The sequence below is a fragment of the Mustelus asterias genome, chromosome 8 (genome assembly GCF_964213995.1).
Source record: "Mustelus asterias chromosome 8, sMusAst1.hap1.1, whole genome shotgun sequence".
NCBI lineage: Eukaryota > Metazoa > Chordata > Chondrichthyes > Carcharhiniformes > Triakidae > Mustelus > Mustelus asterias.
In genome coordinates this window covers 109,946,469-110,012,515 of record NC_135808.1, presented here as the reverse complement: position 1 = coordinate 110,012,515, position 66,047 = coordinate 109,946,469, and the positions used below count along the sequence as shown (strand labels likewise).

At 43.6% G+C, this 66,047-nt stretch overlaps 2 protein-coding genes across 2 annotated transcripts; both read left to right on the top strand.

Moving 5' to 3' along the window:
* The first annotated feature begins 22,418 nt into the window (after positions 1–22,418).
* On the top strand, positions 22,419–25,369 carry LOC144497955 (transmembrane protein 61-like). The gene is made up of 3 exons (XM_078219421.1): positions 22,419–22,762; positions 23,750–23,752; positions 25,060–25,369. Exons 1-3 carry the CDS (start codon positions 22,419–22,421, stop codon positions 25,367–25,369), a joined length of 657 nt encoding a protein of 218 aa, XP_078075547.1.
* Positions 25,370–39,995: 14,626 nt separating this feature from the next.
* bsnd (barttin CLCNK type accessory subunit beta) lies at positions 39,996–61,744 on the top strand. Its single transcript, XM_078218715.1, has 4 exons — positions 39,996–40,172; positions 58,486–58,589; positions 59,960–60,217; positions 61,309–61,744. The coding sequence occupies exons 1-4, from the start codon at positions 39,996–39,998 to the stop codon at positions 61,742–61,744; spliced, it is 975 nt and encodes a 324-aa protein (XP_078074841.1).
* Positions 61,745–66,047: the final 4,303 nt, after the last annotated feature.

Below are 66,047 nucleotides of genomic sequence, written 5' to 3'. Positions count from 1 at the left end.
CGTGCGTTCCATTGGCGCGCGTGGAGCACGCTGAACAGCGGCTGATTGTGAGAGTGCAGCGGTCAGGAACAAACACCCTACCCACTGCTCCACTCACACACAGGCAATCCCTGTGAGTGCAGAGCTCAGCAGCACTGTGCAAACACCCTCCCCACTGCTCCACACACACACAGGCAATCTCTGTGAGAGTGCAGAGCTCAGCAGCACTGTGCAAACACTCTACCCACTGCTCCACTCACTCACACACAGGCAATCACACTGTGAGAGTGCAGAGCTCAGCAGCACTGTGCAAACACCCTCCCCACTGCTCCACACACACACAGGCAATCTCTGTGAGAGTGCAGAGCTCAGCAGCACTGTGCAAACACCCTCCCCACTGCTCCACTCACACACACAGGCAATCACACTGTGAGAGTGCAGAGCTCAGCAGCACTGCAAACACCCTCCCCACTGCTCCACTCACACAGGCAATCTCACTGTGAGAGTGCAGAGCTCAGCAGCACTGTGCAAACACTCTACCCACTGCTCCACACACACACACAGGCAATCACACACTGTGAGAGTGCAGAGCTCAGCAGCACTGTGCAAACACTCTACCCACTGCTCCACTCACACACATACACACACAGGCAATCTCACTGTGAGAGTGCAGAGCTCAGCAGCACTGTGCAAACACCCTACCCACTGCTCCATACACACACACACAGGCAACCACACAGACTGAGAGTGCAGCAGGCAGGGCGAGTGCATGACAGCACTGTGCAAACACCCTACCCACTGCTCTACATACAAACACATAGGCAATCACACAGACTGAGAGAGTGCAGCAGGCAAAATGAGTGGATCAGCAGCACTGTGCAAACACTCTACCCACCTCTCCACTCACTCACACACAGAGGCGATCACACAGACTGGGAGTGCAACAGACAGAGCGAGTGCAGAGCTCAGCAGCACTGCAAATACCCTACACATTGTTCCATGCACACACAAAGGCAATCACGGTGTCAGGAATGTGTGATTCATTTCAGACCACATGTTAGGAAATCTTCTTTTAAAAATTGCATGCTGCAGCATTTCAAACATATCCCCCCCATTACTATTATTGAACGCTTTTAAGTATTTGTTTAAACAAAATGTAAGATTGAATTTCAGCCCAAATCCAAACATCTATCCAGCTTTAATATTTTTTAACAAATTTAAAATGTGCCTACTTCTTTCATATTTGTGCAATTGTCTAGAATGACTTTTTGATTTGATATATTGACACATGTATTCGTATACAGTGAAAAGTATTGTTTCTTGCGTGCTATACAGTCAAAGCATACTGTTCATAGAAAAGGAAAGGGGAGGGTGCAGAATATAGTGTTACAATCAGAGCTAAGGTGTAGAGAAAGGGTGTAGGTCCATTCGGAAGTCTGTTGGCAGCAGGGAAGAAGCTGTTCTTAAGTCAGTTGGTACATGACCTCAGAGTTTTGTTTCTTTTTCCCGATGGAAGGTGAAAGAGTATGTCTGCAGTGCATGCGTTCCTTGATTAATTCTGTAAATATGATTCAGGATTAATAAGGCAAATTATTTTACATTTAAGTCCGCAGTGTTAGTTATTCTGGCAGCACGGTGGCACACTGCCTCACAGTGCCAGGGACACGGGTTTTGTTCTGGCATCGGGTGACTGTGGAGTTTGCACATTCTCCTTATGTTTGCATGGGTTCCCTCCGGGTGCTTCAGTTTCCTCCCGTACTCCAAAAATGTGCAGGTTAGGTTGATTGGCCATGCTAAATTGACCCTTAGTGTCAGGGGGATTAGCAGGCTAAATACATGGGGTTACGGGGATAGGGCCGGGTGGGATTGTTGTCGGTGCAGGCTTCATGGGTTGAATGGTCTCCTGCACTGCAGTGATTCTATGATTCTATTAAAGAGACTAAGATCAACAAGAGACAAATACTCTTGGGTTTGTGCATGGCCAACACTGAATGAAGAAATCTCTGCTCACATTCAAAAACTGCATGGTTAGTAATTGTGTCTAAAATATAGTGCTGTTAAATATATAGACTGAAAAATCTTCGCAAATATACTGTTAATTATATGCATTTAAGTAGATATACTGTTAATTATATACAATTAGACAAGCTCTTTACAGTGTTGCACACCAAAAGTTCTTTTAGCTCATTTTTCAGATGTGATACAATATTTTTCTTCTTGTCTAATTAAAATTGAGGAGGGAGATCTCTGCCATCACTATCCATAGGTCCAGGCTGCAAATTGCATGTGAAAGTGTATGTTGCCACAGCAATTCAGATTCTTTGGAGGTAGGGGGTGGTGAGGGAGGTGGAGATGGCGGAGGAGGTGGGGATGGCGAGGGTGGTGGGGATGGCGGGGAAGGAAGGGCGGGGGGTTTCAGGTTGGTTCAGTTGGAGGACGGTCAGTGTGGATGAGACTGGTGTCAACAACGAGGGTTCCATCTCCAATCAAACTGGGTTGGATTTGGAACCTCCCCCTTTGCCTTATCCGTGATGGAGGCTGTGGTGCTGGGGGTCATCAGCCCTGCCTTCGAGCAGAAAACTGACGAAGAAGAGGAGTTACAGCTGTGTTGCTTCCATCCACAATCACTAATGGATTTCTGTGGCCATTCACTGAACCTATCCAGCTGGCAGTGCCATCTACAACAAACAATGGAGCGGCAGCAATGAGTCTAGAGGAAAGGTGGAGAAATCTGTTTCCAGTCGCAGAACTACAATCCAACAGGGGTGGATAGCAAAACATCAAGTTGAATTTATATAGCATCTTTAATGTAATAAAATATCCCAAGTCATTTCATAATGAAATCACACTGAGCCACAGAAGGTTATAAAAAGGCAAATGTCAGTTTTTAAAATATCCTTTCTCAATTGAACTTCCTGTAAAATAAATACCTTCTGTTCTAATTTTGTCACGTTTCATGTGGGGTTCCTGGCAGGGTCAGAAACATTAGCGGTTTTCCAATTTGCCTCCTTTTATCATTCCCTGCCTCAGATCGTCTATAAGCAATCCTATGGCGCCACATTGGATCCTCGCTGGCCTCTAGTTTAAGTTTATTAGTGTCACAAGTAGGCTGACATTAACACTGCAATGAAGTTACTGTGAAAATCCCCTAGTTGCCACACTCCGGCGCCTGTTCGGGTACACTGAGGGAGAATTTAGCAGAGCCAATGCACCTAACCAATGCATCTTCAGTACTGTGGAAGGAAACCGGAGCCCCCAGAGGAAACCCACGCAGACACGGGGGAGAACATGCAGACTCCACACAGACAGTGAGCCAAGCCGGGAATCGAACTCGGGTCCCTCTAGCTGTGAGGCAGCAGTGCGAACCACTGTGCCATTTGTGCCCTGATGTTGCTGTTGACACAATCCACCCATGGCCCAGGTCATACTCCTCAGCTGACTTCCAACTGGTTGTGCCTCACAGCCAACCTAAGACTGCTTATTTCCACCACCGTCATCTCACCTGACTCAGTTCTTCTGCTGCAGAAACCCTCATGCTTGCATTTATATTCTAGACGTAGCTATTTCAACACTCCTGGCTGGGCTCCCTCATTTTGCCCTTCAAAAAAATGACATAATCCAAAACCTTTGCTGTAGATGTCTTGCACCAAGTCTCATTCACCTGTCACCCCTGTGCACACTGGCCTACATTGGCTCCAGTTAAGCAATACCTTGATGTTAAAATTTTCATCCTTATTTTCATATCCAACTACAGCTTTGCTCCTCCCTATCTCTGTAATCTCCTTTAGACCCAAAACCCTCTTATATATTGTACTGCTTTAACTCTGGCCTCTTGAGCATCTCCAATTTCATGATATAAACAATATCTGCTGACGTATTAAATTTGATATGTGGGACGCACATTTTATTGAAAATTCGTTATAATTATTGCAGCACATGTTATTCCTATAGGTGGCCTGTGATAAGTCTTTTCAATGTTGAAGGTGTTACACTGATATTTTATAATGAGAATCTATCCTTAAGATTGCATAGTCTGGCCACTAGGATCCACAGTTCATTCAATATGTTTTCTGGAAATATCTTCCGTAGCCTTTTCTCTGTAATTTAAACGTTTAACGTCCAAGAATACTTAAAATTTTAAAAACAAAATATATAATTATAACTAAAATTGAATTGCTTTGTGTGTCTTTTTCTAAAGATATTATTCAAAGTCCTGAAACTGTCATGAAAACTTGGGTGTGGAGTTCACACCTACCTTAGGAATTCAGAATGTGAACTGAGTTTGGATTGCCCAGTGTGAGAATGTGAAGTATGCTTACTTTCCCTGGATGCATCAATAATGTCCCTTCAGTTGGTTTCTCACCAACAGTCCTTGGGAAGTCAGGGTAAGAGGTAGGGGTTAATAGTGATGTTAAAGATAACAGTATGTGTAGGAGGAGAATATACAGGGGCTAAAACAATTAGCTTGAAAGGGAAAGGTGGAGGTAATGATGGAAGTGATGAGATTTTAAGGAAGGTGTTAAAGGAGGAAAGAAAGGTTGAGATGAGGTGGAGAGGTATAGGGAGAGATTTCCAGAGCTTGAGGTCTATCAGCTAAAAGCACGACCAGAAACGATGGAGCAATTAAAATCTGTTAGGAAAGGAAATGGGTGATGGAAGTTGAAGTGGTGAGGTGCAATGAAAAACAAGGGGTGAGGGCAGCACAAAGAGATGGGAAGCCACATTTTCTCCACAATACCACCGCAAATTCAGCTGGCAGTCATTATAGATTCCTTTTCCTGCCACGCTGCACCAAGCTACCCAGATCCCTCATCCAAAAGTAAAGGTGAAGAAGAAAAAGACACAGAGAATTAGACATGCCAGATATAAGTGAGATGTGTTTCTCTTCCAAACTAGAATGGTGTGGTAGAGTTTGGATATTTTGAGGATGTGTATTTCTGTTAAAAACAGCGTTGTTGGTGTTTGATAAATAGTGCATTAATAAGGAGGTGAAGGAAGTTATAATGAAGATGCCAGCAAGCACCTAGAGATGATGGTGCAGTGGTAAGATCACTAAGCTGATAATCTAGAGACACAGGTAAAGCTCTGGGTTCAAATCCTAGTGTAGCAGCTAGCAGAATTTAACTGCAATTAATTAACAAATTTGGAATTAAAATCCAACTTCACTTAAGGGTCGATGAAACTATCATTAGATAGTTTCAATAGAAGAGAGCTGGGAACCACCCTGCTGCAAACTGGTGAACATTTTCTACAGAGGTGGACTTCCCTCAGCTTCCAGTTATATGTGATCTGACATCACTGATGATGCATTCTATCCATTAGCATAATACTATTAAGCCTTTATACTACACCTCAACCCACCAGCATTTTGTTCTACTCTTTAACATTAACTGTTTGCACACCCTACTCCCACCCCTACCAGATTACGGCCAGAGGGAAAGATGGTGGTTTGACCAGTCTGCCAGATCATGTTCTTGTTTCCAGTGGGAAAAGGTTAGGAGCACAACATTCTTCTGGAGGGGCCTGTGAACTGTCCAGTAAGTCGGCCAGGAGGTCTTCTTGGTCATCTAGGTGGTCTTCCCACTGCTGTAGAGGCTGTTTACTGGTAGATATCAGAGTGGATCGGTTCTGCTGGAGGACACCGAGGTCAGTGTGCAAAAGGTGGGAACGTGGACTAACTCAAAACCTGGCCTGGCTGTTTCTGATTTCGAACCCAGACGGACTGTCCCGGTGAGAGTGTTGGTAAATCCGCTTTGTGGCGATGGTCATAAGTCAGGGCCTGGGGTGCCCACTAGTTCTTCTTTTTTCTTGCACCTTTTTGATCCCTGTCATCTTGAGGCATGGTCAAAGGATGTGTGGGAGATTCAGGAGCTGTGAGTAATCTCCTACTCATTCAGAGTTCCAGACTCTTCAGCAGGGGTGCAGGCTGGTAGCTCAGACCAGGTTGATGCCGTTACCTTGCTTTAACAAGTATTTGACAATGCAGACCTCTCTCTCGATCTCATTACTGTCCTGTGGATTCTGAAGCAAGCAGGTGAAATGGATAAAGTTGTTTGTGAAGCATATAAAGCAGTAATTGCCGAACTGAGAACCGTTACCTGAGATAACCAAATCAAGGATGCCATGAGTGGCAAAATCTTTCTTGAGCATGGTAATAACTGCCACTGAAGTTGGCCCATGTAGCTGTTTGACCTTGATTCAGCAAGAGTAATCATCCACAACGATAAGAAATATTTTACCTGTGAAGACAATAAGGTCCCTCCTGAGGTGTTTCCGATGTCAGAACCGGAAGGAGGTCAACATCAGTGGCTCCTGTGGTCTTGTTTATACATGTCACAAGTACTGCAACGTCCAAAGATGTGTGGGTTAGGTTGATTGGCCATGCTAAATTGACCCTAGTGTCAGAGGGATTAGCAGGGTAAATGTGAGGGGTTACAGGAATAGGGCCTGGGTGGGATTGTGGTCGGTATGGGCTCAATGGGCACTATGGCCTCCTTCTGCACTGTAGGGATTCTATGATTCCATGATTCCATGACTCCAATAATGTTGGAAGTACATGGCCTCCAGAATGAATTGCAGGGCCTGGATCTGTACTTGATGATACCTGGGTGTCGTAGTGCAGCCATTGGAGAATGTCCAGCCTGAGGTCCCTGGGAATGACAATCTGGTAATGGTAGTATAACAAGTCATCCATGAGGCTAAGGTGGTGATGCTGTTCAAAGCACTGTTTCGGAATACAATTCTTAGGAACATGCACAACCATCAGTAGTACACGACTCCCGTAACCGTGCGCACTTGGCAGAAGATCTCTGGACTGCTCGAATTTGATCCAGTCTCTGGGTGGATGCTGGCATGGCCCTCAGTGAATCCAGGATTGTTGTGTACTGGTTTCTCCATGGGGAAGCAGGACAATACATCAGCTGTGGCCTGGTGCTTAACCTGGATATATTCTGCATTGCCTTCAAACTTCATGAGCCATAATCAAAACCTTTGAATTCAAGTGGCATCATTGCCATTCCTTAGTGTTAAGCAGAGTAACTAATGGCTTACGATCGGTCTGGATCATAAATTTGAGCCCTAGGGTATAACCCAAAAACTTTTGCAAGCCCATGTGACTGCCAGCACCTCTTTCTCACTGACAGCGTACCACTGCTCTGTCTCTCAGCGTGCCCTGGCAACATAATATACCAGTCTGTGTGGGTCATCTCACTGAACTTGGAACAAAACATCTCCTAGGCTAATGAAAAATGTGTCAGCAGTGACTATGATGGGTAGGTCTGGGTCGAAAAGGGCCAGTGTTTCCCTGGACGTGAGCACGTCCTTGATTGTGTTGAATGCCTTCTGCTGGTGTTCATCCTAGTACCAGGCCTGGTCCTGCTTTGGAAGTTGTCATGTCAGTTTGTTGATGTGTGCAAGATTGGGCAGGAACCAGCAGATTAACCATTCCCATAAAACATTGATATTCTGTAATGATGCAATCATAAAGTAAAGTTTATTTATTAGTGTCACATTAACACTGCAATGAAGGCTCCCTATCACTGTGAAAGTGTGAAAATCCCCTAGTCGCCACACTCCGTTGCCTATTCGGATACACTGAGGGAGAATTTAGCACGGCCAATGCACCTAACCAGCACGTCTTTTGGACTGTGGGAGGAAGCCCGTGCACCCGGAGGAAACTCATGCAGATACGGGTGAACATGCAGACTCTGAATCATAGATTCATAGAATCCCTACAGTACAGAAAGAGGCCATTCGGCCCATCGAGTCTGCTCCGACCACAATCCCGCCCAGGCCCTACCCCCATATCCCTACACACTTACCCACTAATCCCTCTAACCTACGCATCTCAGGACACTAAGGGCAATTTTAGCATGGCCAATCAACCTAACCTGCACATCTTTGGACTGTGGGAGGAAACCGGAGCACCTGGAGGAAACCCACGCAGACACGAGGAGAATGTGCAAACTCCACACAGACAGCGACCCAAGCCGGGAATCGAACCCAGGTCGCTGGAGCTGTGAAGCAGCAGTGCTAACCACTGTGCTACCGTGCCGCCCCTGCATAGACAGTGACCCAAACTGAGAATCAAACCTGGGTCCCTGGTGCTGTGAGGCAGCAGTGCTAACCACCGTACCGCCCCGCATAGGAATTAGGAGCAGAAGTAGGCAATTTCAGCCGTTCGAGCCTGCTCCGCCATTCAATCAGATCATGACTGATCTCTCTCTGGTCTCAAATCCATCTCCCTAGCTATTCCCCATATCCCTTTATCTCTGATGAGTTCCTCTCTCAATGTTCCTACTCACAGTTATCTGTTAAGCGATACAAGTCATTATAATTACCTGCAATTCATATTATCCCAGGGATGGGTTATGAACTGACCTTCGTAGTTCATGTGAGATCTATAAACCTTTGTCCGTAATGCTACCAGATCCTTGGAGCATTGTCTCTGCAGTGACCTGTGCTGTCACTTACGTCCATTGTTGCTCGAAGCAAGTCGGGATTATTTCCTGCTTCTGACTGGAAAGATGAGGATGCTCCGACTGCCAGCCTTCTCCGCTAGCGCTACCAAAGCAGCGTCTGAAAACCCTTCCAGCATTTCTTCCGCCTGCCATTCTACCATTGCTCAAATTAAAGATGATTGCCTTCACGGTGCACATTCAAATGAAGAAGTGCTGGCTGCCTCTAATGACCATTAGTGGTTCTCAACCCAAACTGAAGAATTTTAGACTTTTTGGCACAGATCCCATGGTACATGCTCTTAAGGAGAACTATGGAAGGCCTACAGAGCTGGATATGAGAGAACAGGAACTGTGACACAGATAAAGGGACCTTGAATTAGCAGACTGAATACATCGTAGAAGAGTATAATTTGGTTAGAAATATGAACAACAAATGAAGGATAACTTGTGCAGCCAACACATCAAAATAAAACTGTAGTTACTCAGGGCTGCCAGAAATTTAATTTAGGAGGTCACGTAATGTAAGTGCAGGAGTGGCTGTGTTTTCGCAATCTCTGGCGCTACTCATATTTTAATCCTTTGTTTTATCCTGATGCACAATGCATAATTATTTGATCATGGTGTCTATAATCTGTGCTATGATCCTGGAAGATCCTGGCAAAACTTTGGTGACAGGGAGCCCAGTTAAATCAAGATAATCCTTGTTTGATTATAGCGGTTGGAGACAGCTGGGGTGGGGCCCAGTTCGCAGTGGCGATATCACTGGTGAGTGGGCCTACATTTTGGCGGTGCCATAGGCATCGAGATGATGGCCGCCATTATGAGTGAATTTGTGGGCAACAGTCTTGCCTCCCCAGCATAGATTTTTGGTGCTCATTTTGATGAACTGCGAGATATCCTAAAGAGAATAGATGAAGCAATGAAGAGAATCCTGTCTGTGGAGAGGGTCATTTCCTCGGTGAAGGCTCATCTTCTGTCCCTGGAAATCCTACATGCTATGTTGTACATCCTGGCTGACTCTGGGAGATGCGGGTGGAGAAGGAGTATCCATGTGCCCGGTCTCCCGAGGAAAGCTGGGAATGAATTCCTGGCCAAGTTTGAGAACTGGCTGCCATGCTTTCACAATCTTGATTTGCGGGCTGGGTGTCGTTGCCCCCCACAGTCCGCACTCCCCCTCCCCCACCCTCCCCACCCAGGTTCCCGCTGCGTCCAAGGGTCAGAGAATTGTAGGAACCAGGAGAATCTGACTCCAAACCGACCCTACATATAAATGATTATTTAAATATGCTAATCTGGTTCATGCCCAATAAGGGCATGGGGACATGCAGAATCTCAAAAGAGGTTTTTGCTGGCGCTAACTGCACTATGGCCCCTTTCCCAGGATTTTCTGGCTCAAGTGTGGTTTGTATATGAAAGCGGGGAGGTCGGAGAATTGCAGCTTACTCTTTGTTTTCCTTTTATCAGCCAGAATACTAAACTAAGTTGTCATTTGTTTATCAGAAGACCTTTCTCTTATTGCATTCAGTGACCCTTGGACTACAGGCCAGGATGATGAGTAACCTTAAATGGGGTGGTCACCTCATATCAGAAGATGAAGTTTGATTGATGTACATGACACTTGAAGGATGGCAGATAAGAAGACACCATCATGAGTAAACAAGTTGGATATTGCAAGGTCTGCATAGCCTTGCAGCGCCGATTGATAAGACTTGTTTTGAGAAAGGACTATACCAAACCTTGGAAGGCTGGAATGGAGCCATAAATCTGGCTCAAAGGGACTCTGCTTCAAGGACTGACTGCTGCAGTTATAGTGCAACAGTCACTCCTGAAAATGAGAAGAAGGGCCAGGAACTGAGTGGCTGACTGAAGTGCCCATCTGTACGATAATTCACTGACTTGCGAATAGATGTACCAAGGGGATGGTAACATATGTACCAATTTTGGGGAGCTGTCGTGGAACAGACCAATTTCGGGTTATTGCTTGTGCTTTAGAAAAAAAATCTGTCTTCCTCCTTTTCTTCTAATATATATAAAGTGCTTTCTCCTTTCAATAAAGCTATCTTTCTTTTTACTTCCTTTTATCTTCTTTATTTTATCAATTATAATTGTTATATCATTATTATTATGATCTTTATTCAAAATGATTGTTTTAACACATTACTTGTCATAGTCACTCATTCCTGTTATGTTCAGAGTTTGGCCCCAAATCTAATTGAGACTCCGGATGGGACTCCCATGCCCCCTCACAGTGAGATTCCCACCAGAGGGAGTTTGCCACTGCAACACCAACAGAAGCACCCTGAAGATGGCAGCAATGCTCCCATTGATGCCCTTGACTTAGACCAAGGTGTTCAGTACGCAAGTGATACAAAAGTCTGAGAAGCCGTACCAACCAACTGAAGAACAGCTTCTTCCCTGGTGCCATCAGACTTTTGAATGGACCTACCATATATTAAGATAACAAAAACAGAAAGTGTTGGAAAATCTCAGCAGGTCTGACAGCATCTGTGGAGAGATTACCTTTCTCTACACTCTATCTGCAACTGCAACACTATGGCTGGTATTTTACCATGCTGCGTGTCATGGGAATCGGAGCTGGTGAGGGGCAGACAATGGAATGGTCTGTTGACCTCGGGTGGGATTTTACAGTTTTGGGACGAGCGGAGCCGTAAAATCCCACCCTACATCATGCACCCTCTCCTTTCCGTCTCCCCTATGTATTCTTTGAATGATACATTTTGTCTGTATAGCGCACAAGAAACAATGCTTTTCACTGTATCCCATTACGCGTGACAATAATAAATCAAATCAAATAAGGGAAATCAGGTTGTTACGAGGCCCCATCTATCCACTGGTAGACCTTGTATCTTTTATTGGCATTCTCTGGATCCTATCGTCACAATTGGATTGACAGTTTGTTCCACTTCAATAGATTAGAGAACATCATGCAGGCACCACAGTTTTAAACTGTACTGGGTTTGATGTCAGGAAGCAGTTATTTTCCCAGTGAATATTTGGAACATGCTGCTAGATCATACAAGGCTAACAATTTGCTGAAATACTTTAGGCAAGAGCTGATTCTGTTCCAAGCTGGGGCAGAGATTACCTAAGTCAATAACTGCGTACAGTTTAAAATTCAGGGCGGATGTGATCTCCTGGATTAGTTTCGATTACCACCGGGAGAAGAATTCCTATATTTTTCCCCTGAAATTGGCCTGGTGGGTTTATCTGATTTTACAGTGGCACAGTGGTTAGCACTCACAGCATCAGGGACCCAAGTTCAGTTCCCGGCTTGGGTCCCTGTCTGTGTGGAGTTTGCACATTCTCCCCATGTCTGTGTGGGTTTCCTCCCACAGTCCAAAGATGTGCGGGTTAGGTTGATTGGCCATGCTAAAATTGCCCCTTAGTGTCATGAGATGCATTGGGATTAGTGGGTAAAATATGTAGGGATATGGGAGAAGGGTCTGGATGGGATTGTGGTCGGTGCAGACTCTATGGGCCGAATGGCCTCTTTCTGTACTGTAGGGTTTCTATGATTCTATGATTTCTATGGGGATCAGGCCTGGGTGGGATTGTGGTTGGTGCAGACACGACGGGCTGAATGGCCTCCTTCTGCACTGTAAGATTCTATGATCTATACACCAAGGGGCTCCCACGGTTTTGGATGGGCTGCAGAATCCACGTAAACAGTTTTGTGAGAAGGGTTGGATAGACTACCTGTCCATCACTGATTGTATGTTCACATGTGGTCCTGGGAAGTGGAGGTAAGCAGGGCGGCAGGAGGGAAATCTATTGGGGACCCAGAAAGTCTATGAAAAGATTCAAAACACTGGAAGTGCAATGAGAAAAAGGATAGTATTGGCACTGTCAACAGGATAAGTAGCAGAGAGCAACTATCATTTCACATTAAGCGTAGATTCCCCAAAGCTGGCTGATGTACACATGTCCTTTATTGTGACAGTGCAGCCTGAACAGAATTTGCACTGACTGTACCCATTACGTTTTATCATAATTAATATTCTGTACACTGCAAAATGGTGGAATAAACTAACTTGTGTTTAAAAGTCATCCCTAAAGCACTCTGAGTGAATAATTACTTCTGCTGCTGATAATATCTCTCCTCTCTGTAACTATTTGTAACAAGCCCCACAGTGATCGGATCAGCGGTGAAAGTTAAGGGTTTTTTTTTGAAAAAGGATATTAAAATTCAACATAAGTTTTGGTGACATGTTAAATGTTTAACCATCAGACTGCTGGCATTGAAGTGTGTCAGCTGATTCCTTAAACTTACAGATCATTTACTGTGGTACTTAACAAACACTAATGTTGCAGCAATATAGCTTCCAAAATGTCATGAGTAGCTTAATTGCTGTAATGTTTTTCAATCCTGGGGAGATACAAAAGACAAGAACACGTCAAACAGGAGAAGACTCTTCACTAAAATGCCACCTCCCAGTGTCAGTTTTAAAGGGGTATATGATTTAAATTTAGATTCTGTTTAATTTGGGTCTAATTACTTGCTTCCAAATTGACCCACTAAAATGGTTTAGTTCAAATTAGACTCAACCGTAAGGCAAGGCAGGACTCTGAAAGAACAAATTATATTGAAGTTTATTTAAGTTTCTGGATGATAGGGCTGTTTACACCTGATCTTGTCTGGATGCCTGCTGAACCCATTACTGGAAAAGGTGAATGCTGGCAGGTTTTTAACCTGTTGCAGGACAGATCATATCTTATCATTCCTTCTAAAATTCTTGTTCCTGCTGTTACTGGATAAATCCATAACACTGTCATTTAATTTTTACATTTAGCCTCATGTTGAGAACATAAAATTACACAGGCCTATAGTTCAGATTAGAGCAATGCTGAGATACTTTGTTTTCACTGGTAGGCTTATTTATTTTTTTCACCACGGTCCCTCTAGTGCAGCTGTTGAGTCTTCTTGCTATCAGATACACAGGTATATCTAGTAATATTTAAAGATATCCTGGAGTAGGTAACCTGTGAGAGGAAGCAAAAGTCAAGTTTCAGGTGAGTTATTAAGGCAGCGTTTATCTGTTAGTGTACTGATAAACACTGAGTAATCCAACTTGTTCAGTTATCATCGTACACCAGTCGAACTGAGGTAGCAGTCAGGTACAGACTTAAGCTGATCGTTCAGGCTGAATGCGAGATCAGAACAGGTTAAAGCTGTCCTTGGGACATACATAGGTGTTTTCTGTCTGCCACTGTCACCATTGGAGCCGCAGAGACAGTACGAGACAAGTGTATCCTCCTGAAACCCTCTAGTTCTCAACAATCGGTGAGTCGTTCGCTTCAACATAGTAAAAATAAAATAGACTCATCTATTCTTTAACATGCTTGATGCCAGGACAGTGTTGCTTGATACTCACTGCTAGACACTGTAATTGGCTGAGTGCATGGTGTTCGCCCATAAAGTGTCTGAGGTTAGGATTGAGATGTAGGGATGGGGTGGGATTGTCTCACTTCCTACAGTCTCTTGTCAACCCACTGTACTGCAGTATAGCACTTCTTGACATCCTCTTGTTAATGTTATGTCAACTGCATTATAAAGGTTAGGGATAAGCAAGTGGAGGGTATTGATTAAGTATCTTGAGCACATATAAAAAGAGACTGCCTGGCCAAACTGACCATAGTAAGAAGTCTCATAACACCAGGTTAAAGTCCAACAGGTTTATTTGGTAGCACAAACCTGTTGGTCTTTAACCTGGTGTTGTGAGACTTCTTACTGTGCCTACCCCAGTCCAACGCCGGCATCTCCACATCAAACTGACCATAAACAGGTTCAGGCAGTAGGTGGTTGGGGGGTGGGGGTGGGGGAGCGGTGTTTGATCTAACTGCTTGCCCATGTTCGGTGGATAAATTTGCATCCAGGTGTCCCTGGAGAGGGAGCACGCGGTGTCCAGTGGTACACTTGAGGTTTACCACGACCGGTGGGCACTGTAGGGGGCTGACGTGCATCATCAGCCCTGGGAACAGCATTTAAGTTTCCTTTAAACTTTTATCTTTTGGTTGCAGTTCTCCTTTAGGGGGCTGCAAATTTAATAATTAGTTTTTTTAAAAAATAGCTTATAAAAAAAGACTGCCTGGTCAAGGTGGTCATTAACAGGTCCAGGGAGTCGGTGATTGAGGTGGTTGCTTGACCTGATTACCTGCCCCTCTTCTGCATTATGTCTGTGCCCGGGTGTCCATGCAGAAGAATACATGGTGTCTGCCAATATACTTGTGGCCTTCTGTGACCAGTGTCGCAGTGGGAGCTAGTGTGCTCCATTAGCCCTCTGAATAACATTTTAATTTGATTCGATAAGTTTCCTTTAAGTTATGTCCTTTGTTACAGTGATCCTTTAAAGGGCTACCACTTTAATTTAATTTGTTTATTCACCCATTTGTTTATTATTGCACCAACAGAGTATAAAAAAGACTGTCCCCAAAAAAGTTTCAATTTAATTAGATAAGTTTCCTTTTTTGTTATGTTGCCCCTTTAAGGGACTACCACGTTCATTGAACTTGTCCGTTTGTTAATTTGTCTATTTTATTTTATGGGTAAATCAAAAAAGATATTTAAGGAAACTGCTTGGCTAAGGTGAGAATAACCAGGTCCAGGCAGTGGGCGATTAATGTGCTTGTTTGATCTGACTCCAAAGATGTGCGGATTAGGTTGATGGGCCATGCTAAACCAACCCTAGTGTCAGGGGACGAGCAGGGTAAAAATGAGGGGTTACAGGAATAGAGCCTGGGTGGGATTGTGGCCGGTGCAGACTTGATGGGCCGAATGGTCTCCTTCTGCACAGTAGGGATTCTATGATTCTATGATTTTATGATTCTATGATTCTATGACTGTCAACGGCCTCTCTTCTGCAGTTATGTCTGTGCCTGGGTGTTCCTGCGTTCCCGCTAAAGGAGTACATGATGCCTGTATGCTTGAGGACTTTTACAGCATGTGGACTCTGCGGGGACTCAAGTGCATTATCAACCCCCAAAACAACATTTTAATTTAAATTTGAAAGGTTTCCTTTGCTGTTTTGGGGGTTTTTTTTGGTTACAGTATCCCTTTAAAAGGCATGGTCATAAATTAATTTTGTTTATTAATTAATTGATGCTTAAAACAGTATAAAAAAGGACTGCCTGATCGAAGTCTGACCTTTCATGCCCAGTGGGCGCTGTGGGGACTGGGTGCTTCATTGACCCCTTTAATACATTTTGGTTTGATGTTTTAAGTTCCCTTTGCAATTCTGTTTCTATTGCGGCAGTATCCCTTTAAGGGGCTGCCTTTTAATTTTGTCCCTTAATTTGTTAATTTAGTTTAATTGATTTGTCCAAAATAAAATAAACAGGTCTGGGCAGCAGGTGGTTGAGGTGTCTGTTTGACCTGAATCTCTTCTGCAGTTGCATCAATGCCCGGGTGTCCTGGAGAGGAGCTTGAGGCCTTCCGCAACCAGGCTGGAGTGCATCATTAGCATTGGCAATTAAATTCCTCTTTAATAATTTTCCTGTTTTTCTTCACAATTCCAGCCTTGGGTGACTGTCTGTGGAGTTCGCATATTCTCGCTGTGTTTGCGTGGGTTTCCTCTGGATGCTCCAGTTTCCTCCCATCGTCCAAAGATGTGTAAGTTAGATGGATTGGTCTTGCTAAATTACCCCATAGCTGTGTAGATTAGATGGATAAGCCATGGTAAATGTGTGGGGTGACAGGGATAGGGCGGGTGAGAAGGCCTGGGTAAGATACTCTGTCAGAGAGAGTTGGTGCAGACTCGATAGGCCGTATTGCCTCCTTCTACATTGGAGCGATTCCATGGATTCTACATGTAAGTGACCAAGTAGGGGCTGCCATTTTGTTAATTTGTTTATTTGGTTACCTGATTTCTCAAAAGAGTATCGAAATGAGCTGCTGGGACACTGGTTTGATAGTTAAGAGGCTGAAGTAAGTAACGCTGCATTCTGTGAATAAACCCAACATCAAGAAAAGAATCAATGTTTTGACTCATTCTTCACCATCTGACTGGGATTCTTATTACAGCCCTTATCGTTCAATTCCATAGGAATGGATGATAAATGGATAAAGGATGATAAATGGATAAAGATTTTAGAGACAATAAAACAGATATAAGGAGGCTGAAAAAATTAAGTGTGCCAATTAAACGATGCAAGTCCTATTTTACTTTTACGTATCTATAGTGTGGAATCAAACACAGAATTTAAATTAAAAGCCATATGTCATGGGCCACCCATTCCTATTCTGTTTTGAAAGCTGAGTCACATGCTTAATTTAAACAAAACAAATGGTCTTCTGCAATAGGCATCAATATCACAAACTATCAGAGCACAGAATAATAAAGATAGAATTGTACCCAGTCTCACTATACTATAAAGTGAAAATCCTGGCTAGGTCATCTCCTGAGGCACCTTATGAGCAAGAGCCAGTTAAGTTTTTTAGTTTATTTATTATTGTCACAAGTAGACTTACATTAACACTGCAATGAAGTTACTGTGAAAATCATCTAGTCGCCACACTCTGGCACCTGTTTGGGTATACTGAGGGAACATTTAGCATGGCCAATACATCTAACCAGCACATCTTTCAGACTGTGGGGGGAAACTAGAGCACCCGGAGGAAACCCAAGCAGACACGGGGAGAATGTGCAGACTCCGCGCAGACAGTGACCCAAATCGGGAATCGAACCTGGGTCCCTAGCACTGTCAGGCAGCAGTGCTAACCACTGTGCCGTCCACTTTTTAAAATGAAGGGAAGAAAAACTGAAGAGAAAGCCAAAGTGGATCGGTTTCTCACACACCAACACCTGGATCAAAACATTAACAGTCTTCTGAGAGCAGGGATACTGTTTGTCATGCTAACTGCAAAATGCAACACAGTATGAGGGGAAGAGGCAATGGATGGGAAATATAAAAGATATAATCCTTTACAAAAGGGCTGGGCCAGAGATTGCACCAGATGGAAGATAGGAGGCATAACAGTTAATAGATACATGGTCCATGTGATCTGCTGGAAAGGTTTTGATTGCCTGCAGGAATCAGTGAGGAATTTTCCAGAGTTTTTCTCCCAGAGGTGGGGATGGTTGTAAGAAGCCATTGGTCATACTGTGACCACATATACCTTAAAGAGGAAAAAAATTGTAACAGCATAGGAAAGAATGAAACACCGGATAGTTTGGCATTTAATTTGCGTTGCAGGTAGAATTTCCAAAAGTGCATGGCTTATCCAAATCAAGCCACCAAGACTTCCAAATAACAAGAAACACAGTAATTAATGCCATCGTTTTTAATTCCTGTCAGCGTGAATTGAAGCAAAAGGAAGTCTTTAAAAATTAATTGAGTTGTTTTACACTTATGCTACTGCCAGCTGGTGATCTATTTAAGAGTCAAATCTCTGGTAATTTGCTCAGTTAGTAATGCATTTATATTATCCCTGGTCAGCTTGTAAGAGGATAGACAGTAATTTTATGTTACTTCGACATCTATTTAATCTCCAGAATGTGTTTTGATAGCAGAATTCATCTTGAAATGTTGCCTATGTAATAATATTCTCATTACTATCTTGAAGGCAGTGGCTGCCACCCTAATTTATTTTTATATTCGTTCATGGGATGTGGGCATTGCTGGCTGGGCCAGCATTCACTGTCCATCCCTGAGGGCATTTAAGAGTCAACCACATTGCTGTGGGTCTAGTGTCAAATGTAGGCCAGACCAGGTAAGAAGGAAGATTTCCTTCCCTAAAGGGCATGAGTAAATCAGATGGGTTTTAATGGCAATTGACAATTTTTCGTGGTCATCGTTAGATTTTTAATTCCAGATTTTTATTGACTTCAAATTTCACCATCTGCCATGGTGGGATTCAAACCCAGGGTCCCCAGTGCATTACCCTGGGTCTTTAGAGTACTAATCCAGTGACAATACCACTATGCCATCCCCTCCTTCATTTAGCAAAATGAAGAATTGGAGTTATTGGTTTGTCTCCGGTGGAGATCGAGTTTGATGCAGCTGTAAATTTCAAGCTGGATGGGATTGTACTTTAATTTTCCCACTTCTTTCCCTGAAAATTATGCTCAATAAACGTTCCCTGGTTAAGAACATTTGCTGGATTCTGGAACCCTACTTTGATATCCCTACCAACTTCTCTTTATAACCATCAAATGTAGGGTGCACAAAAGTAGCTAAGGGCACCTGGGTCCTAGATTGTTCCTCCCTTTCTCTCTAACTGTGAGGAAATATCTGATCTCCCACCAGTATTTGTGGGTAACAGAATGGTTGGGGCTTATTTAAACAATCTCATACATAAAATCATGGGTACGGACTTATATCGTGTAACTCCATGACACATTACTGAGACATGGCACACTATGCTGTGTCTCAAATTAAAACATCTTCCTAACGTTCTTACGTGCTGGTGGAACATATTTTGAGTTATGAGAACGTAAGAACATAAGAACTAGGAGCAGGAGTAGGCCATTTGGCCCCTGGAGTCTGCTCTGCCATTCAATAAGATCATGGCTGATCTTTTTGTGGACTCAGCTCCACTTACCCGCCCGCTCACCATAACCCTTAATTCCTTTGCTGTTCAAAACTTTATCTATCCTTGCCTTAAAAACATTCATTGAGGCCTCAACTGCTTCACTGGGCAGGGAATTCCACAGATTCACAACCCTTTGTATGAAGAAGTTCCTCCTCAACCCAATCCTAAATCTGCTCCCCTTTATTTTGAAGCTATGCCCCCTAGTTCTAGTTTCACCTGCCAGTGGAAACAACCTCCCTGCTTCTATCTTACGCATTCCCTTCATAATCTTATATGTTTCTATAAGATCTCCCCTCATTCTTTTGAATTCCAATGAGTGTAACCTCAGTCTACTCAGTCTCCCCTCATAAGCCAACCCTCTCAACTCCGGAATCAACCTAGTGAATCTCCTCTGCACCCCCTCCAGTGCCAGTATAACCTTTCTCAAGTTGCAATATTTCCTCGTAGTTATCCTTTTCCGTGTTCTGTGTGACAAGAGATGTTTATTCCAAATTCTTTTTTGGAATAAGAATAACTATTAGAATGATTAACATCCGGATAATTTGGTAAAACTCTGCAACTGGAAGGAAGAATGAAGGACAGAATTAAATTCTCGATAACACCAGCTTTCATGTTTAATTTCCTTTTAGTATTGTGCTATACACAAAAGGAAACCGTCACATGTTTAATATAACAACATGAACAAGTATTTATACCAATAACATGCTGGAACTATGCTCCTCAATGACTTTGGGTGAGGCCATGCATTTTTCCTCAACCGTTCTTTCTTTGCATTCATGGATTTATTATGTTGATATCATTCATTCATTTTTTCCTTCCAGTTTTAGTTTCCTTCATTTTTCCCTTCTGGTTATTTCCTCCAACACCAGTTATTTCCACTTCACTCCGTTTTCCTTTTTTTCACACTTCTGTTTGCTTGCTGTTCTTTCCTTTTTTAACCATACTTTTCCATGATTTGGATGCATTAATACTTTGATGAAAGAGAGAGTCAAGTAAAATGTGAAACAGGAGGACAGTTTGTTGACTCTGTGGAAGAGATGACGTCAAAGTGGGCGGCACGGTGGCACATTGGTTAGCATTGCTGCCTCACAGCGCCAGGGACCCGGGTTCCATTCCAGGCTCGGCTATCTGTGCGGAATCTGCGCATTTTCCCCGTGCCTGCGTGTGTTTCCTCCGGGTGTTCAGGTTTCCTCACACAGTCCGAAAGATGCGCTCATGCATTGGACATGCTAAATTCTCCCTCAGTGTACCCAAACAGGCGCCGGAGTGTGGGGATTTTCACAGTAATTTCATTGCAGAGTTACTATAAGCCGACTTGTGGCACTAATAAATAAACTTAAATGTTGATATCACTGGACTAGTAATCCAAAAGCCCAGCCTAATGGCATGGGTTACCATGGCAGTTGCTGGAAGTTAAATTTAATTAATAAATCTTTAATATAAAGCTAGTCTCAGTAATTGTGACCATGAAGCCAGCAATTGTTGTAAAAATCCATCTGGTTCACTAATATTCTTTAGGGAAGAAAATCTGCTGTCCTTAACTGGTCTGGCCTACACGTGACTCCAGACCCACAGTAATGAGGTTGAGTCTTAAGTGCCCTCTGAAATGTTCCGTTCAAGGGCAATTAGAGTTGGGCAACAAATGCTGGCTTTACCAGTGACAACCACAGCCCATGAAAGGATATAGAAAAAAGAAAATCACTCACTTTATGCTGTCAACTATGTCAAATTTCAGCATCCCGGCCCCGCCCCCTTCAAGATTTCTTTTCTTCATTGGGCGTGTGTTGATGGTTAACATTACAAGATTCTCTACAAACTTGATAATGGTGGAGAGGTGTCGGAGGAGGATTGACAGTCCTGAGGAATCGAAGCCCCTTTCCAAGTTTTCTGGCTGCTATTGGAGGATGATTTTGAGTTCGATAGCAGTCAATGGATTAGGTAGATGGAATTAAAGGTGTAGTGCAGACCAGAGAGTATGCAGCTTCCATTATCAAAGGCCCTGTCACACCCCCTCAGCATAGCCTTAATGCCACCACGTGATCAATGTGAGAACTGATCTAACAATGTCAGTCATGGATTGGCAGCCCTGGAACATGTCTGATCTCATTTGTCCCAATTTTTCTGTCAGGCAATACATCTAGGAGGTGAAATAACTCCTCAGAGGCCGGTGTCCCTTCACCAGATTCCCTTTATTTACAAATTTATCTCCACTCCTAAGGCTGCTTCAGGTACAAAGTCAGAATCCAGAGTGTCAATAGTCCTGACACTCCTCAATATGTATTCAGGTGAGACTCCCTGATTAGGCAGGCAATCGTTACCTGCATCAGGGAGCTCATATTCCAAGAAGCAAACCTGATGGGTCTCGTTGAGGTCATTACAGAGGACACACTGCAGTCCAGTGCATAGATTGCAGTAACTTGGGTTTTCATGAAAGATACCTAGACTGATATAATGGTTGCTGGATCAATCTTCTTCTTTGTAGACCTGCCCTGGATACTCACTATGCTCCTCTGAAAGGAAGAAACAGCTCCACCTGTAGCTGAAGCTCTACTAATAGCAGACTGCTGTTGTTCACTCATAGTCTCACCTAGAGTTTACTGGGTGATCTTTGGAAGGCACAGGAAAGCTGTGCCACTAGCATTTATCCCTGAGCCACCATGAAATTCCAGTCGGGCTCAGGGATAACTGGGGTCAAGTCACTCAATAATGAGTCTAATTGACATCCCGCCATGAGCAAGCTGCATTAGATCCAGCTATTAGTCACTGTTGTAATGTAAGAAATGTAGCAGCATATCTTTCCACACAGCAAGTTTACACAAATGATAATCCATTAGTGTGATGTTGATGAAGGAATAAATGGTCAGTGCCCTCTTCCTCTCCTTTTAGATAGTGCCGGGGATCTTTTAAGTGTGGTTTCAAATGGCCTTTCCTAACTTCTATCTTTTTTCTGTTTTAAGGCCATTTCTAGTAATGTTCATAGAAACACTACAGTACAGAAAGAGGCCATTCGGCCCATCGAGTCTGCACCGACCACAATCCCACCCAGGCCCTACTCCCATATCCCTACAGATTTACCCATGAATCCCTCTAACCTACGCATCCCAGGACACTAAGGGCAATTTTCTTTTTAGCACGGCCAATCAACCTAACCCGCACATCTTTGGACTGTGGGAGGAAACCGGAGCACCCGGAGGAAACCCACGCAGACACAAGGAGAATGTGCAAACTCCACACAGCTTAATGTTATTAAGTGGAATCCGATTATTTGATTTGGTATCACCTTATGAAGTCTGGGTTTCTGACTGATTAATCTCCCTCTGCATTACAGCAATTAATTCTTCGACAGACTGATCCAGAATCTTCAAGAAAACTAATTTGTTGCAAGCTGGAGTTCTGGTTCCATTCAACTTTGAGCTTTGTGACCAACATACATGGCATACGCTCGCATGCGCAACAGAGTCACCATTGGAGGGGCCGTGCTTCTCGTGTCTGGCGCCATTTGCTTTGTGTGGTGGAACGATGAAAAGCCAGATTCCACGGAAAGTCCAACAGCGCCACCCGATGAGGACGTGGTGGCAGCCATCCAGCAAACCTCACTAAACCCCTTACTGAGATCAATCAGTGTTTTGTTCTGCCTGATTGGAGGATTCTTGCTTTTTTTTGGCCTGCTCTGGTCTGCAAAGGTGAATAGGCAAATGTCCAGGGGTTACAGACATTGGAGTAGAACAACAGTATATTTTAACACCATGGAATGGAGAGCAAAGTATCGGCACAGGTAAGACAAACAGCAGATAGGTCCAACACAATAAATCCCAATTGGATTCATGGCCATGGTACGGGAGGTACTGTTTTCCTCCCCATGGACACTGAGACAGAAATAATACTTTGAGCTATACACCGGAATTCTACCACTCTGCCCACCACAGAATCAGAGCGGAAATGTCCGTTGACCTTGGGCGGGAATTTCCGGTCTCGCTCGAGTGAGACCATAAAATCCCACCCCTAATGTCTCTTTACTTGCCTTTTTGGGCGGTTTCTATTGGGTAGCTGCTCATGTTCAGTAAATGGCAGATAATTTCAAAAGTGAAGAAATGTTTGGGTTATTTTTTGAGGGGTTGTGAGAACACAGCACCAGGGACCTGGGTTCGATTGCAGCCTTGGGTGACTGTCAGTGTGGAGTTTGCACATTCTCTCCGTGTCTGCATGGGTTTCCTCTGGGTGTTCCAGTTAACTCCCACGGTCCAAAGATGTGCGTGTTAGATGGATTGGCCATGCTAAATTGCCCTCTAGTGTCGCAGGATGTGTAAGTTAGGGCGATTAGCAGGGTAAATATGCGGGATTACAGGGATAGGGCATGGGTAAGATGCTCTGATGGAGAGTCCGTGCAGACTTGATGGGCTGAATGGCCTCCTTCTGTACTGTAGGGATTCTATAATTCTATGGATTTTAAATGTCCCAAAAAAAGTCAAAATAGTCAGACGCCAGTGAGATTTTCTATAATGGTGAATAGTAAACATGCCTCGGATACTGACAGACATGAGACACTAGGGCATCCTCACTTTTTTTCCATTTTGGCCCACAGTCTTCAGCAAGATCTTTAGGCACCTACATGTTAATGCTGAAAAATTGCCAGTCTGCTTTGATAATAAAAATGGCATTATATTGATTTCCCAATACTAGCACAGGTAAGAACCTGGATAAAAGCAAATTACTGCGGATGCAGGAATCTGAAACCAAAAGAGAAAATGCTGGAAAATCTCAGCAGGTCTGGCAAAATCCATAAGGAGAGAAAAGAGCTGATGTTTTGAGTCCAGATGACCCTTTGTCAAAGGTTGGGACCCGAGTTCGATTCCAACCTTGGGTGACTGTCTGTGTGAAGTTTGCATGTTTTCTCCGTGTCTGCGTATGTTTCCTCTGGATTAACTCCCATAGTCCAAAAATGTGCGGGTTAGATGGATTAGCGATGCTAAATTACCCTTTAGTGTCCCAAGATGTATAGGTTAGGGCGATTAGCAGGGTAAATATGTGGAGTTACAGGGATAGGGCCTCGGTAAGATGTTCTGTTGGAGAGTTGGTACAGACAAAACCTTTGACAAAAGGTTATCTGGACTCGAAACGTCAGCTCTTTTCTCTCCTTACAGATGCTGCCAGACCTGCTGAGATTTTCCAGGATTTTCTCTTTTGGTTACAGGTGGGAACCTATTCATTTTAAATAGGTTCAGATTGGCATTATAAAATTAAAAAAGGCAAAATATAGTCAAAAATGCAGTGAAAATAGTAATTTGAACTCTAATTTTTAAAGCAGAAGCATCAGCAGCAGACACATAACACCCTGAACTGGACACATATAAGCACCTTTCACATGTACATACTCATAAACTGTGCACGCCAACATGCCTGCACAATGTCATCCTCGCACCCAAAACCACCCTCACCAACACATTAATAGATGATCCACACCAACACATCCACACAAAGTCCCATACTCATATACATGGGAACATAGGAAAATGAATAGGTGATTTAGCCCTTGATCCTTTTGTACCATTCAATGATAATCACAACTGATGTTTAAGTTTATTTATTAATGTCACAAGTAGGCTTACATTAACACTGCAATGAAGTTACTGTGAAAATCCACTAGTTGCCACATTCCTTCGGGTACACTGAGGGAGAATTTAGCATGGCCAATGCACCTAAACCAGCATGTCATTTGGACTGAGAGAGGAAACCGGAGCACCTGGAGGAAACCCACCCAGACACGGGGAGAACATGCAGACTCTGCACAGACAGTGACCCAAGCTGGGAACTGAACCTGGGCCCCTGGCGTTGTGAGGCAGCAGTGCTAACCACTGTACCATGTGTGACCTATCTTCATATATTGCCTTTACTAAAATGCTCACAGACTGTTCACACTTACACCATCACAGATTATGAATGTAAAAAGTGGTAAACTGTATCATTTACTAGCATCATCACCCCAATTCCAGTAACTGCAAATGACCATCAAAATCTTTGTGGTGAAAACTCAACTTTATCTTTAACATTTGTTGTGTTTTTCTTTTCTATTAGTCCTGACAACTTTCGAGTTCCATCATACAATGAGGCTCTCAGCTGCAGACCAGTGGTGATGGTACCATCCAGCAATCTTCTGATTCCACTGCCACCCAGAGACCCAGATCTTCCACCATCATATGAAATGCTAACAAATGTTGGTAGAGTTCGACTTGCACCTTGTAAACGCAGTTTGTCTGATAGTGCACTATCACAGAGAGCGCCGACTCAGATTTTGCATCAGGAAGGGATGGTGGCAGGTTCTCTGACATCTGCTACCTACTCGACCCCTCCACCCAGCTATGAGAATCTCCGCATGCATATTTGATAATCAATGACTGGATGAGAGAGGACAAAAATTTTCCTCAGATTTGGGAAGACTCCGTAGACTGTTAAAAATGGTGAGCATGACTTAGGTGTGGAAATCTTGCCTAATTTCCAAAAGTTCCAATTTTTTGCAGGCAGGGAGAAGGGGGTGGGGTGTGAATCATACAGTGGGAACCTAAACTCAGTAGGACCATTTCAACTTAGCACTGAGTCCAAAAATTCTGAGACCTAAAGTGTCTTAACCAGCAGTGTGGGAATCACAAATTGATGGAGTAGACCTAGATACTCTTGATAAGGTCCCTTTAAGTGTCATGATCTTAAATTTAATTCCCCGATCTTTAAACTTGAAAAAATAGACTGCAATTAGAGGTTTAAAAAAAAACCCTCTGCTCGACTGCTTTGATTGATAGCCCAACTGGTGTACGTTAGAAAAAACATTAACACCTTTTGGTGCAGTTTTGAAGAGCTCTTTGTTCATATTTCCCCAAGGGCGATTAATAAATAATCATGAATGTTTAGCTGAGTTTCAAAAGCTACAATCACCTCAGCAGGGAGTTCTAAGTTCTTAGCTTAATTGACTGCATAAAGATGGTATTAAAGGATTAGCTGTCTTTTATGTAGGGTCCGAATAGAAGTTTGTTTTTATAAGAAATTGACCACTTGAGGAGATTTAAAATCTTTGAATGGGTTTCATGAATGGGACATTTTCATTATCAAGTGTATATAAATAAAAGCTGTCTTAGATTGTTAGAAGGTTCCGGGACCCAGCTTCGATTCCCAGCTTGGGTCACTGTCTGTGTGGAGTCTGCACGTTCTCCCAATGTATGCGTGGGTTTCCTCCGGGTGCTCCGATTTCCTTCCACAGTCTGAAAGACGTGCTGGTTAGGTGCATTGGCCATGCTAAATTCTCCCTCAGTGTACCCAAACAGGCGCCGGAGTGTGGGGATTTTCACAGTAACTTAATTGCAGTGTTAATGTAAGCCTACTTGTGACACTAATAAATAAATAAAACTAAAAAATGATTTTTTTTCTTCTCCACATGGCTCCTGAAGTCTGTCCATGGTGGAAACCTGGTGATTGGCAATGGAGTTGGCATGGGAGCTACAAGGGGGCATGAGAATCAGTGGGGGCTATAAGTTGTCACAGAGATGGCATGGGAACAATGAGCGGCCATGGGCTTTGGTGGGAAGTGAGGGGATATGAGGGCTAGAGAACCTAACAATTTTTAAACAACTGGGATAAAATCCCAGGGAACCAGCCTGCTTTGGCACTCGCCAACCCCTGTGGTCACCTATACTCTGCTTCCAGGGTTGGCAGGCCTGACTCTATCCACCTCACACTATACCCCCTTGGAGCAAACACTGTTCTCTGATCTGCACTACCTGTCTCAGTAGCGAAAATATGGCCCTCAATATCCAAGCGAACTCAATTTCAAATTCACTTTGATTGTCACAGGTTAATAAGGGTTCTTTTTGCTTCCTAAGTTTGCCATTCAGGATTCTAGTTTCCAATCATAAATGCTATTTTAACTTAATGATAGATTGTTGAAATGTTATTCGGAAGATTGTAGCTCTTCACAATGTTTTTATTAAACCATGGAACTTGCCTGAGGCTAAATAACGTGGCGTTGATTTTAGGAGTAGTTATTATGCTGTGTTGTCAGAGCACAAATTCAGTGCTGTGATGTAGTACCTTTTTTCAGAAAACCAGTTACCATTACGCCACGAGTCTGATTATAACAAGCGGTTTTGAAAGGGGAAGAGGTGTAATACGACATGAGAGAACCTATTTCTAGTTCATCTCATACAATGTTAACCTAAATTTCTAAAGAACATGATTCCATAGTTTGTGGTGCATGTAAGGATGAGAAAAAGACCATTCAACGGATCCAAGTTCATCCTAACACTCTCAATTTACACCTTTCAGTTTCTAATGGATGGGTTAGGCCGGAATGGCTTACAATGGCCTGCTTTGATGGATTTCAAATGTTTACCACTCTTTCGGAAATGAAATGTTTCCTGATTGACCTTTATAATCCCTGACCCTAATGTCTCAGCATACTGTCTAGTAAATTTTGGATTTACCTTACCTATAGAACTTAATATTTTATATACTTCAATGATGTCCCTTTGGAGCCTCCTTTTTTCTCGAATGCAAAAAAAGGCTTTTCTATGTTTAGGCTGTAAAGTGTGACCAAAAGTGAACAAGGTAGTTTGAGAGCCTTCATATAACAGTAGCCTTTTATTCTACTGCTCTGATACACTCTAGCATTCTGTGCATTGCATATCAAAGTAAATGATTCTACTATTACTCCATTTTCTTTAATAGTCTCCTCAATGAAGACCTTTATTCTATTCACTATTTACTTGTGGCCCTCATAGAAACATAGGAACTAGAAGCAGGAGTAGGCCATTTGGCCCTTCGAGCCTGCTCCACCATTCGTTGTGATCACGGCTGATTATCAAATTCAATATCCTAATCCCCCTTCCCCCTGCCCATATCCCTTGATGGAGACACATGTTTTCAACATCTGTCTATTACTTCCCACCAAATCTCACTTTTGTGTATGAATTTTGTGAAATTCAATCACTTTCCAGATGAGACATGAATGATCCCGTTTCTTTATTTAAAAAGAAGAATGGGTCTTCTCCAGGCATCCTGGCCAACAATTATCTTTCAACCATTTCTCAAACTGGTGATCTGATCACTTATTTCATTGCTGTTTGTGAGAAATTGCTGCGTGCAAATTGGTTACCATATTTCCTACAACAATTACTACATATGGAATAAGAGGTGTGGCTGGGTAGGATGCTGTGTTGGTGAGTCGGTGCAGACTTGATGGGCCAAATGGCTTCTTTCTGCACAGTAGGGATTCTATGATGCTATGATATCAAAACGTGCTGGTTAGATGCATTGGGCATGCTAAAGTCTCCCTCAATGTACCCGAACAGGTGCCGCCGGCGTGTGACGACTAGGGGATTGTCACAGTAACTTCAATGCAGTGTTAATGTAAGCCTACTTGTGACAATAAATTAAAAAAGCAAAAAAATTCATGAAGGAAACCCCAACCAGTTGCCCAGAGTCCTGTTGAGGTCTTACAACATTTTAATGAACTGGATTTCTGGGGTAGTCATGATGTGGAGATGCTGGCATTGGACTGGGGTAAACACAGTAAGAAGTTTAACAACACCAGGTTAAAGTCCAACAGGTTTATTTGGTAGCAAAAGCCACAAGCTTTCGGATTCACCTGAAGGCTGAAGGCTCCAAAAGCTTGTGGCTTTTGCTACCAAATAAACCTGTTGGACTTTAACCCGGTGTTGTTAAACTTCTTACTTTCTGGGGTAGAGCAGGAACTCCCCAGACAAATGAAGTTAAAATCCAGCCTATTGTGTCAAGGATTGTTGTATCTTCTGCCTCTCCAAATATGTTTGACACACAGATTTACAATAAAGACCATTGATTTACTCTACAGATTGTGTCTCAAGTATTGTTTTTTTTTTATATTTGTGAATTGTCACACCTACACATTACATGTGAACCACGCTTTGCCACAGAAAACATCCAAGTGCATCATTCACGTGGAACTTGAGTTTTATCTACCTGAAAGGAGTGTTTGGGCCCTGGGACAGTGAGGAGGGAGGAGGTAAATGAACAGGTGTTGCACCTTCTGCGGTTTCATGGGAAGGTGCCGTGAGAAGGGTTGGAGGGTGATGGAGGGGTGGACCAGGGTGTCACAGGGGGAGATCATTCACATAGACAGGTTTTCTTGAACTTTCCTTAAATTTCCATTGTGGCAAAGGAGTTTCTTTAACATGTTACAATTTATGCATGGAAGTGCCTGCTCTAATTTCCAGAAAGTGCTGCACTATGGACCATCTTTCAGGTGGAAGATCATTTCAAGTCTATACAAGCATGCAAAATGTTTAGCTACTGCTTATCATCCCTGTTGTGGATATTTTTCTGCTGCCATTTTGTGTTTGCACCAATTGGCATTCAGTATTTGTTTCAATCCCCAGTTGCTTTCACTGGTACAACTGGCTGGCTTCCCATTTCAGAGGGCAGTTAAGAGTTAATCACATTGCCGTGGGACTGGAGTCACATATTAGACAGATCAGGTAAGGATGGTGGTTTTGTTTCCCTTAAGGGCACCAGTGAACCATTTGTCCTATTTATATATTACAATCTGGTTACATGGTCACTGAAATTGATACTTTTTATCTCAGATTTTATCTAATTAACAGAATTCCAAATTCCCTAGTTACTGTGGTTGGATTTGAGCTCAGCTCTCGGGATCATTAATCCAGGCTTCTGGGTCACTAGTCCAGTAAAGTAACCACAATATTGTAATGACTTCAACGAGATCCATGAGTTGGAACTGCTGGATTATGAGCTCCCTAAGTGAGGCCTATTTAGGGTTTCCAATCAGGGACCTCTACTGAGACACATAATGTGGAGTGTCCTGGTCACCAGCCCTCGGGATGAATACTCTGCACTGGGAAGTACCGGCCTGAATATTGCAAACCATTATAAATAAATCAGTTTGTTGAAATGATACCGGCCACTCATAAGTTATTTCAAATATTACTGTGTTACCTGAAGACTTAGGGCCCGATTTTACCATCGCGTTGCGTCCATTTTCGGTGCGAAAACTTGGTAAAGTCGGGCGTGAGGTGAGTAACGTGATCCGCGCCTGCCTCCACGCTGGTTCCCCCTATACCAAGGCCCGAAAATGGCCGCGATCTGAAAATCACCCTAAACGGTTGCGACGACCATTTAAATGTATTTGCATGCATTTCAATAGACAGCACACCCAACATTACCAGCACTTCCCCCTTTACCACCGCGTTTGCCAATCCAGAATTGGCGTGAAACAGACATGCTCTATAAAAGTCCGATTCGGGCGCTCTGTCAGTGAGGGTTAGTGAGGAGATAAGTGTGCAATGCCTGATGGCTCTCTGCTGCTTATGGGTCCTTTCATTGCAGCCATTTTGTTTCTCGGGTCCCGGGGGGGGGGGACTCTGCGAGTGTGTTGGGGGGGTGGGGGTGTTGTTGCTTAGCAGGGTGTCCGATGTCTGATTTGCAGCACGGACCTGGGTCTCAGCACTGACCTCCGGTCTTGTGGATGCTGCTGGGTCCTAATGCACTCAGCACTCTTCAAGCTGAAGGGTGTTCACAAAGCCCTTGCAAATTGCACTGCAGCTGCCTCTGAACTTTTCAAGGAGCTGTGATTCTGGGGAACATGTGGGTGGGGGAATGGGCAATATGAACAGTGACTGTTGCTGGGCTAGGAACAAGCAGCGTTCCTTAACTTCTACATGTGTTAGCGGCACGGTAGCACAGTGGTTAGCACTGCTGCTTCACAGCTCCAGGGACCTAGGTTCGATTCCCGGCTTGGGTTCCTGTCTGTGTGGAGTTTGCACATTCTCTTCGTGTCTGTGTGGGTTTCCTCCGGGTGCTCCGGTTTCCTCCCACAGTCCAAAGATGTGCGGGTTCGGTTGATTGGCCATGCTAAAATTGTCCTTAGTGTCCTGGGATGCGTAGGTTAGAGGGATTAGTGGGTGGATATGGGGGTAGGGCCTGGGTGGGATTGTGGTTGGTGCAGACTCAATGGGCCGAATGGCCTTTCTCTGTGCTGGAGGGTTTCTAAGATTCTAAGATGTGTTCCTCTCCATCTCCAACTCCACCACCGCCTTCAGAGTGACGCGATGCAACCGATTGATCTTGCTGTTCATTTGGTTGCTGCTGGAGCTGAGGAGGGGGAGCAAGAGGAAGAATTGTGGGCACAGGAGGCTCGGGCCTTCCCACTTGCAGAATTAGAGGGAGACGACCTCTAGAGACAGGAGGTGGTCACCATTTGCCGGGGTGGGGGGGAATGCAAGAGAAGGAGGGGGCAGAGATCCCGGCAGTTCCGTGCACAAGTGTCATTTGAACAGATGTCGGACACCGTGTGCCGTCGACGTCTCCGCCTCTGAAAGGAAACACCTGTGCCACCTGTTGCAGGACCTGGCACCTCGGGGTGGGAGGGCACCCACTCTCGGTGGCTGTCAAGTTGACGGCCGCTCTACACTTTTATGCTACTGGCTCCTTCCAGACCCCGAGCAGAATTGTATGTGGCATTTCCCAGTCAGCTGTGCAAACCTGTGTCAAGCAGGTCACGGAATCCCTGTATGCCCGGGCTGGGCAGTACATCAAATTTAACCTGGACCATGCCCAGCAAGATGCCCGGGCTGCAGGGTTTGCGGCCATTGCGGGGATGCCTAATGTATAGGGGCTATCGACTGCACCCATGTCACCCTCAAGGCCCCGCTGCAGAATCCACGAAGGTTCGTCAACAGAAAGGGGTTCCATTCCTAAACTGTCCAACTGGTGTGTGACCACAATATGAACATTATGCACGTCTGCTTGAGACACCCTGGCAGTGTGCACGACAGCTTCATTCTCAGGAGCTCTGACATACCGGAGGCATTTGAGGAGGAGCCCAGGCTGCAGGGGTGGGGTGGGGGAGGAGAGGGAATTGCTCGTGGGTTCTGGGGAACCAATGGCTTCATTTTCTCATTGAGTGGCCTCCGCAGCTAATGTTGTGGGGGTGGGGCAATGTCTGTGGCGGCCAGGGGGAGGCATTACCCAGCCCGAGAGGGATGTGGCAGGGGAGCAGCATGCTATCATTTTGTGTCTCAAATTGTCTATATCTTTAAGACCTGATCAGCTGTAAAGATTCGCATTCTAATCAGTATTCTGTAACTTGATTTTGTGTCTCTGTGCCCTGTTTGAGAGCACATTTCCACTCCATCTGACGAAGGAGCAGCGCTCCGAAAGCTAATGGCATTTGCTACAAAATAAACCTGTTGGACTTTAACCTGGTGTTGTTAAAACTCTTACTGTGTTTACCCCAGTCCAACGCTGGCATCTCCACATCATGGAAACCCATGCAGACATGGGGAAAACATGAAACACCACACAGACAGTGATCCAAGGCTGGAATGGAACCCGGGTCCCGGGAGCTGTGAGGCAGCAGTGCCAACCACTGTGCCACCGTGCCACCCAGTTTTTCACCAGTTTTTAAATGTTCACCAGTTTTTAACTGTTTTTACTTGATTCACCTTGAAGATGAAAATCAGAACAATTAACTATTCAAAGACTGCTATTTTGCAGCAGAACTAATACTGGATCTGTATTTAAATTCCTTTCAGCTGGGGCAGATAATATGTAAATGACACAAGAACAGAAAATGCTGGAAAAGCACAGCTGGTCTGGCAGCATCTGTGGGGAGAGATACAGAGTTAACGTTTCAAGTCCGTATGGCTCTTCTTCCAGCTTCCACAGTATTTTGCTTTTATATTCGTCTGTAAGTGACAACGTGACACAACTTCCTCATAAGGGGTGATGAAGAAAAAGGATGTTTTATCTGAGGTGGGATGTAATTCAGGGCAGTTACTTCCTGTAATGCAGGAGACAATTTCCATCATCAGTGTGAGGGCAGTCATTTAGTGGAGGGATCAGCAACCCGTCTAATTGTCATCCTAATGAAAACAGTGGAATGAAAATTGAGAGGGTGGGATATGATGGCCCTTGATGACTGCCAATGTGGTGAGATTGAACATATATCCAATAATAATTTGTCAGAATGTCATTTGGTCTCCTAGAATTTAATGCAATCGTGCTTTTACAACCAGTGGAAAAGTGCAATGATAATAAACCCTGTTAGTTTGATGCCAAAATTATTTCATGAAGTGAAATAAAATGACCACAATCAGTGCATACGTAACATTATAAGGATTCAAAGCACTTAAGTGCTGTGTTCATGAAGAAAGTACTACCCAAACCAAATTACTTTAGCTAAAAATCTATCTGGCCAGCTATCATCCTCCACTGGAATGGAATTAAATGAGAAAACTATGATTAACTCAACTGTGTTTTCACAACAACTTTATTAACCATGTAATCTATCAACCTTATTTTATCTTCTGTGGTTTGAATGAAAATTAAGATAGCCTTGAAATAATTGGGTTAATTGTACCCTTGAAGAGCAGCTCTTCACACAAGAATTTTAACCATTCACATACTATTTGGGTGTCTGCTTTGAGAGGAGGTTGTTTTTTTTATTCATTCATGGTACATGGGGCGTGGCTGGCTGGCCAGCATTTATTGCCCATCCCTAGTTGCCCTTGGAGGGCAGTTGAGAGTCAACCACATTGCTGTGGCTCTGGAGTCACATGTAGGCCAGACTCTGTAAGGATGGCAGATTTCCTTCCCTAAAAGACATTAGCGAACCAGATGGGATTTTCAGACAATCGACAATGGTTTCATGGACATCAGTAGATTCTTAATTCCAGATACTTTTTTTTAATTGAATTCAAGTTCCACCATCTGCTGTGGCAGGACTTGAAACCGGGTCCCCGGAACATTAGCTGAGTTTCTGGATTAATAGTCTAGCGATAATACCACTAGGCCATCACCACCCCTTTCGCTGATGCAAAATGTACCTTGCTACTTATTGACACCCAGGGAAATCATTTGAAGTACTCTTGAGCTAGGGCATGGGAGGGGTGCTGAAACTATTAATTCTCAATGAAACATGTTAATGTAAGGTTTTGCTGTAGTTTCCAAGTTTTAATAGGACATCAAACTTCTTAAAGGGACAATAACCAAGCTATTAAATGGTGCAGTGTAGCATTCATATCTATTGACGACTCCTGAAGGATACCGTGTGGCTGTTCTTACAATCCCAGCCCCTTTACTTTGAAGCTACGAGATCAGATGTATCCGCGATTAATTTCCCTCAACATCAACCAGAGGAAGCTGGATTCACAAACACAGTTTGGATCCAGTGAATCTAATTGCTGCTTCGCCAAAGGAGAAAAATTACCCAGGCGTTTGACCTTATTTTAGCTAGATTGCAATATTCTCGAATATTATAAGGGTCCAGGTTAACTCAAAGAACAAAGAAAATTACAGCACAGGAACAGGCCCTTCGGCCCGTCAAGCCAGCACCAACCATGCTGCCCCCTACCCTTCCGGGGACCATATCCCTCCATTCCCATCCTTTACATGTGTTTGTCAAGGCGCCCCTAAAAGTCACTATCGTATCTGCTTCCACTACCTCCTCCGGCAGCGAGTTCCAGGCACTCACCACCCTTTGTGTGAAAAACTTGCCTCGGTTCATCTCCTTTAAACTTTGTCCCTCACACCTTAAACATATGCCCCTAGTAATTGACGCTTCCACCCTGGGAAAAAGCTTCTGAAAAAACTCCTCGATAAATATTTCCCCACCATTAAGGGAATAGGAGTTGGGTTCACTGAGTGTTTGATACAGAAGTTATGGTGAGACAATTTACACACAAATGTTTAATAATAAGAAAGCATACGATACGGTAGTTATACAAAGAGTATAATTCATGAAGCTAACTGAATCTCAAGAAGAAGAGATAACTAGTTCTTCTGTCTATGAAAACTCAGCAATTTCTTTATCAGTCACAAATGTAAGAGACCTAAGAGAAAGCAAATAAATATGCAAGTAGGTAAATAAGGATATCCCTCAGTAAATAAGAATCTCCATCAAACATTAGAGTATTATTACTTTAATTCCCAAGTAAGATACATTAGGCTCAGAACAGGTCTGAAGTCCATCTAATGGGTCTCCATAATGAATCTGAAGGTTCAAATTTGGGTTGAGATATTTCAAATGAATTTTGGGGTTACATAATTAAGGGTACTGTGAAATATGTTCCTTTGTTCAAATCATAGACCACCCTTTATTAGTATCCGATACTTGGTGAAAGGACCAACTATTATAACGAGGGTGTCCGTTTAATTTCTAGGAAATGTTATTTTGAGTTTATTCCTGAAACCCTACCTAACTTTACAGTCATGTTGGTCAATGTTGTTTAGTCAAGTTATTGTGTCCAGCAAGATAATAAAGCTTGGGGCCTAGTGTTTTGTGTTGTGGTTTTATTTATCAGAGCTAGTATTGTAGTTTACATGCTAGTGTAATAGCAAAAACTGTGGAATACCACTTGTTAGATGTGTGTGTTTCTTATCAGTAACTTTACATTGTTGTGAAGGGATTTGACCATGCTGTGCTTTGCAGGCTAGTTTTGACTCAAAACACTGAAAGGCCTGGATTGGATGGATGTAGGAAAGATGCTTCCAATAGTCAGAGAGATTAAAATCCAAGGGCACAGCCTCAGAGTAAAGGGATGATCCTTTAGAACCAAGATGAGGAGGAATTTCTTCAGCCAGAGGGTGGTATATCTATGGAATTCATTATCACAGAAGGCTGTGGAGGCCAGGTTATTGAGTGTATTTAAGACAGAGATAGATAGGGCCTTGATTGATAAGGGGATCAAAGATTATGGGGAAAAGACAGGAGAATGGGGTTTAGAAACTTATCAGCCATGATTGAATAGCGGAGCAAACTAATGGGCTACGTGGTCAAATTCTGCTCCTATATCATATGGACTCACTAAAATATGTTTTACTGTGAATTTATCCAAAGTAACTTTTAAACTAATATTCATGTATTAATCCTATTTTATTTGACCTTTTACTTTCCAACCCAAGGTCATGCATCGTGACTAATTGTCCAAAAGTATGAAAAAGGACTACCCTTAATTTCCGATGAGGATATAGAGCGCTTATTGGACTCTTTCTCCAAAAACAGTTCTGCAGCCTCTTCTGAAATTGAAGGCGGGATGACTTGGTAATGAAATCCCTGTAAGTTACTTTGCTTTGATGAGATTGCTTCCCATCAGAAACATTTTATTTGATGAGCCAGATGTTCACCCACAGAGTTTAGAAACATACAAACAAACAGTCAGCTGTTTAAAAATGAGGCAATGACTAACTTACCTCAGCCCCAAATGAAACTCAGGGCTAACATTGACAGCAATTGTGAAATCTCTGTCTTAAAACAATCGCTTCTCGGCCTTTTGGCTAAGATTAAGCGTCAGATCAAGCCCAAGGTGGGGTGCAATGCTTTATCTTGTTGGCTTGGATCTTTTTTGTCTCCCTTGTGGGGACCATGAATTGGATTTAACTGGATTTTGAATTCGGTTTTTGGCGCAAGCAAGGAGTGGAGTGGGGTTTCCCCGGTCCATTCTGAGCATTGGCTTGGTAACTTTAAGGATGGAGTAAAAAAAAATTTTTTTATTAAAAAAAAAACAACATGACTAATGTATATAATTTGAACAGCATTGTAATCTCTATAACAAATATAGTAAAACATTTGTAATGTTCTCACTACACGTCAAAGTGCATCATGATCTCTGTCTAGAATATCAATATCTTGCACTTTCCTGTTATGACAATTTGAAATGTTTTGTAATGTTTCTTTCAGATATTTTATGAATAAAGTATATTTTTGGAAAAGGCAGAAATATAATTGTAATTAAAGAGGTGGAGCTTTTCAGCATTCACTGCAGTTGTAAAACCTCTCATTTAAAACAGGAGGCCCTGTAGTTTTAGTATAAACTCTAATTTTATACAGGACTATAAGAAACCTTTCATTATGAATCCTAGGGTAACACTGGTTTTATAACTTTCTCTGTCTGCGCAGAGATAGCAGGAGAACACTGGGAATTACTGCACTGTACACACAGGCAGGACAGCAGAAGGTCATGGTCCTACTCTTAAGGGATTCCCAAATGACAAAGTTGATCGCCCTGCAGATGTGCACAAAAACACAACCAAGAAAATGGAATATAAGTGCAGCATATCACAATGCATCTGACAAACTGCAAGGCAGCAGAACATTTTTGTTTTCACTCTCAGGCCAAAGGCAATACCAACATTTATTGCTCAGCACTAGCTGCCCAATTAGTGGTTTCACAAAACTGAATGACTTGCTCGGCTTTCTCAGAGGGCAGTTAAGGATCAACCACCTTGGCATGAATCTGAGGTCATTTAGAGGACAGATTACTCATAGACATTAGTGAAATGCTTAGTTTTTTACAATAATTTGACAGCTTTGTGGTCATTTTTAACGCCAAAAGCCTTTATTTCCAGCTATGTTTGAACTGAATTTACATTCTCAAGTTGTTATGGTCGGATTTGAGCTCACCTTCTCTGGACTGTTAGTGCAGGTCACTGGATTATTAAACCAGCAACATAATAATATTCCACAGTCACGGGCAACCTAGGCTAGTGAGTGGCCCTCCTTCATCTCAGTGGACCGCGAGATTAAAATCAGGCTTGTTCACTAACTATGACACTTCAATAAGTTTAAAGTTTTAAAGTTTATTTATTGGTGTCGCAAGTAGGCTTACATTAACACTGCAATGAAGTCACTGTGAAAATCCCCTAGTCGCCTGACGCCTGTTCAGGTACAGTGAGGGAGAATTTAGCGTGGCCAATGCACCTGACCAGCACATCTTTCGGATTGTGGGAGGAAACCGGAGCAGCCGGAGGAAACCCACGCAGACACGGGGAGAACGTGCAGACTCCGCACAGACAGTGACCCAAGCTGGAAATCGAACCCGGGTCCCTGGCGCTATGAGGCAGCAGTGCTAACCACTGTACCACTGTGCTTAATACATGCCAAATATTTCATGATAAGTTATAGAAAATTAATCATTTATATATTAATAGAACTGTCATCAACTTTAAGCGGTAAGAACAGAAATATTTACGCTTGATTAGATGCAGAGGGAGCACATGGCTCTCGCAGTCAATGTTGTGCGCAATCTGCATGCTCCTCACTTCACGTGCCCCTGATTTATGTGCGTATCATTTCAGTTATACCAATAGGAAAAGAGTTATGTGGATGGAAACCAGCACAATGTGGCAACCTTGCGTGGGAGAAACAGTCAACAAAATGTCTCATGGGCCGCACTCAGAACGCAGATGGGCCGCATGTGGCCCCCAGACCGCAGGTTGCGCAGCACTGCTATACTACCAGACTTGAAATGATATTTTCACTGAATTAGTACAATATTAGAATTATTGTAGTGGCCCTTTAAGAAAGGAAGAACTTGGTTTTATAGAGCCGTTTGCAGGAATTCCAAAAAGCATTACACACAATGAAGTTCTTTTGACGTGCAATTGTATTGTTATATAGGGAAATGAGACAGTCAGATCGTGCATTGTAAAATCCCATAAGCACCAGTAAGATAAAAGATTAGAAAAATAAATATATAATAATAGAATTCTACAGTGCAGAAGGAGGCCATTCGGCCCATCGAGCCTGCACTAACTACAATCCCACTAAGGTCCTATCCCCAAAACCCCACGCATTTACCCTAGCTAGTCCCCCTGGCACTAAGGAGCAATTTAGCATGGCCAATCCACCTAACCCACACACCTTTGGACTGTGGGAGGAAACCGGAGCACCCAGATGAAACCCACGCAGACATGGGGAGAATGTGCAAACTCCACACAGACGGTGACCCAAGGCTGGAATCAAACCCGGGTCCTTGGCACTGTGAGGCAGCAGTGCTAACCACTGTGCCACCATGCTACCCACAAATATTGGCCCCAGGATGTTGGGAGAATTCATTTCTGTACGATCTACCAGTGGACTTACAGAATTCCTGGCTGTTTATTCATGCTGAATCAGAGATTCCGGATACTGGGAGAATTTTGTTGCTCCTGTTAGAATAGTGCCATGGCAGATGGGTCCTTGGTAGAACATCTCACCTGACAGACGGTACTTTTGACTGTGCTGGACTCCAAATAGTTAATCAAAATCATGTACTCCAGTCTCTGGAGTGCACCTTGAACTAATGATCTCTTCACTCGAGATTGTTTAAAATGCAGGAGAGGTTTAAAAGTTACCTGCTGCTCCCAGCTACAGAACCTAAGGGCTGTAAGGTGGACTGATAAACAGGAGGCAGCTTTATTATCATTATAAATAAGTGGAAATGGAACATAGAACAAAAGGTGAACTAATTCAACTCCGATTGCGCAATGGCAAGTTTTGGCATCTCATATCAAAATATCAAAAACCATCAGTAAATCAGACAAGCTTTACAACTTTATGATTTTATGTGCAAACTGTTCAACAGGGAAGAGTGTGCATATTAAAATTACCCAGAGTTTGAAAGGTTAAATATTTTGAATACAAATAGCTAATTAGAGACTTCAAGGTATTTATGTTCCTGAACACTATGTCCATTTTTCCTTTTAAATACTTCACTCATTCCTGAAATGAATAAATCCATCAAATACAGTGGTAAATCCCACTTATTGAAAAAATATCTATCTCATATCTGCATATGTGTAAAGTAGAATGTATTCATTTGAATGCTACCATTTAATCTTTGTTATGGTAAGATGGAAAGTTATTGAATACATTCCGAATGGCTGAATGCCTGGAGGGAAGGTTAGAGCTAACGGCTATCAAGCTCCAGCGATATGTAGGTTTGTGGAGGTGTTTGTGTTCATTTAAGTTCATTGGAGCTGACTGGAACAAACCTGAGTGGCGCTGAGCTGTGTTTAATCTAAACTAGAAGGCCAGCAGATTTAAAGGAGGCAAATGGCAACAGTCTCTGTCTACTGATGAACTTGCAGCGGGGCCAGATCATGCTCCATGATCTTAAACACAGGAGGGAGCAGGTTTATCCGTGCACGCAAGGACAACGTACACCGTACCTGAAGGGTTTCTGAAAGAACACCCAAGTGGCCAGCTGACGATGGAAGAGGACAAGACGCTTCGCTACGGTCTCATTGTACTGGGATTCTTCCTGATAATGGTCGGAATGTTCATCATGAACGTGAATAAGCCCGAGGTCTATGCAACCTTCTGTTCCATCGGGATTCTGATGATCGTGGTGGGGATTATCTGGAGCATTTGTCAATGCTATCCGAAGGTATGGGAAAGATCATTTGAGAGAGGGGCATGTTTTCAGGGAAATGAACAGGGAGGAGTGGGAGCATTTTCATTACAAGAGTGGATGCATTTTGCGAGAAAATTAATGAGAACAAAAAGAGTGGGTTAAAAGACAAAAGCAGTAGGAGAATAGTGAATGGAAAGTTTTGTCATGTTTATTCGACAGATAGGAAATTGCTACTGTTATGACAGTCGGTTTTACTGACACTATTCTTTCATACTGAAGGAGAGACTTTAAAAATGTTACTTATTGTTCCCTCAAAGGCGTGAAACAAGCATTTATAATTTCTTTAGAAAAGATGGGACTCTTAAAGAGATCTCAGATCTCATGGAGTTACTTACAGTAATAGGACATAGGAATTAGGAGTGGGTTCAGACCTTCGAGCCGCTCTGCCATTTCACATGATCAAGGCTGATCTTATCCTGGTCTCAGCTCCACTTTCCTGCCTGCTCCCCATAGCTCTTTATCCCGTTTTCCATCAGAAACATATCCATTGCTTTCTTGAATCTGTTGATTGATTCTGTCCCCACTGCACACTGGGGAATGAGTTCCACAGATTCACAACCCTCTGGCAGGGACCAAATGTAATTTGACCGCTAAGATGGAACCACGTTTAGCCTAACCCAGTGGTGGACAACCTACGGCCCAGGGGTCACATGTAGCCCAGTTGGGTTCTGAGCGTGAGACATTTTGATGACCAATTTCTACACACAGTTTGCCACATTCCACTCATTTCCGTCCATGTTGTTTTTTTCTAACCGGTATGATTGAAATGATACGCAGGTAAAGTTTAAAGTTTAATTATTAACGTCACAAGTAGGCTTACATTAACACTGCAATGAAAATCTCCGAGTTGCCACACTTGGGCGCCTGTTTGGGTACACTGAGGGAGAATTTAGCATGGTTAATTTACCTAACCTGCACATCTTTGGACTGCGGGAGGAAACCGGAGCACCCGAAGGAAACCCACACAGGCACAGGGAGAACATCCAAACTCCAGACAGACAATGACCCAAGCCGGGAATGGAACACGGGTCCCTGGAGCTGTGAGGCAGCATTGCTAACCACTGTGCCGCCATGCCACAAGGGCAAACGAAGTGAGGTGTCTGCTGATTGCACACAATATCAACTGTGAGATCCATGCACTCCCCCTATGTCCAAAGTATAAATATTTCTCTTGTTTTTACCTTTTGAAGTTGATAGTTCTATTCAGATATAAATTATTAAACATTTTCTATAACTCGTTATGAAATATTTGGTGTGCATTTAATCTTATTCATGGGGTCATGGTGAGTGAACAAGCCTGATTTCAGTCTTGTGGCCCACTGAGATGAAGGAGGGCCACTCATGCGACCCACTCACTAGCCTAGGTTGCCCATCGCTGGCTGGACCTGTCCCTTTAGGGCAACAAAATTCAATTTTGAGGGAATTTGGAGAAGAAGCTTGCAAATGTAAAGTTTCTGGACACAACTAAAAAGACAAGTAGTGGCTTTTTAAAAATAATGCATTTTAGACTCTAAAATGTGACAGATTATATTTAGGTAGCATCTTTAATATCACAAAACATCCCATGGGCTTTGTGTTAAGTGTGACATTTGAAGTGCGAAAAATAGTCTCAGAACTTTCCCAAAGATGTGCAGGTTAGGTGGATTGGCCATACAAAATTGCCCCTTAGTGTACAAAGATGTGTAAGTTAGATGGATTAGCCATGGGAAATGTGTGGGGTTACGGGGAAAAGGCGGGGGAGGGCGCCTGGGTAACATGCTCTGTCAGAGGGGTGGTGCAGACTCGATGGGCCGAATAGTCTCTTCCGCGCTGTTGGGATTCTACAACTCTATGGGCCTGATTTTACCATTTTGATTCTAAGTGCTGAATCTGGGCGTGATTCAGATCTGACTTGGAAACCTGTTCTCCAGCGCCCCCATACGCACTTAGCCTGAGAAAAAAATCGCGAGTCTGAATCGCGCTGCGGGCGGGGCTTATCGCACCCGAAACGCTGCTGCTCCTTTTGGAGCCTTCAACTGTGCATGCGCAGTAAAAATAAATTTGAAAAACGCTCACCTGCCACATCGCCCCTGGGCCGCAAAAAGCGGATAAAGCGGCCCGGGAGCGATGGCCCCCACAGACATTGCCCCACCCCCACAACATAAGTGTCCCCTTTATCCATCCACCCTCCCGCTACCCAGACTGATCGTGGCCCCCTGCTCCACTTCCCCCCCACCGATCGCCCGCAGAGTGGCAGCGGACCCCTCCCGCTCTTGCCCCCCCCCCCCCCACTAAAGATCCATTTGGCCTCCCTCCTCCTCCCCCCCCCCACCACCAGAGAACGATCAGGTCTTCCTCCCCCCCCCCACCAGAGATACATCTGACCCGCCTCCCTCCCCCCCCCCCCCCCCACCCCCCCCACCCTCCACCGATCTGAGTCAGAGAGCCGCTGGAAGCTCTAAACTTACCTCTTCAGGAGCTGGAGTGCTCGAAACAGACTTTTTCCGAGCATGTCTGTTTTGTGCTGAATCTGGATGGGTGAAACGTGATGGTAAAGGGGGGAAATGCTGGTAAATTTGGGCTTCCAGCCCATTAAGTCAATTTAAATGCATGCAAATGCATTTAAATTGCCATCGCGCCCGTTGCGAGCATGGTCCCGATTGCATCCATTTTCAGGCCTTGGTATAGGGGGAATCGGTGCGGATGCGGGCGCGGATCGCAGTATTTGCCTCACGGCCGACTTTACCAAGTTTCTGCACCCGAAAACGGGTGCAACACAATAGTAAAATCAGACCCTATGATTCTAAAGGTATCCACAATGCAGTAAAGCACATAAGAAGCAATTATGTGTGTTCCATGAGTGATATCAAAATAACTGAGAATAAATCAATGCACAACTTCAGACAGCAGCAATCAACAAAATTAATATAATGTGAACTATATAGGGTGGAGTTTTCCTGTCCCACCCCACCCCCCCCTCCCCTCCCCCGCCTCTGGGAATCATAGCGGGTGGGGGGAGGGGGCGGACCATGCAAAGGTCGGTTAATTTCGGTGGGATTTTCCAGTTTTGGGGAGAAAGCCCATAGTCTAAACAATTGAATGCGAGCCCGAAGAAGTTGTGATGAAATTGCAAACTGGCCTCACCAGGCTGTATTTTAAATACTGCAATATGGGCTAGGGAGAGTGTTGGGTCTTATTTGGATGGATGAATGAAAATGGACCCAATGACCTTTCTCATCTGTAAGTATTTTGTGAACTTGTGAAACCTCACAAGAGTGGTGAAGAAGGCATTCGGCATGCTTGGCTTCATTGGTCAGAACATTGAATACAGGAGTTGGGATGTTGAAGTTGTACAAGACATTGGTAAGGCCACACTTGGAATACTGTGTGCAATTCTGGTCACCCTATTATAGAAAGGATATTATTAAACTAGAAAGAGTGCAGAAAAGATTTAGTAGGATGTTCCCGGGACTTGATGGATTGAATTATGAGGAGAGGCTGGATAGACTGGGACTTTTTTCTCTGGAGCGTAAGAGGCTGAGGGGTGACCTTATAGAGGTCTATAAAATAATGAGGGGAACAGATCAGCTAGATAGTCAATATCTTTTCCCAAAGGTAGGGGAGTCTAAAACTAGAGGGCATCGGTTTAAGGTGAGAGGGGAGAGATACAAAAGTGTCCAGAGGGGCAATTTTTTTACACAGAGGGTGGTGAGTGTCTGGAACAAGCTGCCAGAGTAGTAGTAGCGGCGGGTACAATCTTGTCTTTTAGAAAGCATTTAGATAATTACATGGCTACGATGGATATAGAGGGATATGGGCCAAATGCGGGCAATTGGGATTAGCTTATGGGTTTAAAAAAAAGGGCAGCATGGACAAGTTGGGCCGAAGGGCCTGTTTCCATGCTGTAAACCTCTATGACTCTATGACTCACATGGCCCGGCTCATGATTAGTTGGAATGACAATTTTCTGTTGCAAGAGTTGCTATAAGATTTGTTATAAGTGTTCTCTGTCCAGTTCCCGTTGCTGAGAAAGGAGAGGGACATTCAAATATTGGACTAATACAGTAAAGAGCCACAAGTCTGATTCCCTAGGGCAGAACTTGCCCTCTTAGTATGGGTGAACATGGCAGTGGGTGGGTGTGCCATTTTGCATGGCCAGCCTGTGTGCCAGATTTCTGGCACCAGACCGCCTCCCCCCCGCCATTTTAGGGAAGGCTGTGTCAGAGACAGGATGGCTTCCTGTCCGCAAGTGGCAAGTAGCCAATTAAGGTCATTAAAAGGCCAGCTAAGGCCTTGGATCAGACCAGATGGAACCTTCCAGTCAGCCTTTGGGCGTGCTATGACACAGCAGTCGGCAACTGCCTGGAGGCAGCCTCTCAACAGCAGAGCAGGGGAAGGCCAGTGCTCCAGACAGCGCCCTAAACCACCACCTACCTAACTGACCACAGCAAAGGCTGCCCTGTGGCGTGATTTTTATATCTTATTAAGTTGCTGAAAGAGTGCCCCTTTCCCTTACCTGTATCAGCAGGCTGCAGCTCCTTCCCTGCTGGTGGGCCTCCTGTTTGTCCTACAGCCACACGGGCCCATCTGCCATTGTTAATTGAACAACATAAGTGCCCTCTGGGAACTAATTGGCTAATCAAGACAAAATTATTGTCAGTGATTGTTCCTGACATAGTATGGGGTCAAGACCTGCATTTGATCCTGACATTGAGGCCCACATCCACAGCATAAAATCCTGGTGCAGATCTTCGGTCTTGGTTCACGAGAATTCCCAACTCCGTGCACCTGATTTTTGAAAATGGCTGCACAGATTTTTGGTCCAGAGGGAGGGAGAGTGGAACTGCAGTCAGGGCAGGGAACCAGGGAAAAACAGAGAAGGATGTCAGCTTTCAGAGGTAGGCTGGCCATAGGGTTGCCTTAGGCCTCTCGTACTGTGTCCAAAATTTACAAGTAAAGATTAAAACATGAAACATCCCTTCGTCCCTCACCCCCTCACACACCCTCCATGCCCCACCCATGCCACCTATAGCCCCCCACACACTCCTCATACCCTTCATGTCCACCGTCCACTCCCATTACCCTTCATAATATCAATGCCAATCTATGCCACTCCACCCACCTCCATGGCTCTTTAACTCCTTTACCAATTTAGTACTGGCTTTAGCCACCATCTTTATGTTGCTGCTACCTTCCAAGTGTTGGATAAATCAAATTGGACTGAAACAGTGGATTGCCATAGGTCAAAAAGTCTCAGATTCTTAAAGAACATCCTGTCTCACCCTGGCAGCCCTGGGAAAGAGCTTTGAGTTCTCTACTTACCAGAATATCATCATAGAATCATAGAAACCCTACAGCACAGAAAGAGGCCATTCGGCCCATTGAGTCTGCATCGACCACAATCCCACCCAGGCCCTACCCCCATATCCTTACATATTTACCCACTAATCCCTCTAACCTACGCATCTCAGGACACTAAGGGCAATTTTAGCATGGCCAATCAACCTCACCCACACATCTTTGGACTGTGGGAGGAAACCGGAGCACCCGGAGGAAACCCACGCATTCACGAGGAGAATGTGCAAACTCCACACAGACAGCGACCCAAGCCGGGAATCAAACCCAGGTCCCGGGAGCTGTGAAGCAGCAGTGCTAACCACTGTGCTACCGTGCCGCCCATGACAGCTAGCACTTTAAAAAAGGGGTATGACTCATGCCAATCCTGGTGCCCAGTGGCAGTGCCAGGGTGCCAGGTTGGCACTGCCCAAAGGGCACCCTCCCTTGCCTCCAATCTCCCAGGCAGCCTCAATGGCCTCTGGTTCTACCGGCGAGGCCATCATGTCTAGTGCTCGTTGACGGAGGAACAATACACGATCCTCACTGGAGAGAACTTTCCATGGTGAGATCACATAGGCAAGTGTGCCCGGGCGATTCAGTTCCGTGCTTGCTAATCATATTATATTGACATTAAAATAGATTTAAATCATTTATTCTCACCAGAAATGGGCACAGGGCGGATTGCACCGGATATCCGGTGCCGGTATTATCATGAGAAGCGAGAAATCGGGCACAATGTTGATTTCTCGGCTCTCTCGAGATCTTACTGGCTCACCCCACTCATCAGCCAGCAGGGCGCCATGGTAAGATCGCCCCACTCATGTCTATTGTAGACTTCACTATGTTGAAATTGTATTAAAACACTCATTAATAAAAATCCATATACTACATTTACATTTCTTCAACTAAATAAAGTCTTATAAAAGCAAACATTTCAGTCAAGTGCACAACCTCTTATAACAATAATCATTGGAATTTTTAGTCCTACATTGAAGAGTCTATAATCACCTGTAGCTATCAATCAACTGAAATAGCAGGCACCCTACTGTGATAATGAATGGATGCGACATCAGACATGCAGCACTGGTAAGTACGGGATATCCTTCGGTTCATGTCAACAGATGGAATGAAATGGGAGCAAACTTTTCTTCAAAGAGTTAAAGGGCGAGAGTTTTAAATGCTTTGACAGTTTTGAAATGTCCCTTTGACAGTTCCTTTTTGCAGGTGCTTCTGACAGTTTTGACAGTTGATTTTGATAGGCCTGTTGACAGTTCCAACGAGCTCGAGGGTAAGGAGCTAATGCACCTTTCACACATTTATGTTGACTTTTACCAATTCCAAAGGGCACCTAATCGCTACCAAAGGTGTCCCGGGAATAAATCCAAAGAGGTACATTACCTCTCTAAAAGGGTATCTTGGCTATCCAAACAATCCACCTATTTCAGTCCAGCTCTTAGTTGGTCTGATCTACATTCACCAGCTTTCACACTCCCACCTTCCAAAATCAGCATCAGTGAAGGCAGCTGCTGATTTCAATGGCCAGCTGCCTCTGTAAAGTGCATGGGTGCAAATAGTCCATTCCCAGCCTCATGAAAATGGGAAGTGCCTTTGTTCAGGGTGGGCTCAATGGTCTTTGGCCAGTTCTGTCATTTTTACCACAACAGAGAGACTCCCTGCAGTGGCAAAAGTCTGGATTCCCATCTCTGTTGTTAGTGTTCACGCAAGAGAGAAAGACAACAGCACCAACCTCTGGAGCAAGTAATAATGACAGGCATTCTCGTAATACCTTTTTGTAAAGAGTAATGCCATCTCTGGAGAAAGGAAGGACAAGCATCACAGCATTCCCACTGATTACAGTAGCGGAGAAGGGGTGGAAGGGGTGGAGTGACAGCATTATCAGCTCAAGTGCCAGGACTATCAGAGGGCCAGGGGATCCGGACCCAGTGGGACAGGCCTTCGAAAATCAAAGTCCGGAGGTTGTGACGGGATTTGGACGCCTCTGGGACAGTCTCAAATTTTCAATTAACCACCAGGGTAAGGTGGGGTGGAGGAAGTAAGAAAAGTGTTTGCCTCCAATTAACACCTCCTTAAGCTCCTTAAGGTGATTGTTAAGGGATCCAACTGAAGCAAAATGAGATTTTTAAAAACTTTTCCTGGCAGTGTCAAACAGTTTTGTGTCCATCAGTCGGGTTCATCCTGTGGCTCAGAGGCGGTGGCGTAGTGGTATTGTCAGAGACCCCGGGCAAGATCTGGGGACCCGGGTTCAAATCCCACCATGGCAGATGAATTTGAATTCAGTATAAAAAAATCTGGAATTAAAGGTCTAATGATGACCATGAAATCATTGTCGATAGTCATAAAAACCCATCTGGGCACAGTAGCTGGGGCAGCACAGTGGTTAGCAGTGCTGCCTCACAGCGCCAAATACCTGGGTTCAATTCCTGGCTCGGGTCACTGCCTGTATGGAGTTTGCACATTCTCCCTGTGTCTGTGTAGGTTTCCTCCGGGTGTTCCAGTTTCCTCCCACAGTCCGAAATACATGCTGGTCAGATGCAGTGGCCATGCTAAATTCTCCCTCAGTGTACCCGAACAGGCACCGGTGTGTGGCGGCTAGGGGATTTTCACAGTGGCTTTATTGCAGTGTTAATGTAAGCCTACTTGTGACTAATAAATAAACCTTAAATAAATTTTAATGCCCTTAAGGCAAGGAAATCTGCTGTCCTTCCCTGGTCTGGCCAACATATGACTCCAGACCCACAGCAATGTGGTTGACTCTCAAATGCCCTCTGAAATGAAGGGCAATTAGGGATGGTCAATAAATGCTGGCCTGGCCAGCGATGCCCCTGAATAAATCCCTACAGTGCAGAAGGAGGCCATTCAGCCCATTGAGTCTGCACCGACTCTAACCCAGGCTTAGCCCATAAACCCACATATTTACCTGGCTAACCTATATATTTTGGACACAAAGGGGTAATTGCGCATGGCCAATCAACTTAACCTGCATATCTTTGGACCGTGGGAGGAAACCGGAGCACCCGGAGGAAACCCACACAGACACGGGGAGAACATCAAATTCAGTAAAGATCCTGCCTCAAGCACAATGCAGCTCCAGAGCACTGTCGGGATACAGATTCTGTCACCGCATCAGAAAATCATTTGTCTGCCAACAATTTTCTGATGCGTTATCTATCCTTGGCTAATTTAGATTTACATTTCCTTCCCTTTTGCATTGCCGTGTGCAAAGCACCACTTCAATGTAAAAGTGTAGTTTAAAAATCTGCTGTCAAACTTTAATCAAGGTTTTGTCAACCACTAAGACATAAGGAACAGCAGCATGATTTTTCTTCATTATTGGAAATACCAGGTTTTTGAATAGGTCTCCCACATCTGAGATAAGAGGTTCAGGACATTTCAGAATAGGTGCATTGACCCGAACAGGCACCAGACTGTGGCGACTAGGGGAATCTCACAGTAACTTCATTGCAGTGTAAGCCTTACTTGTGACGAATAAATAAACTTTAAAAAACTTTAATATTTTAACTTCCTGTATGTTTGTAGACATCAGTCACTTTTGAGAGAAAATAGACTCATTTTAATGCAAGCTAAACCAAGCGACAGAGGGCACATATAGCATATAAAGCTAAAAAAGGAAGTTACATCGGCTACATTCGCTCCATTTTTCAATTTTAATGGTCAAGTACAGTCTTATCATATGGCCAAACGTTGACTCCTTTTTTTGATGGAAAATCAGCCACTCACTACAAAAAGTAATTCACTTTGTGAAACATTTCAGGATATAAATGGATGGGAATGCTATATCTATCTATACATATAAGCAACATATTAATTGTTCAATACTGAACAAATTGTTGCATTCTGGGAGAAGTTCTCATTGGGGAAGACTATTGTTTGCAGGGCAACATTGCTTTCAACAAAAGTGAATGGGGAAATTATGAGTTGATGAATGTACAAGCAGAACATTCCCCTTACGGTGATACAGCCTGGGTGGGATTTTATGGCACCGCTCAAGAGAGACTGGAAATTCCTGCCCAAGGTCAACGGATATTTCTGTTGTCTGCCCCTCGCCCGCTCTGATTCTGTGGCGGGCGGGGCGGTGGTGAGATTTCATTGATTAGGCCGGTGAAGAGCTGGGGTGCCTCATGATACGTCACAAGAATGTCTAAACAGCACTAAAAGCTTTCATCATGGTTTGCTGTTGTTACAACAACAAGAAAAAGCTGTCATTTGGGAAATGTGGAAAATAATTATAACTGGTCCAACTACAAGCACATTAATACAACAATGTGGCATTAGCACCACTGCATGTCCAAGCATGCATGATGTGAGATGGATCTCATATCTCAATAGTCAAGGAAAATACTAATTTGAGGAATAATTGACAGATATAAGCCTCTGATATTCAGTCGAACATAAACAGCAGAAGACATGCAGCAGTTTGTATTGCAAACAGAGTAAAGTGTACATTCAAGACAAATCACTCAAAGGTTACCAGAATAAGCTGCAGAGAATGACATTTCTACAAATAGTCGTGTTCGGTCACATATTAATGTGTGACCGAACAGTTTAAAGTTTAAATTGCTATCAGGGTGTTATGAAATTCTGGATGTATTGAAGTCTCATAGTCATTACAGAGACTTGTTTAGCTGGACCCTGCGTGCTGCCCCCTATTGAACTTTCCCCATCATCAGCAGTTAAGCAATAGAAAAGCCACACTTGTAGCCTTCACTCTTCACCTCTTTATCCAACACCCCCAAGGGAATTGAGTCGAATTGAAATCAAATTTTGACAATGTGAAAATGATTCCAGTATGTGTGTATTAATGCTGATGGAAAAGCCGGCTTGGTTGAAATCTGAAAGAGGGAACATCAAATTATTTGCAAAATCATCTTCTATAATGGAGTTATGGTTTGTGAAAGCAAATTGCATTCTCTAAATGTATTTTCAATATGCATTGACATAGACTTCAAATTCCTGTGTTTTTAACATAAAGGTCATACAGGGTGAGATTTTCCAGCTGTGCTCACCCCAAAACCGGAAAATCCTGGGGTCAACGGACCTTTGCATAGTCTGCTAGAGAAAGATCAACTTAATGCAAGATAGGTCCATTCAAAAGTCTGGTGGCAGCAGGAAAGAAGCTGTTCTTGAATCGGTTGGTGCGCGACCTCAGACTTTTGTATCTTTTTCCCAACGGAAGAAGGTGGAAGAGAGAATGTCCGGGATGCGTAGGATCCTTAATTATGCTGGCTGCTTTGCCAAGGCAGCGGGAAGCACAGACAGAGTCAATGGATGGGAGGCTGGTTTGCGTGATGGATTGGGCTTCCTTCACAACCTTTTGTAGTTTCTTGTGGTTGTTTGGAGGGAGGATGTACTGGCAGTTTTGAATAAACTGAAGGTCGATAAGTCCCCTGGGCCTGATGAAATGTATCCTAGGATTCTTTGGGAGGCAAGGGATGAGATTGCAGAGCCTTTGGCTTTGATCTTTGGGACCTCACTGTCCACGGGGATGGTGCCAGAGGACTGGAGAATGGCGAATGTTGTTCCTCTGTTTAAGAAAGGGAAGAGAAATGACCCTGGTAATTATAGACCGGTTATTCTTACTTCGGTGGTTGGTAAATTGATGGAAAAGGTCCTTAGGGATGGGATTTATGACCATTTAGAAAAATGCGGATTAATCCGGGATAGTCAGAACGGATTCATGAAGGGCAAGTCGTGCCTCACAAATTTGATTGAATTTTTTGAGGAGGTAACGAAGTGTGTTGATGAAGGTAGGGCAGTTGATGTCATATACATGGATTTTAGTAAGGCGTTTGATAAGGTCCCCCATGGTCGGCTTATGATGAAAGTAAGGAGGTGTGGGATAGAGGGAAAGTTGGCAGATTGGATAGGTAACTGGCTGTCTGATCGAAGACAGAGGGTGGTGGTGGATGGAAAATTTTCAGACTGGAGGCAGGTTGCTAGCGGAGTGCCACAGGGATCAGTGCTCGGTCCTCTGCTCTTTGTGATTTTTATTAATGACTTAGAGGAGGGGGCTGAAGGGTGGATCAGTAAATTTGCTGATGACACCAAGATTGGTGGAGTAGTGGATGAGGTGGAGGGCTGTTGTAGGCTGCAAAGAGACATAGATAAGATGCAAAGCTGGGCTGAAAAATGGCAAATGGAGTTTAACCCTGATAAATGTGAGGTGATTCATTTTGGTAGGACTAATTTAAATGTGGATTACAGGGTCAAAGGTAGGGTTCTGAAGACTGTGGAGGAACAGAGAGATCTTGGGGTCCATATCCACAGATCTCTAAAGGTTGCCACTCAAGTGGATAGAGTTGTGAAGAAGGCCTATAGTGTGTTAGCTTTTATTATGTGGAGATGCTGGCGTTGGACTGGGGTAAGCACAGTAAGAGGTCTCACAACACCAGGTTAAAGTCCAACAGGCTACCAAATAAACCTGCTGGACTTTAACCTGGTGTTGTGAGACTTCTTACTTAGCTTTTATTAACAGGGGGTTGGAGTTTAAGAGCCGTGGGGTTATGCTGCAACTGTACAGGACCTTGGTGAGACCACATTTGGAATATTGTGTGCAGTTCTGGTCACCTCACTATAAGAAGGATGTGGAAGCGCTGGAAAGAGTGCAGTGGAGATTTACCAGGATGCTGCCTGGTTTGGAGGGTAGGTCTTAAGAGGAAAGGTTGAGGGAGCTAGGGCTGTTCTCTCTGGAGCGGAGGAGGCTGAGGGGAGACTTAATAGAGGTTTATAAAATGATGAAGGGGATAGATAGAGTGAACGTTCAAAGACTATTTCCTCGGGTGGATGGAGCTCTTACAAGGGGGCATAACTATAGGGTTCATGGTGGGAGATATAGGAAGGATATCAGAGGTAGGTTCTTTACGCAGAGAGTGGTTGGGGTGTGGAATGGACTGCCTGCAGTGATAGTGGAGTCAGACACTTTAGGAACATTTAAGTGGTTATTGGATAGGCACATGGAGCACACCAGGATGATAGGGAGTGGGATAGCTTGATCTTGGTTTCAGATAAAGCTCGGCACAACATCATGGGCCGAAGGGCCTGTTCTGTGCTGTACTGTTCTATGTTCTATGTTGTGGTCGTGGGCAGAGCAGGAGCCATACCAAGCTGTGACGGGAAAATTTGGCCCATAGTGTGGAAGGGTAAGGAATTTGGAGTGGAACCTGATTTCACATCATCATTTTCTGATATTCCATAGGAAAGGTATAAATATACTGGCAAAACTAGAATCTCTGAATGATTGCTTCTGGAATCTAAGTAGGTTTCAAATTTTTATTTTATTTATTTTTCCAAGAGTGACTTGAATCTGACAAATCTCTAATGTGTTTTATCTTCTTCAGCTTTTGGTCACAATGATTCCTCACCATCCCCCACCCCGTCCGAACATCAACCCTATCCATGGGTGGCAACACATTGCTAAAATCTTCCTGCCTCCCCGTTGTGTTAGTAAACAGAACATAAGTCACGGACAGTTGACACTTTCATTAACCTACACTGGCATGTAGCTTCGCCACATATCCATCAGCAAAGTAACATATTGGAGCCATTAATTCCGAACACACCTTAAAGTTGGCTCGCATCCAGCTAATGTCTGAAAATCAGGTCTCAGATTATACGTACGTTCTGGGGGGCAGATTCTCAATTTAACCAGTGGAGAATTTAGGATTTCTTCTTCAAAAGTTGAGAGGAGAAGCAATCTTTAAACGATTTATTGAAGTGAAAAAGTGCATGAACCAGTTTTAAAGAAAACAACTTTAATAAGCCTTTCATTTTGTGAATTACTTTTAAATGCATTGCAAAGCCCAATCTCATACAGAGTTAAAAGTCCAGCTGTTCACAGAATGACTGCATCCTTGGTTCATTCCACAACATGTATCATCGGCTAGATTTTCCCAAGCTGCCTGCCACGGGAATTGTAGTGGGCGGATGGGGGTGGAGACCATGCAAAGGTCCATTGACCTCAGACAGGACTTTCCAGTCTTGGGGCGAGCCCAGACGGAAAATCCAGCCCCATGCATCACTTGCAAAAACAGAAACTTGTTATCGAGTTTCACCATGCCCTGCAGATGGATCCTTCTCATTACTGCGATGTGGCAGCATTGAATTGCACACAATATTTACTTAGGAAGTTACCTTTTGCCACTGATTTACTACAGATTTGGTACATTGGTTGTATTCAATAATGTTTCAACCAGAACAACTTTTTGAGAAAACACTCCCTAAATCATAAAAATACCATGCATGTAAAACAATAAAAGGCCAACAAAAATAAAGTTAAACATTGTGGATGCCGGAAATCTGAAATAGAACGTGCTAGAAAAACTCAGCAGATCCGGCAGCATCTGTGGAGACAGAAACAAAAACATATTTGGATTTTTTAAAAGGGTCAAGTTGGAGAAGAAAGTTCACAGTCTAAAGTTGTTGAACTCAACTGCTGGAATTTTACCCCCTCACCCGCCCGAGGTTCGTAAGATCCCGCCCGAGGCCAACGGGGAATGCTGTCCTGTGAGCCTCGCCTGTCCCGTTCTGGGGCAAGCAAGGCTCGCAGAACGGCATTCTCCATTGGCCTCAGGCAGGACTTTATGAATCTTGGGCGGGTAAGATGGTAAAATTCCGTCCAATGTGTATATTTGCATGTACTGGAAGTTACATATATTAATACACAGGCTCCTATTCTTTGTAGACAGAAATAACAGGTTCACACATTGTGCTGGTTTCAACCAAACACAATAAGTGATAGCCATTTGCTGGTTCATTCCACAGGCCAATGCCTTGACTAGAGTCAAGCTACCCACTTTAAATTTCAAACAGTGCTTGGCAGTTAACAGTCCGTCACCGTCAATTGTTGAATTCTCCATGGCTATGCCTCTGCCAATCAGAGTCCACTTGCCAACCTATCTTCTCATATAGTATGGAATTTCCCCTGACATTGGTATCAGTGCAACTTTTCCTGATGAGTGCAAGACGAGAAGCTTCGACAAAATGTCTTTTTTCAGCAATACTCAAGTTCTGTGCTACCAAACAACCTCTTAGGTAAACCCTGAGAACCATTTTTTCTTAGAATCTTAGAAACGCTACAGCACAGAAAGAGGCCATTCGGCCCATCGAGTCTGCACCGACCACAATCCCACCCAGGCCCTACCCCCATATCCCTACATATTTACCCGCTAATCCCTCTAACCTACGCATCCCAGGACACTAAGGGCAATTTTTAGCATGGCCAATCAACCCAACCCCACACATCTTTTGGACCATGGGAGGAAACCGGAGCACCGGAGGAAACCCACGCAGACACGAGGAGAATGCGCAAACTCCACACAGACAGTGACTCAAGCCGGGAATCGATTTTTGTCATGCTCGCGTTACCATTTTTAATTGCATGGATCATTCCCTGCGTAATTTTGCCGCTTTAAATTCGATCTACCAGAGTTTCTGGACCTGTTGTCTCCAACACCACAAGTGGAAGTCTCTAAAAAGGGATTCACCTCTTCCCACCTTGCATAATCTTTAACCTCCACCAGCACCCCCGTTCCACCACTCATAACATTTTGCCCTGCTGTGACTTTTAATACAAATGATTCATACAATTTTGATCTTTGCCCTCACCTATAAGTATCATATACTTTTACATGGAGCTTCTGTTTCAGCTAAAGATAATATTTCCCTCTACCATCTGCTGTTCGTGCCTGACCTTTGACAGAATGGGTTGACATGCACCATGGATTATAATTCAATTTTATAGAGCTTTATTGGGAGTGTTCCTAAAAGTCTGGCTATGTTCACAGTTCTGCTGAAGGATTGTAGCACATCAAAAAGAGATCATAGAATCTCTACAGTACTGGAAAAGGCCATTCAGCCCATCGAGTTTGCACCTAGTCCCCAACAGAGCATCTTACCCAGGCCCTATCCTCGTAACCCCACATTTTTTCCCCAGCTAATCCCCCAAACCTACACATCTTGGGACTCTAAGGGACAATTTAGCATGGATATTCAACCTAACCTGCACATCTTTGGACTGTGGGAGGAAATCGGAGCACCCGGAGAAAACCCGCGCAGACACGGGGAGAATGTGCAAACTCCACACAGATAGTAACTTGAGGCTGAAATTGAACCCAGGCCCTGGAGTTGTGAGACAGCAGGCTAACCATTGTGCCACTGTGATGCTCCAAAGATGTGAAAGAAAGCCAATTAAATGACCCATTTTTTGATTATCATATCAAATTTCATTACAACTGCCATTTGACCAAAGTTAATATTATGTCTTAACACTTCTTTCTTTCATTAGGTAATGCAAACAAAGAAAATGCTCCAGTTGGTCCCCAAATCAAAATTGGTGGCTTAAATTAAAAATGAAAACTCTCTTTTCGAATGTATTTTTCCTCAGAAAATATGGGTAATGCTGGCAAGGTTCCCTTTTTATTTCCTATTGCTATTTGCCTGGAGAATGCTGTGTGGTCTTCTCCTTGGAGAGTTGTGTCTTACAATGATGATAGTCAAGGAAATTTCAGTTTTTTGACATGGTGATAATGAGGAAATGGTGAAATCTGTCCCAATCATGTTGGTGTATATCCTACAGAATAGTCTCACATGGTCAACAAGACAGACAAGTTAACACATTGCAGACTGCTTCCTTTTCTTCCATATGCACCCTGAGTATTAATACATTCTTCATCTTTTTACAGAATTACTTGCTTCATAAATTAATCCTCCATAAATCTCTTCAGTTAAGGGGGATTCCAGCACATCATCTTGCACTACGACTCTCCTCACAGCAATTACATATACAACCCTAAATCAACTTTATAGCTAACGTGCCTATCCCACGACAATTAGTGCACTGATAGCCTTATCTTTATTTTCTTTATCAGATTGCATGACACATTGGTACACAGATCCTCAAAGGGAACTTCCTTAACCTTAGGTACCTCATCCACTTTAACAGCTTATGGGAGGCACTCTGTTCTTGCACTGGCCGATGGATGTACTGTACTTATATTTCCAGAAGCCATTTGATAAAGTGCCACATCTTAGCTTATTAAAGGAAATAAAAGCTCATGTTGTAGGGGGTAACTTACTGGCTTGGATTTGCTGGCTAACTGGAAGCAGAGAGTAGGCATAAGTAGATCTTTTTCAGGTTGGCAAGATGTAATGCATGGTGTGCCACAGAGATCAATGCTGGAACCTCAACTTTTTACAATTTATATAAATGACTTGGATGAAGAGATAGATGGGATGGTGGCTAAATTTGCTGATGACACAAAGATAGGTAGGAAAGTAAGTTGTGAAGTGGACATCACGAATGGCTGAAGATGGAATCTTCTGGTCCCACCAATGTCAACGGCATTTTGAGTTGTTCTCCAGCTTGGGTGGGATGGTATATCACTGGCAGAACCATAAGATCACATTGATGAAAGAGTGTAAAATTTGGACCATAGATAGGTTAAGTGAGTGGACAAAGATTTGATAAATGGACTACAATGTGGGAAAATTTGAAATTGTCCATTTTGGTTGGAAGCATTAAAAAAAGCATATTATCTAAATACTGAGAGAGTGCAGAGCTCTGAGATGCAGAGGGATCTGGGTGTCCTAGTGCATGAATCACAAAAGGCTGGTATATATGTACAGCAAGTAATATGGAAAACTAATAGAATGCTCGCATTTATTGTGAGGGGAATTGATTACAAAAGTAGGGAGGTTATGCTTCAGTTGAACAGGATACTAGTGAGACCACATCTGGAGTACTGTCTACAGTATTGGTCCCCTCAGTTAAGGAAAGATGTGAATGCATTGGAAACAGTTCAGACAAGGTTTACCAGACTAATACCAGTAAATGGGTGGATTGTCTTCTGAGGAAAGGTTGGACAGACTAGGCTTGTATCCATTGGAGTTTTGAAGAGTAAGAAGCAACTTGTTTGAAACATATAAGATCCTGAGGAGTCTCGACAGGGTGGATTTGGAGAGGATGTTTCCTCTTGTGGGAAAATCTAGAATTAAGAGTTCACTGTTTAAAAATAAAGGGTCACCCATTTAAAACAGAGCTGAAGAGAAATCTTTTTCACTCCAGAGTGTCATGAGTTTTTGGGACTCTCTGCCTGAAAAGGTGTGGAAGCAGAGTCTTTGAATATTTTTAAGACAGAGGTGGATAGATTCTTGGTAAGCAAGGGGGTGATAGGTTATCAGGGGTAAGTGGGATGCAGATTTGAGGTTACTGTCAGATCAGCCATGATCTTATTAAATGATGTGGAGATGCCGGCATTGGACTGGGGTGGGCACAGTAAGAAGTCTCACAACACCAGGTTAAAATCCAACAGGTTTATTTGGAATCACGAGCTTTCAGAGCGCTGCTCCTCCCTCAGGTGAGTCTGGCTTATTAAATGGCGAAATGGTCTTGAGGGGCTGATTGGCCTACCTCTGCTCCTTGCTCATGTGGCAAGATTGGCAGCAACCTGCTGTTGTCAGAGTACTGCTTAAATACCTGTGTTGTTATCCTCGCATCCAACCACAACTTTCTCCCATTCTCTGGCTCCTTAAACCAAAGTCTGGTGTTTCCTAGCTTCCCATCCTTTTTTCCTAAGGTCCTGCAGGTCAATGTGTGGTGCAGGGGGAAGGTGATATTGGTCAGGAAGATAATGAGGGCCAAATCACCCAGGATTGTGAACTGCACAATAGTACTTTCTCAGGACAGTAGCACGTTCTAGGACTTCAGCTGTCCCCCCTCATAGCACAAAGCTAATAAGTTGCAAGATATTTAAAGGATTCACAACAGGGCAGTTCACTCTTGCACTGCGTTGCATGAATTCTGAGATTGGATTGAAAATTGAATGTCATTGATGACACACCATAGACTCAAAAGTGAACCTTTTCTGATTTAATTGCAGTAACAGTCCGCGGTGGATTTTTAAAATGCAATTTTCTGATTTGTTTTATTTTGTAGGTCACACTCGTCCCACCCATTGAGTCAGACACAGAGCACTTGTTTCCACAGAAACATCAGATTCCAGCCTCCATGTCAGAGTGTGGACTTCCTCTCAAACCAAGGTAACCTATGTTGAATGTTGAGTTATGGATGACAGTTAAAATTCTTCAGTGGCGAGGACATGCAACCACCTTCTCTACACATTCTTGATCTCACTGAGATGAATCTGGAATGGTGCAAATGAGAAAGGTGGAGTATAGGCAAATAAATTCTCTGCCTAGATTGTTCTTAGGTAAAGGTATTTCAAGTAACAGGACAAACATAAATGGTGTGATGTGACACAGAGGCACATGGACAGAACTGGGGAGGAGAGATAAGTCATACAAAATTTTAATAGTATTTGAAAGAATTTGTTGCTGACTGAAGCATTTGATGCAGTGAAAGGTTATGTCTAGATTATGGAAGGAATAACACTGTAGCTTCCAACCTCTGGCCATAGTGTATGTCTAATCTGGAGTTCTGTGCCCTATTCCTGGCTATAATGAGAGTTTGATTTCTGTTCTTAGACATGGGAGAAGTTGGAAAATTTAGCTTTGAATTCTGATGCTCCAGCAGTGGGTATGCATCTATATCCCTGGAGTATTTGTGATCTGTATACAGTCAATCCTTGGGAATCTCCTGCTATACAAAATTAAAAGATGGGTAAGGATAAGGAAAGGCCAATATAGTTCAGCAATCCAGGAACTTGAATTGTTCTTTACCCACGTGTCTATTTTTAGTGGTGATTATTTTTTGAGTGAAAACTGCCAGAAATCAATCTTAATTTTTGCCTTGTCGCAATTTTGACCTGTATATTTTCTTCCAAAATTGTGCTTCAATTTAAAGTAATTCGTGGAATTAACTTTACTTCTCTACAGTTTTCCATTTTATTAGAATCATAGAATCCATACAGTGAAGGAGGCCATTCGGCCCATTGAGTCTGCACCGACTCTCCGGTAACTTACCCAGGACCTATCCCTGCAACCCTACATATCTATCCCGTTAATCTCCCTAACCTACACATCTTGGGATGCTAAGGGACAATTTAGCATGGCCAATCCACCTAACCTGCACATCTTTGGACTGTGAGAGGAAACTGGAGCACCCGGAGGAAACCTACACAAACACGGGGAGAACATGCCATCTCCGTACAGTCACCCAAGGCTGGAATTGAACCCGGGTCCCTGGCGCTGTGAGGCAGCAGCACTAATCACTATGCCACCATTAACTTCTATGAGGACCCTTTTAAATCCTCTCGCAAAACTTCAAGGTCTTGTATCCCCATAATCACAACTCAGATCTCTCACTTTCATGACCAGTCTTGTGACGCTTGTTGCACAACTTCCAGGTCTTAAAACTCACCTTGTCACCTAGCAACAAGAAGTTGACATAGTAATCTGGGGGATAGGCATCGCTGATCCCCTATTAAATATAACTTGTTTTGTTTTTTCAGCTCCCAGAGCCCGTATACCTCCCGTGAACAAGCCGAACAGTATGAGAAAAAACTCCCTACTTATGGGCAAATCCAGCAAAACATAAAGAGTGCTGGAGATTCACCCGGAGTGAACTGCCCGCCCACCTCACTGCAATCAGAACGTGTGGATGTAGAGTGTCAACCCTCCATGAAAGCAGAGGTGCTGGTCCATAGAGACTCTGAAAGTGATGGCGAGACCTGTTCTGGCAGCAATGACATAACCCTTACTGGTGGAACGTGAGCTTTTCCTTTTTACATGCATCTTACATTCGATTTCCTCATCCTCTCATCAGATCTCCCATCTACGCGGGTCCAAGTTCCTGACTGAGGTTTAGAGTAAACAATTGAAGGCAAACAGTTCAGAAAACAAAAGTTTTTTTAAGCCCCCTTCAAAAAACAATGATTAAAGTCAAAAGTTTATTTATTAATGTCACAAGAAAGGTTACTATGAAATTCCCCTACTCACCACAGTCCAGGTCAATGTACCTAACCAGCATGTCTTTCAGAATGTGGGAGGAAACCAGAGCACCCGGAGAAAACCCACACAGACACAGGGAGAATGTGCAAACTCCACACAGACAGTGACCCAAGCCGGGAATCGAACCGGGGTCCCTGGCGCTATGAAGCAGCAGTGCTAACCATTGCGCTACCATGCCACCCCTTATGCATGCATAGAATTTCCCCAACTTAATCATGTGAGGATTTGGGAAATTTTATGTGCCACACTGATAATATTACTTAAAAGGAATCATTTTGTCGAAGTTTGTTGAAGGTACCTGTTTGAAATTTGATTTCTGAGCTGTAAGTGAACCTGATTAATGATTCAGTGCCAAAAGGCACTCAACTTATTCGCTCCCACAACCAGTTTGCGTACTTTTTATGGGAGTTGACTCACAAATGCATGACAGTATATAGAAGAGGTATAGTTTGTAACATTAATAACCCTCTGAAACATATAATTGTGTCGTGCATACGTGCACTTATTTAGTCAACTCTTTTTAAAAATTCACTCATGGGATTTGGGCATCGCTGACTGGGCCAGCATTTATTGCCCATCCCTAATTGCCCTTCAACTGAGTGGCTTACTAAGCCATTTCAGAGGGCAATGAAGAGTCAACCACATTGCTGTGGATCTGGAGTCACATGTAGGCCAGACCGGGTAGGGATGGCAGATTTCCTTCCCGAAAGGATGTTAGTGAACCAGATGGGTTTTTACGACAATCGACAATGGTATCATGGTCATCCTATTGAGTTTATTGCAGACTTACATTGAAATGGACAAAATCAACGTTCAGCCTCATTAACCTCCTTTCTCTATCTTCTTGCAGCAAGGGAAGAGGATCCAGTGCTGCTCCTCTCGCTACTTTCCAGGAAGATTTCAACACTGCAGTCAGCCCATCTTCCTCAAACAACCTGTCTCTTCTCAGGCACAGGTCAGTCCTCCCCCCTTGCTCCAGAACCAAAGGCCAAAGCCACCCAGCTAAGAGTGAAAACGTCACCTTGACTGACGCAGTGCCCTCTGACAGTCCAAGCCTGTGTAGCCAGCTAGCTGCCAGTACCTCCAAGAGTGACCAGAGGGATGTCACAAGCACTGCAATGCCTTTTAAACTTGAACAATCCGCATCCAGGGAGAGTCAGAAAAAAGAGGGCCAGATAGAAGGCGAGATGTTTTATGGGATATGTGATGAGGTGAATGGATGCAATCTTTATATTTCTGTGGAATCAGAACAAGAAGAATGCCACTCTGATGAGATTTCTGTATAAAGGGCGCATCATCTTCAATATCGTATTCAATAATTACACAATGAAGATCTGTAACTCCTTCCTATTGAGTGATATTGTGAGGATCGAACCCTCTCACAAAAATTCATTTTTTAAAAAAGTCAGCTGACTATATAGGAAGTTAATGATAATTCTTTGAATCAAGATATCTATTTTTTAAAATATCTGTACTGTGAGCTTCATTCTTTCAATTATTCAAACATTTTAGAATTTTCATTCATGTAACACACATTATATCATATCAGTTCTGTCTTCCATTCTCCCCTCCTTTGTATTAATATTTTTATTAATACTCCCATTTAGTCCCAGTGATATATTTTTAGTGTTTTCTGCCACACTTCCTGGGGTCTAAAGTGACATTAAATAACCTCCAGCATGCTTTGCTCCCTCCACACAGTTCCAATGGCTTACCTGGCGAATGCCGCAGTCTCAGACAAGATCATCAGTGGGAATATTCATTCAAATATTTGGGGGGAGCAGGGCTTCTGCCCCTTTAAGGTCCCTTGTCCGATCTTCCCACGCGGCACCTCTGGAATTCTGCTTTCTCTCATGATGGCCTCCATCTTAATGGTTGAGCCTCAACCCCGAAAAATTGGGTTTGGACTGCAATGGACATGGATGGGTGGCAGGCATATCAAGGCATCAGATCTCTGCCCAAAGAGGATAGCTCAAATCATGATGTCACTCCATTATTATCAATTTGAATATTCCTCATCATATTTGGGTAGTTGTATTTATTGACCACCATCATGTTCAGGGGAGAGTTCCAGAAGTGAAAACAACCGGCAGGGAGCGAGTGAAATGCATCCACGGGCAATTCTATGCTGCTCCCTAATCCTAGCTGTGCCACAAATCAGATGGTATCTGAATAGAAAATTCCAGCTCTTGTATGTATTCTCTGTTTTCCATCATGAGAGCGGCACAGTGGCACAGTGGTTCGCACTGCTGCCTCACAGCGCCAGGGACATGGGTTCAATTCCCAGCTTGGGTCGCTGTCTGTGCGGTGTCTGCACGTTCTCCCCGTGTCTGCGTGGGTTTCCTCCGGTTTCCTCCCACAGTCCAAAAGACAAGCTGGTTAGGTGCATTGGCCATGCTAAATTCTCCCTCAGTGTACCCGAACAGGCACCAGAGTGTGGCAACTAGGGGATTTTCACAGTAACTTCATTGCAGTGTTAATGTAGCTTACTTGTGACATTAATAAATAAACTTAAACCATCTGTTCTATATATTTACCGCAGTACTGCATCCTGCACCTAATGTATTCTGTTCATATCATAGAGATAAAATGAAGTCTTCTGAGCCAGTTATATACTTTTAAAAGAGTTATGTTGAACAACCAAAAACAATTTGCATAACAAGATAATTAATTTTAAAAATGCTATAACTAGGTTTTGATATTAAAGAAGCTCTTTATATTTTTATGGTTGCTGTGCGATAATCATGCCTCATTAATTTGAAAACTGCCTGCAATAGTGTAATTTATATAAATATGAAAGATGTATTATTAGCTAATAAAGCAGAATGAACTATTTTTCAGTAAAACCATCAATTCCAGTCAGCAGACAGCTGATGATCAGAAACAAAAAAACCAACGGACATGGTTGGTCCCACTATCCATCTCAATGGATCACATTTTAATCATTTTTTATAGAGAGGTTTGTTACTTTGCTCCATTTTGCCTGCAAGTGTTGAGTAGATCTTCAGCCAGCGGGCATCGAGGACATGTAATACCTTGGCTTTGGTTTCTGAGATGTAAGCGAACCTGATTGATGAGCAGGACAACAAGCAGGTCAAGGAGTTGTAGAGATTTTGAATCAAAATTTAGCATACAGAAATATCAGAGCAACTATCATGGTAGTGTCCTAGGCCTAACCATCTATAGCTGCTTCACCAATGACCTTTCTTCCATCGTAGGGTCAGAAGTGGGGATGTTCACTAGTTATTGCATAATGTTCAGCACCGTTCGTAACTCCTCAGATACTGAAGCATGTTCAAATGCAACAAGATCCGGATAATATCCAGGCTTGGGCTGACAAGTGGCAAGTAACATTTGCATCACACAAGTGACAGACAATGACCATCAAGAGAGGATCCAATCATCGCCGCTTGACATTCAATCACTCAATCATTCAATTTTGCATCACTGAGTCCCCCACTGATAGCATCCTGGGGGTTCCCAGTCACCAGAAACTGAACTGGACTAGCCATATAAATACTGTGGGCTACAGAGCAGATCAGAGGCTAGGAATCCTGTGGCGAGTAACTCATCTCCTGACTTCCCAAAACTATCCACCATCTACAAGGCACTAGTTAGGAGTGTGATGGAATACCCTCTCCTTGCCTGAATGAGTGCAGCTTCAACAACACTCAAGAAACTCAACACCATCCAAGACAGAAAAGCTTGCTTGATTGGTACCCCATCCACAAACATTGACACCCTCCACCACCATTGCACCATAGCAGCAGTCTGTACCATCTCCAAGATGCACTGCAGGAATTCACCAAGTTCCTGAGACTGCATTTTCCAAACCCACAATCACTGCCACATAGAAGGACAAGGGTAGGAGACACAGGGAACACCAGCATCTGGAAGCTGTGTTAAGAGCCAAGATGGATTGTTTGTTCCCGGTCCTTAATCAAGGCACCACAGTGGCAGCGTGGTTAGCACTGCGGCCTCACAGCACCAGAGACCTGGGTTCGATTCCCAGCTTGAGTCACTGTCTATGCGGAGTCTGCATGTTCTCCCAGTGTCTGCGTGGGTTTCCTTCGGGTGCTCCGGTTTCCTCCCACAGTCCGAAAGACGTGCTAGTTAGGTGCATTGGCCATGCTAAATTCTCCCTCAGTGTACCCAAACAGGCACCAGAGTGTCGGGACTAGGAGATTTTCACAGTAACTTCAAAGCACTGTTAATGTAAGCCTACTTGTGACACTAATAAATAAACTTTAAACTTTAAGGAATGTGATGGAATACTCTCCATTTGCCTGGATGAGTGCAGCTCCAACACCCAAGAAGATTGACACCATCCTGGATTAAGCAACCCTCTTGATTGGCACCCCTTCCACAAACATTTACTCCCTCCACCACCAGGGAACAGTAGCAGCAGCGTGTACCATCTATAAGATGCACTGTAGAAACGCAAAGATCTTTAGGCAGCACCTTACAAACCCATGGCAACTACCATCTGGAAGGACAAGTGCAGCAAGCACATGAGAACACCACCATCTGGAAGTTCTCCTCCAAGCCACCCAATAGCAAAACCTGGAAAGATATTGTCATTCTGTCATCGAGTCAGCATCCTGGAACTCCCTCCCTAATAGCACTGTGGGTGTACCTACACCATAGGGACTGCAGCAGTTCAAGAAGGCAGCTCACCACTGCGTTCTCAAGGACAATGAATGCTGGCCTAGCAACATTTAAATCCCATTAAATGATTTTTCTTTAAATCATGCGAGGGCATGAGAGGTTCAAAGACAAAAGTAAACTGGAATAGCATGATATTGTTCAAAATAAAATGTATTTTAAAAGCTTCTTCTTAATTTACCTACAATGTTTCTAATGTTTGCTTTGCAGCTAGGGTTTCATGCCTATGGAATGTTCGATTATACTCTCAGGAACCATGGAATGTGTGGAAAGTTACGGGAGAACTTGTTCTGCATCTGTAATATAGAGAGAGCAAAGCAAGAAAATGAAATCATACATATGAAAATACAACAAAAAAAGAACAGAAAAAGATCAAATGGTCCATCCAGCCAGCCCCTCTGGGAGTTGGGAAAGCCTCAACCTTGTTCCCTTCATTTAAAACCCTCCTTAAAATCCGTCTTCTTTAATCAAGCTTTTGGTAATTCTCGGGTTGGTGTTCAACTTTTGATTACACCTCTGTGAAGAGGCGAAGGATGTCTTTCTGTGTTAAATGCTCTCTATAAATGCAAGTACTTTTTTTTATGCCCCCTCTCCCTTGCCATGACATTTTTTCCCATCTGTATTTACCTTACGTAACTTATTCCCCTGCCCCGAACGAATCTTACACCATTTTAAAAATTTTAATCATGACTCCAATGATTCTACTAAACACCCTAGTTCTGGGTGTTTAGCTTGATAGCAAGGTTAGTTATATTTCCTTTCCCCCTACTGGACCTTCTCCAGGACCTCAAATTTCCTACCATGTGAGCAGACCAAAACTGGGCACAGCATTTTATATGCAACAGCCCAAAGCCTTGTGTAGGGTACGGATTACATTTGAAGACTTCGATTGTAATGTCCTAGATATAACATCCCAATTTGTTT

Excerpts from the sequence above, each read along its gene's own strand:
- LOC144497955 (XM_078219421.1), top strand. The coding sequence starts at position 22,419 with ATGGCATACGCTCGCATGCGCAACAGAGTCACCATTGGAGGGGCCGTG.
- bsnd (XM_078218715.1), top strand. The coding sequence starts at position 39,996 with ATGGAAGAGGACAAGACGCTTCGCTACGGTCTCATTGTACTGGGATTC. Across the intron at positions 58,590-59,959 it reads GGACTTCCTCTCAAACCAAG|CTCCCAGAGCCCGTATACCT; the intron begins GTAACCTATGTT and ends TTGTTTTTTCAG. Across the intron at positions 60,218-61,308 it reads ATAACCCTTACTGGTGGAAC|CAAGGGAAGAGGATCCAGTG; the intron begins GTGAGCTTTTCC and ends ATCTTCTTGCAG.